Genomic DNA, 72,089 nt, shown 5'->3' with positions numbered 1-72,089 from the left:
TTTAAGATTTTCTAGACTCATCTTTCCTACAGCCTAAACAGTCTGGTTTCAGAGCGCACCACGGCACAGAGAGTGCTTTATTAGACCTTCAATCTAATATGCTAGATTTAGTAGATAAAAACAGGTGCGGTCACCTAATGCTGCTGGATTTATCCACAACTTTTGACCTGCTTGACCAAGGTATCCTTCTTAAATCCTTAGAAAACTTTGATCGATTCTCTTCTCAAGCCATCTCCTATATTCAGTCCTTTCTATCCGTAAGGGTCTCGGCAACACATTGGGGAGGCTTTAGCGCTGATGCTTCCGCAATCCTTTACGGCATTCCTGAGGGGGCATGCCTGTCCTCTGCACTTTTCAATGTTTATATTAAGCCCCTGTGCGGCCATCTGGAAGAAGACAACATTTTCTTTTCGAACTATGCAGATGATACCCAGTTCCTACTTCCCATGACTGGCGGCTATGTCGCTGACTGCTCTAATCTCAACTACATCTTTCAGGAGGTTAAACGGTGGATGAATAACCACCAAATGTGCCTGAACAACTCAAAGACAAAGCTGTTAATTTTCTGCCCTCAAGCTTAAAGATCTAAACCGAATCCTTGATACTCCGAAATTGTAATTGAAGGCTGCTCAATTCCTACACTTAACTCTTGGCTCTTACCTAAATTCCTCCCTGAACTCTGAAACCCTAGCGGATGCCATAGTTAAATCATCACACTATCATTTACATCTGCTTAGACAAATAAGGCTGCTTGTATCCGAGAAAAATTGTGAAACCTTGGCAAGAGCTGCAATTCTTTCTAGTCTTGATTACTGTAATGCACGGCACAGAGTTGCCTCTAAAGGCAACATCACCAAACTCCAAAAAGTATGGAATAATGCCATCCGCATTATAAAGAAAGCGGACTGTTCTGAACACCTTTCTGGGCATAGAAAGAACCTTCATTGGCTCCTGGTCGCCTCTAGGGTCTGCTTTAAGATCCTCTCCTTGGTCCATAAGTGTTGCTACGGCCAGGTCCCTCAATATTTGAAGGAGAAACTCACCCAATATAACCCCCAAAGAACGCTTCGGTCGAGCAATGGTTGTCTACTGACGTGTCCTAAGCCAAAGCATGCTGGAGGAAACGGTTGCTCCTTCCCTTTCCTCGCAGCTTCAGCTTGGAACGCCTTTCCATTAGTCCTTCGTCAAGAAGAAGCCTTGCTTCCCTTTCGTACAAAACTGAAGACCCTCGATATGGCTATGGAGCCATTGGCACAGGCAGTCAGGGCAGATCCAGAAATACAAGGGGTAATGGCTAAAGGAGGCACACATAAAATTGCATTATATGCAGATGACGAATTACTATTTCTTCGGAATACAGCAAACCCACTTCGAAGGGTGATGCCCCTCTTGGGTAAATTTGCAGAGGTCTCTGGGTTCTGCATCAATTACACTAAATCGAAAGCGCTTAAAGTCATGGAAAACCCTAAACAAGTAGCAGAGTGGAGCACGAATTATCCACTACTTTGGGAATGGGACACAATAGAATATTTGGGGGTGAAGCAGACGCCCACATATGAGGGCTTGTATAGGGCTAATATCCCGAGATTGCTGAAAACCTGGTTGGATGATCTCAAGAGGTGGGACATGCAAGAACTCTCATGGTTCACTCGTATAACAGCCATAAATATGACTTTGATGCCTAGGTTTTTGTACACAATGAGTTCTCTTCCGATTCGGATTCCGACCTGGCCGATCTTGCTTCGACCCTTGGCATTGGGTGGCCTGGGGGTCCCAGAGATAGTGCGCTACCTAGTAGCATCGCAGGTGGCCCCTATGTTGCAATGGGTCCTACGGGAAGGCTCAAATGGGTGGAGTGAGCAAGAACAGGTCGCTACTGATATCCCATTGAAAAGTCTGGGCTTCTTGAGACAATCGGTTCGAGAGGCCGGTGGCCCCTTGTTAGATACCACAAAGACCACACTCTTTTATTGGGATAAAGCACTGTGGGACAAGAAATTGAAACCGGGGTGGGGTCCATTCACAATGGTGAGTGGCAACGCTGATTTCAGTCCGGGAATACACCCACATTTTTGGATAAATTGGGCGGGACAAACAACATTAACATTTCGAGACCTCTATCATGGCAGAGACCCATTAAAATTTGAAGAATGTAAAACGAAATTCCATGTCACTGAGCAAGAACGATTCCACTATGTTCAAATCAAGACACTGGGTCTCGAATAGAGTGATTAAGGGAGCGGCCAATAGAACGCTGGTAAGACTACAACTCGCGATAATAGAGGGGGGCCGGGAAAGGGGGTTTCGAGATTATATCGTTTGCTGCATTGCGATGAACCGGGGGATATTTTACCATACGACATAATGGGTCCATGCGGGCGGAAAGAGGGGGGCGGGATCAGAAGGCAGCTTGTGCCTGTAACGTAGGGGCTGCCCCCTGGTATCTTCCCCTACCCAAGGGCATGGTGGGGTGGGGGAACTTGACAATATAAGAATATTAAAATGCGATCCTTTTTTTGTACAGTGTATTTGTTAGGAATGCCACATTTCTGCTGGGAAAATTGGTGTGTTTTGCTGTGTAATACAATGTGGCCGGAACGGCATACAAAAGAATGACTTCTCCCCTGGGATTGCCCAATGTTACTTCTTATTTTATGTTCAACATGACACTGTTTTAAATAACTACAAGTACAAAATGCACTACCGGCTTTGCTTTGTGGGTCGCAGCCTCCTCCGAGCTAGGGTTGAATGGGTACAGACTAAGTTTCAGAGATAATGAAACCGGGGCAACAGTCGCACGGCACGTAGTAGGCTTCGGACACATGCGCGGTGGAGATGAGCGTTGCCCACTGCAGGGCCATCACCCTACGTGTAACTATGACAATCTGGAGTTCTTAGGCACACAGGCACCCGAGTGTCACTGTTACACACTAAAGGGCCCCAAGTGGGACTGTCTCGCTGCCAGCCGATAGAATGGGGGTGCTATAATGCAAGTCTCCTAGGTGACTGGCACGCAGTGCACGCATCAGACGCGGGTGTTGGGAGCGACAGCTACACAAGGCAGGACTCGCGGGCGACTGTTACCCCCTTCCAGAGCTCTGGTGTGACTGTTTCACTCTGCAGGTCTCAAGCACACAGCATCCTGGATGTGGCAAGTACATGACGAGGTTCCCGTGGATCGGATAACCGCTGTACAGGCCTAAGGCTGGGTCAGAAGGCACTTCCAGGCCAGGCCATCACAGGGGCATTACGGTCACTGTTGGGCACTCACATATAAATGCCAGTTGATGAGGGGCTCTCCGGCCCGTGTCCACGGCATAGGATCACCCTCGGGTTGACACCTTCTTGTGGATTGTAGGTGTCGATTTCTCGACAGTCAATTAGTTCCTGGTCGGAGGGGGCTGGGTGGGGAGGGGGTCACAGGACTTGGTCAAATTAACACGGACGATTCAATTAGCACGGACTCCCCAGAGCAAATCACTGCAAATATTGCACGTGCCCCAGAATGCAAGAGTGATGAAGCGAACGCCAAGCTACTTAGAAAACCAACGGCGGAGACGTTTCTGACCTTGTACCTCTATATCCTTTTTTTATTTATTTATGTATTTGTAAAATTTACACAATAACAATAAGCAGTTCCATAAAAGCAAATGACCAAATAACCAAAGCAAAGCAACAACATGCAGAATATGATATACATATTTACAGATAAAGAACTAATACAACATCAGAAATTCATTCCAAATCTTTGCATGTAGTGACAATTTCCCTTGTCTCTTGTAAATAATTATTTCCAAATGTGCAAGACTAGACATCCCTTCAATCCAATCCGCAACAGTAGGCTCAATCCGAGATTTCCATCCCTGCAATACCATCTTCTTGCCCACACCTGCCCCTCGGAGAAAGATTTTTTTCTGAGAGATAGAAAGGTCCTCCTGTATCTATATATATATATATATATATATATATATATATATATATATATATATATATATATATATATATATATATATATATATATCCTGTCTTTCACTCTTTTCTCTTTAAGATTGTATGCAAAAACACTCCTTGGCATTCAGTTGGAAAGCGAAGGATCGCTTTATGTTGTACTGTGTGGAGCCCTTCAGCCTGTTCTAATCGGCACTGCGAGCCGCTGCTCTTGCCGATATTTTCGCAGCATACCCGCTTCCTGGAGGCGATAAGCCCTGTGGCGTCAAGCCCATTGCCTGTTATGCGGCTGTTTTGTGGATGGTTTGAAAAGTGAATCGCCCATCTAAGGTACTGTACGTAACCAGTGTTATCATTCAGCCCACACCTTGGAGCCAAAACCTGTGAGGAACTCAGGAACTTTATTTTAGATATCAAAGCTAATAACAGCTAAGGTTGTTATTTTATAACTCTAAAGTTTACATAGTGTTGTTCTCAAGAAAGAAAGTGTATTTTATACCTTATGTTTACCTTACGAACAGGCATGCCATCCGAGATAACTAGCGACTCTATGACTACTACATCATCTATTATGCCTAATACACTGGATTTAGCGTTGCTTCCTCAAACCCCCATTAATCAAAATTTAGCCACTTCACATGAAAGGACCAAAAGTCGAATTCGTACATCAAAAAAAATATATCATTTTGACACCTATTAATAAAAATTCAAATGATATACGCAATTTTTATGCAGCTAAACCACAAGTTTTAATGAGTTCTAATTTGACTGCGCTTACTCCCCCAGTATTGATTAGAGCAGAAACGGTTTTATCTAATGGTGATATGAATGATGTGATTCCTAAATCAATTCCCAACCCAGACAATGAGGTTTCTGCCCCCCCTTTGAGCTCTTCCGTATCTGATCTAACTCTACTAACTATACCCCATTCACCGATTAGAATTATTAAACCTATGCGAACTTGCACTACTGTTTTAGAAGAGACAACCTTAGACCCAAATTTGATGACAAATGAATGTCAAATTTCATTATTGGAGAATGTTACATTAGCTTCAATAATCATTGAGGACGTGGGACATACCTCTAATAATAAGCCTCTTTCTGCTCTTTCACAAAATTCTTCCGAATGTAGAGAGCTTGAAAGTTCAAGAGTTTCGATCACGACTGATTATGCACAGGCCTGTTCCATGAATTCAACAAGACAAGATAAGGAGATCTCTTTTTTGCAACCTACCCCCCGTCGTTGCCAAACTTCCGATAAGAAACGACAACCAACTGACTCCTTACTGAACCCTGTTTTATTGGAAGTTACTTTGGGAGCTATTAATACAACTATGGCTACTCTATTTAAGCTTTTTAATTCTTTGGATCAGAAGCTAGCTATCCAAACTGATAAATTAAATCAAATAAGTGATTGGATGAAAGACACTTCTCTTAAATGTTCCAAGGAGTTATCTTTGGTAAATTTGGAACAAAGGATTGGAAAGCTTGAATCCAATTGGTCATCTTATCAAGGCTTAAATGTACACTCAGGACCTTCTATTCTTCAGCGTATATCACACTTAGAGAGGCTGATGCAAGATCCCCTAATAACTACGCCATCTTTACCAATGTTTCCTAATATAATTCGACCTATTGAATGTGATGACGATGAAGACATAGCTAAACCTAATGAATCTTGGATTAGTATTGATTCCCCTGTGAGAACTGAGGGTCAACCAATACCGAGCCAGACATGTCGAGACTTTATCCTAAAACCACAGAAGCTGGGAGGTTCTTTGTTAAATAAGAAAAAAATTAAACAGTTGTCATCTAAGCTTATACAAAGAAATAAAAAAGCTCTTTCAGAGTTAAAAAAAACATCGCAGATACCTCTTTTTCCAGATGTTACTACGTCTCTTCCTCATAAATCTGCTGCCCTGCCAGCGTTAAGCAATGAGATATCTAATAATGACTATGTCAATATACCCGATAATACGCGGGTTGATGGAGCTGTACAAGATATTCCTCCTCCCTCTCATATTGCTCCCGCTCACAGGATCCTAGCAGAAGTTCCTAAATCATTCCCCAACTATGATCCATTGAATGAGCTGGTCTCTCTTTTAACATCTAAATCTGATAACATACCGACAACACAGGCCTGCTCGAATGTACATACGAAACTAGTAATCCAAAATGAGGTTGATTCGACAGGTGCTACAAAAGTATCTCTTCCTAGCGCTCCGATAGCAAAAGTAGAAGATCGTTTAACTGCTTTGAGAAATGCAGTCGATTCCTATCTACTTAATAGAAGATCTGAAGCGCTATCTGATACTTTACATACCTTTGAACAGCCCCCTCATATAGATAATGTTAATAAAAACCCACAAAATGACGTTAATGTTCTCAAAAACCGATCTGATAATTGTATGAAAATCATGCCTCCTCCCTCTAATATGCAGCACCTTCGAGATCAATCTAAAGATAGAAATAGGTGTAACATGAATATACACAATGGTAGTAATAAACGTTATGTAAACGACGATAGTGCTGCCTTTTTATAGAAACTTAACCAGTATCACACTCTGATCTTAAAATGCCGGGATGGTTCTTTTCCAAAATATGATTTATGTCCGGCAAGTGTCTTCAATATATTTGGAGACATAGAGGGCCTAGAAGCCATTTCATCATCAGATGTGGATCAAGTAGAGTTTCTTTGTGATAAAAACCTTTCCATCGTTAGGCTATGGATAAAATCTGGTATTGTTCGCAATACACTATAGAATGCCAGAATGGAATTGTTTAATCTGGGTTTTTTGTTAGCCCAAGACCCAGCACGCCAGCAATTTAAAGAGACTGATGGAAATAAGTCTATTGGTGGTATAAATTCTGAACCTTCGTGTAACTGCAATTATTGTACTAATTACTCGTCATCTGATCCCAATGTAGGACCCAATGTCTACTCGTAACCACGAATAACCGTTTCCATCAATACTTTTTCACTTGCTAGTTGGAATACTAGAGGGTACTCTCATTTGCAGTGGAATTTAGATAATAATTTGAATAGTTATGATATTGTAGCCCTACAAGAAACATGGTTACTAAATCTTCCCATATGGGACGATCATGAGATTAGTTTACTACCAGCAGCACATGGTGGTAAAGGTAGACCTACAGCCGGGTTGTTAGTAGCAGTGAAAGTGAGCAGGGGATTGAAAATTATCCCCTGGCAAAAACCAAATAAATTCATTCAATTGGTTAAGATTCTTTTCAACTCACAGACATATGCACTTATTAATCTATATAGAAACCCGGTAGGCATCACTGATGATAGCTTTTATGATGCCCTCTCTTGTATGTTTGAGCTTATCTCAAATGAAACTAACACTGTTGGAATATTGCTAATGGGCGATTTGAACTTTTCCTGTTTCTATTCTAATAAGAGGAATTGGAGTCGAGAAGGTGCAAGATGGATTTCCTTTATGGAAGATCATGGATTAAGGTTGATAAATGGTGCAATCACAGGTGATATTCCACCTATGAATACCTGGGAAAGAGGCTCCTCTAAATCTACCATCGATTACATCTTTGTTTCGAACTCCATATTTACAAACATTAGCAAATTTGAGATAATCAAACAAACATCTAGTGATCATCACCTTCTATCTTTACATTGGTTGGTAGACAGTGGTGACCACACGAAAATTGCAGTGTACTATAAACATACTCTATCTGTTAATAATGGCAGAAATCGAATCAAATGGTCTACCAACAAACTACTGGCTTTGAATGATGCAATTCTAAAAAATCAAATCTTACCCAGGCCCAATTCTTATATAGAAATTCTTAGCACCTTCGCGAATCCTCTTCCTGTTCATAGTAAACCAGGTAAAAGACATGTTCATAGCTTTGATCTGGCGCTGTATGAACGAAAGAAAGCCTATAGAAGAGAGATTAGAATTGCTCAGAAATTACCATTAATTGATCAAAATAAGGCTGTTAAAAATGCTTCTTCGAAATATCGCAACTGGGTACGAGCAAGGAGAGCTACCTTGTATCAAAAAGATAGTGAATGTTTTTTATCAGCTTGCCGGGGTAAAAATTCAGGCCTTATATGGGAACTCCTGAATAGATGTAACATCTCAGCCCAACCACATGTGCAGCTTAATGGCGTACCTGAATCGATGTGGGTTACACATTTTTCATCCTTGTATAGTGATCCTATGATGAACCATTATATTTACAATAGTATTGTTGTAAACAGTTGGTCTTTACATTTTACAAAAATGACCATTCAAACTTTCATCAAAGCTTCTTCGTCATCTAGAGCGGCAGGCTTAGATGGACTGACCAACGTAATGCTCAAACAAAATATAACAGAGTGGTCATTAATTTTGAATAATATGTTTCAGCAGATACTACAAACTAAAAATATTCCGCAATCATGGCGTTCTTCTGTAATCATTCCAGTCTATAAAAAAGGTGATCGGACTAACCCGAAAAATTATCGCCCAATAACGTTACTAGACGTACCGGGAACATTTTTTTGTAGACTGGTGTTTAGAGATTTTATTGATTGGACAAAGAAAGTAAATCAGCGCGACCCAGCACAGACTGGATTTGTAGCAGGGCTGGGCACGAGCATTAATTTAATAACTTTAAATGCTATAAAACAACAAGCAATATATAAAAAGCAAGCCAGATATTTTGCGTTTGTAGATCTTCATTCCGCATTTGATTCGGTCTCAAGACCAAAACTTATAGATAAGTTAGTCAAAGCGAATTGCCCATCCACTCTTACTGACATTATTTTTGCCCTCCATTCACAAACCAGGGTTTATGTAAGGCTAAACTCTGAGGGGCTTCTATCAACCCCTATTCTAACATTTAGAGGGCTGAAACAGGGATGCATTTTGGCGGCTGCCTTATTTAACTTTTTTATTAATGATGTACAGGATATCTTTCACAAAGTAATCGCTGACGCTCCTAAATTGAACAATGTAAAAATCTGTGCATTGTGGTATGCAGATGATCTTGTGTTGGTATCAAAAACCCCAAGTGGTTTACACAATCTCTTGTTAGCTTTATGCTCCTATTTCAAAGAAAATGAACTTGTAGTAAACACGAGTAAAACACAAATAGTTACATATGTTCCTAAAGGTGCACGTAAACATCTAATGAACTGGCAGATTGATGGAATATCCTTAAAAACGGTACCAAATTATGTTTATTTGGGCCTGATTTTTGAGGGCACTCCAACGTTAGACTCACATCTGAATAAAATTAAGCAGAAGCTAATCACAGCAATTTGTCAGACACGAGTAATCATTTCTAAATATGGTAAATTTTCAATCAAAGCTGCCATTACTTATTGGGATCAGAATGTTGTAGCAACAATTCTTTATGGTATGGAAACACTAATTGTCCCTTTAGGGTTTTTGAATTTATTAGAAGCCAAGTTTTGGCGTACAATCTTAAATCTACCTCAGTGTATTCCAGGAGTGTTAATAAGATATGAATTGGGATAAATTTCTCTAAGTGCACTATATAATTGGCGCTTATGTGCCCTATTTCGTAAATGTTTACTATCTACATATGGTGACTCCACATTATCCACTATTTCAAGTTACCTAATTAATTCTACAGAAATGTTCCCAAAATACTGGACTATGAAAATTTTAACAATCATGGTACATGCTGACATCTCACTAAAACTGCTTATTGCTCATCCAGAGCTGGCAAAGAAGAAGGTGTATATGATGGACTGGATCGACACCAGAACTTTGTGTCTAACTTATAAAGACTTTGATCCTACAATCTTTGGTCCAAAATGCTATAAAAACATTGCGTCCTATTTGCTTTTAGCACCATCTGCTGCTTTAAGATCTGCGATTCTTCGCTTAAGGTTTAACATCTGGCCTACCGGTGAGGTCAAAGCAAGAAGGAAACAAATTGCTTCTGACCATAACTGGTGCCGGTTCTGTAAAAATGTTATGATTGTGGAATCCCTTCAACACTTAATACTGGATTGCCCTGCACTTAGTACACTAAGAAAATTGCACTTTGTTAATCATTTTGCATACTTTGCACAACTCGACCCAAAAAATAGATGGGTCGCCTTGGCTGCTACTGAATGTATGAGTATAAGAATTGCAACAATCAATTTTTTACAGGCCTTGAACCTAGAATGATGATGATTGTATAATATGAATTGATATAGTTTTTGGCTGTTTTATTTGGATTTTTATGTTTAAGAATTTTCTAAATGTATAAATTGAAAAAGTTGATATAAATTCAACTATATTCAATAATAAATAAAAAAAAATAAAAAAAAAAAAACACTCCTTGCGTGATCGTCTGCTTTTGCATTCTCAATAGCAGGTCTTACTTCCAGGCCAGCATCCGTTTTCAGAAGCCTCTGAGCAAGGTGCTCGCCACCCCTCATATTTCCAATGCCCTGTCGTGGGTAAGGTGCCCCCCAATGCACGCTGCAAGCGTGTTGTATTTTTTCTTCCCAGTCGGACTTTGCTCACAAGTGCAATATGCAAGCGGGCTCCTATTCCCCCACTCCCAGTAACAAGGCCCAGTTAAGCTAGTGGTACGTGCGTCTTGTTACTACGGGGGTGGGGCTTCAGTTCCAGCCCTAAGGAATCCGCCATTTTCCAGATTCAGGTCATAGTGAATCAACCGACCCCCCCCCCCACCAAACCCCCAGGAGCCACTAATATAGGCACTGCAGGGGCTGATGCGGCGCGCTGGCTCCCACTCAGCGCCCTTTCCAGCTCTGAAGAAGGCCTCTTTGCTGAAATGGGTGTAATTAGTGTGCTGATGGCCCCTGGGGCGCCAGCGAAGGGATCGGGTGGGGGCACACATTGCTAGCCAGGAGCGGCTGAGAATATACGCAAACGGGGAGGGGGTGGGGGGTGTTCAGGTAATGATAGCCTTGCGTGTGCGCTTCGTTTGGAATGGGGGGATGGGTAAGAGGCAAGGTAATGATAGCCTGTGGGATCACTCAATGCCAAACTTTTGAGAGGGGAGGGGGTAAGTGATAGCCCCTCTTGCTTACACTGTGGGTGAGGGGCTGCAGGGAGGGTGGTGGGTCCAATCTGGGGACTCTGGTGGGATGTTGGAGCCAGGAAAGGGGAGGGGGGGTTGCGGGGGTTTATGGAAGGGCGCCAAAAGATAGTCCCGTGGTGACTCTGGAGACCGATGGAACTCCCTGCCTGCATGTTTTTTTATTTGAGGTTTTCATGTAGCGCGATCAAGACACGAGTGCGTCCGAATATGGACATATATACAATTCCAATAAGTAATTTAAGAGAATAAAATAAAGACACAAACATAACAACAACCATTCACGACAATGTGAGTAGCAGTTCTCCGCAGCTAGGGTTGCAGTGTTTCTTAAACGATAAAGGTACATTTGGAGTGAAGTCTAGTTAAACACTGCCGCAGCAGAAAAGTACGAGTCCAGAGGAAACACGTTTACATTTCGTGTTCAGTGTCGCATGGGTTGGCGCAGCGACGCCGATTGCTGGGGGCAGATGTTCTCTCTAAATCCCGCCACGGGCTGGCAGATCCCCGGGGTGGAGATGGCATGCCTTGGAGTGAATCGCATGCTGCGTTGTAGCAGGTCTCTGCATCTTGTGGCATGTTGGATATCGTGGGAGCGGGGGGGGGGGGCTTATATTCTAGGAGGATGAGGCAGGGCTCTGTGTTGTGTCCAGATTCCTTCATGTGGGCCCAGTTGGGGTATTTTGGGGGGTACATCTCTTGTGGTGCATGATAGCTGATCCGAAGTGAGCGAGGAAGACCTCTGTCAGGGGAGGCGATGCATGTATGAAAGGCTGGGGGACCGGGTCATCTATGAACGTTTACGGTGCAGATCTGACATGCTGAGCTGGACCTCGCCACGCCGAGGGCAATTCCCTGCGGAGCACACGGCAATCAAGTGGTGTCTGTCGCAGTGTTAGCCTTCTTTTTTAATTTATTTTTTGTTTCACGGTGATTCTGGTTTGAAACAACCCCTACTCATACTTTATACAAATATATTAAAAACAAATATATAGACAACCAATATAAAAATACACGCATTTCATCACACATAAGACACGCTTTCATCATCTTCTATGCCAGCCTTCTACAATGCTAGGTACTCGTTTGGCGTGAAGTCAGGCAGGTGCGTTTGGCCAGAGGGAGCGCACGGGCTGCATGTAATAACAACACAGAAATGATATCTCCAGGCGGTTTTACGCAGTTTCCAAAATCTACCCCTCCCCCTTCCCATCACTCGTTGCGTTGCCTACCCTCCCCCCTCCTGCACACACCGCCCCAGGCCCCCCTTTTCCAGTGCCCTTTTCCTTGTCGACCCCCACTGCTTCTTCAGCCACAAGAAAGTTTGAACAGTTTGAAAAACTTTGTGCCTTTGTCCCTCCCACAAACCAATCACGAGAGGCTATGTCCTCCCTACCCCCACCCAGAGCTACGTCACGGCCCCCACATCCCTCCCCTCCTTCCCTACCAGCTGCTGCCTGCAACAGGAGGGGGAACAGAGGACGAGGAGGAAGAAAGAGGAACAGAGTAGCAGAGGCTAACAGTGGGAATAGGAGGCAACAACTGAGACCCAGGATCGAAAAGAGGGGGACCAGGAGCGGAGACAGAGACGGAGCTGGCACGGAGGAAACCAGCGGGCACAGGCGCTAGACACTAACCCAAGAACAGAGGCTGAGCGGACAGAAAGCGGAAAACGAAACAAAGACGCAGCCAGGTACAGAGGGCAGCACCGGCCAGGGCCATCCCGAGGGCGCCCGACCCGGAACACAATTAGAGCGAGGGCAGTATCGGACAGAGCCGGATATAGACACAGGATCAGTGAAAGATATGGGCGCAGGCGACTGGAGGCGGGCACAGAAGTAGGTCTAGAGGCAGCTCTCATTGGACCCAGAGACAGGAGGAGACCCACAGGTGTAGGGACAGAACCAAACAGTTAGCAGACCCCCCAAGGGTCCTCGATAGTCGAGCGGGCAGAGATCCACAGACAGAACTGAATCAAGCGCACGAAACCTCGGGAGGCTGACCCAGAAAAACAGCAACCCCTGACACTTGGTCTTGGAGGGGGGGGGGCTTCCACTAGACTTGTGTCGTGGAGATCACAAGCCCCCCATGTCACGCAGGGGTGCACCACCTTCCCTCTGGACCGGCATGGACCGGATTCGAGTCGGGCAGCGGCTCCGGGCCAGCCTGGCGGGTGTCAAGGAGCTTGAAGTGCTGAGAGAACGCCATGGAGAGGGAGTACGGGCTGCCCTGTCTGGGCTCCAGAAGGGGAGCCCCCCATTCCACAGACAGGAGACTCTGCCGAGCCCTCCCACAGCATCAGGTGGTGAAGTGGAGGACCATCAGAAGGGAACCACGAACCATGAGGAAGGTCAACAGAAAGAATCGACCAACCACACACTGAAGCCCACGATCGCCAAAGCCCAAGAACAGAGAGTGCAGATGGACCAGGTGAGGGGGAAGACCAGCAGAGGTGACAAAGCATTACACACATGTACCACCACAGGACCCTCAGTCTAGACCACTTCCAAAAGCAATGTACAAACCCATTAATCTATAACAATCCCATGCCAGTCCACCACTCTATCATCACCAGTAGCATCTAGACCTCCGTCTACCATAGTCACCCGGGCATCTTCACACACTAAACTGCCAACATGCCCTCTTCCGCCGCTTCATCAGAAAAGCAACAGCGCTCCACCAACCCATCAGTTCCCATAGCACCCAGCAGCAATCTCCTAACCCAACTCTATAGTGCATCTCCACCCAACTGCTATCTACAAACCCTTCTTCATCTATAGCATCCCCACGCCAACAGCAAGCTCTTAACCCAAATTCACACTGTGCATCTCACGCAGTCATCTGCTAACCCATCATCAGCCACTGCATCCCCCAACTGCAGTCCCCCAACCCAAATCTCGACAGTACATCACCCAGCAGTAGCCAACCAACCCATCATCAGCCATTGCATCCCCCAACTGCAGTCCCCCCAACCCAAATCTCGACAGTACATCACCCAGCAGTAGTCGACCAACCCATCATCAGCCACTGCATCCCCCAACTGCAGTCCCCCAACACACATCTCTACAGTACATCACCCAGCAGTAGTCGACCAACCCATCATCAGCCATAGCATCATCCAACTGCAGTCCCCCAACACACATCTCTACAGTACATCACCCAGCAGTAGTCGACCAACCCATCATCAGCCATAGCATCATCCAACTGCAGTCCCCCAACACAAAGCTCTACAGTACATCACCCAGCAGTAGTCGACCAACCCATCATCAGCCACTGCATTCCCCAACTGCAGTCCCCCCAACCCAAATCTCTACAGTACATCACCCAGCAGTAGTCGACCAACCCATCATCAGCCATAGCATCATCCAACTGCAGTCCCCCAACCCAAATCTCAACAGTACATCACCCAGCAGTAGTCGACCAACCCATCATCAGCCATTGCATCCCCCAACTGCAGTCCCCCCAACCCAAATCTCTACAGTACATCACCCAGCAGTAGTCGACCAACCCATCATCAGCCATAGCATCATCCAACTGCAGTCCCCCAACACAAAGCTCTACAGTACATCACCCAGCAGTAGTCGACCAACCCATCATCAGCCACTGCATTCCCCAACTGCAGTCCCCCCAACCCAAATCTCAACAGTACATCACCCAGCAGTAGTCGACCAACCCATCATCAGCCACTGCATCCCCCAACTGCAGTCCCCCCAACCCAAATCTCTACAGTACATCACCCAGCAGTAGTCGACCAACCCATCATCAGCCACTGCATCCCCCAACTGCAGTCCCCCCAACCCAAATCTCTACAGTACATCACCCAGCAGTAGTCGACCAACCCATCATCAGCCACTGCATCCCCCAACTGCAGTCCCCCCAACCCAAATCTCGACAGTACATCACCCAGCAGTAGTCGACCAACCCATCATCAGCCATTGCATCCCCCAACTGCAGTCCCCCCAACCCAAATCTCAACAGTACATCTCTAGAGCAGTAATTTCCCAACCCATCATAGCATCCCAAAACCCAGCAGCAATCTTCAACCCCAAATCCATACAGTGCACCTCCACCCAGCAGTAATTACCAATTCATAGCATCCCTAAACCCATAATCTCTCATCCCAAATCTATACCATGCACCTCCACCCAGCACTAATCCACTGACGCATCGTCACTTATAGAATATCCCCTCCCAACTCTAATCCATAGTAATCCACACTGAACATTCATCTACCAACCAGTCATTGGCCCAGGCATCACAGCTTCTCGACACCCAGCATCGATCTGCCAACAAAATCATCATAAGTGCATCAATGTATCCCACAGTGATCTATCAACACATCATCCATTCAACCACATCTCAAGGCCAAAAAAAAGATTCATCAAGCTATTACCAAAGACTGCAACACTGCACCAGATACTGATTTAGCAGCCAGTGTGTTACATTCCTCTAACGAACAGCTATATGATACATGGCAGCCTGCAATAGCTGCATACAGCAATGTTCTTATTACAGGCTATGTGTGACATCACAACTGACCTGTAATCAGAAAATGACTTCAAAGCTGCGCCCTAATCAGTTATTATGCCTCAGTTGTGATGTCACAATGGCTGTTGTTCCAGCCAGCAGAGGGCACAATTCCAGCTGTCACTGCAGCAGTTAATTAAGGCCATTACAAGTCACTTGCTTGCTAAATAGTTTTCTGTGACACTTTACATCAATGAATTGCCAAGGAACGGTTTATGGTAGAATGTTCAATTTGTGCACTGCACAAGTTTAACACGTGGGCAAGAAGCTTCATGTTATTATTTATCTTAAAGTGCAACATGAACATGTGTTTTCAATGCATTTTATTAAACTGTTTTAACTGTTTTTCTGCAACGCATTGAAAGCTGCTTTTTAAAAATCCAAACCGATTCAACATTGATTATAGGGATCAGCAAATGGAAGATCTCTTACATTAGATTAAGAAAGAGGTCAGGTATTAAAGGGATGACAGTGTGGCCATGTATTATACGTAATAAAATATCTCCCACTGTATGTAAAAAGGATATTCAAAGTCGCATTGGCGTTCCTCACCTTGGCGTTCCTCAGGGACTTGCAATATCCTTATAATGTACGGCGGGGGTAGTTTATCCTATCTATAACATTTCCTCAGTTAAGATGCTAGCCATAGCCAATACATCTGCTTACTAACACCCTCAATCACAGCATCTGCAAAGCCTTCATGAAGATTTAGCAACACCCCCGTCGTTATGACTAGGGTTTATGTAGGTGACCCCCAGGCTCTAACCTCTCCCCCTGGCTTTTCAAAATATACTTAGCCCCTTTTGCCCACCTCTTCTCTACCTTCTGCTCTAACTTTCAGTGTTACGCAGGTGACAATCAGCTCTTCGTCAGGCTCCCCTCAGCCTCCTCTCCTTTCTCGCTCATTCCTGACTGTCTATCTGTGATCCAGGAGTGGTGCGCCTCCAACAATCTCTGCTTTAGTGCCAGTAAGACTGAGATCCTTCTCATTGGGACCCCTGCTCTCGCTTTCACTCTGGCCACTCTCCTTGGGCCCTCTTCCTGTGTGGCAAAAAACCTTGGTGTCATCTTCGACTCCACTCTCTCCTCACATCTCTGAGGTCTCTAAGAAGTCACACTACCTGCTGCACCTCTTCAGAGGCATTCTTCCTTTTCTCACTTTCCCCCAGAAGCTCACTGTCTCCAGAGCCCTGGTTCTCTCTAGGCTGGACTACTGCAACAGCCTCCCTCTGCAACTAATCCAGAACATGACTACGAGAATTGTCCTATAGCCTCAAGCCAAGGGATCGTATCTCTCCAGCCCTGAAATCTCTCCACTGGCTCCCAGTGGCTGCAATGATCAACCTCAAGACCCTTAGCATCGTCCACAAGGCTTTCTGAGGCTACGGCCCGCACTACATCCAAATCTCTTACTAAACACCTTCCTTCTCGAGCCCTTCGCTCAGCCACCTCCAACTCTCTGAGGGTCAGGCAGAGAGAGGGTGGTAGATCTCTCTCCTCTGCAGGTGCATCCCTCTGGAATGGCCTCCCTGCCCCTCTCAAACTTGAGCCAGACCACCTGAGGTTCTGTAAGCAGCTCAAGACCTTCCTTTTCGCTTCTGCTTTATCTCTCTCCCCTGCTGGCCAACCTGTTATCTGCGCTGTCTAGTTGCCTGGATACCCTCTGAATCTCTATGGGCACCAGGAACCTCAACAACTAGTAGCCCCTGCATTGCCTGCAGGCCTACCGCGCAATTGCGCCTGTAACCCTACAGTCCCCTGCCTCCTTACGCTTAAATAGAGCAATACTGCCATGATTGCTCTTCCTTCTTCCCTCCCCCTGGCACTTCTCCTCTCCCCCCTGCATGTGCATGATCTGAAAGACACAAGGCCTAGTAAGATTGTTTGTCTTGTCCTCCCTCTGTCATCCCTCCCTTGTCTGGTCGCGTCTAGAAACACTTGTGTACAGGCACGTTATGAATGACTCATATCATAACATTGGGTATGCTGGGGCAATTCTTTGGATGGCAGTAGGAACCTGCTCAGGTTCATTGGAACCTATCAAGAGTCACTTGAGGCTGCCGTGTGCACCATGAGCCAACGTAGAGCAGCTAGGAAAAGCTGGAGCCCTTGGGACCTTTGCTAACGTCTTGGGACTACCAAGGCCTGAAAGGGAAAATTGAGGACTCCTAAGAACCATACAGGTTAATAGGAGAATACTTAAGAAGAACTGAGCACTTCCTGTGGGGCACAAGGCCTTCTAACGGAAAAACCATAGATAACTTAGTGGTGGGATGGGTTAGGCTCATATAGGCCAGTTTACGGCTACCAAAGAACACTGGCACATACTAAGGGCAAAACGCATCCACTGAGCGCTACTGGGGACCACTTGGGAGTACTAACAAGTGGGACAGTCTCTATCTGCGGCCTGGTGTGTAGGAGGACCTCTGGGGAGGACTGTAGCCCGATTGGGCCTTCCAAGTAATTTGTTGACCTCAGAGGGCGACGGCGCCCAATGAAAGACATTGATGGCCAACTAAAGTGGCATATATTGATGGTCTTGCTAGTTTTTGCTGATTTCCAAGAAGACATGGGCAAAGCTACCTCCTCGAGAAAAGGTTACCAGGTGACTCCATGTCACTAGGGTCACTCGCCTTATTCCAGTCCTAGATTTAGTTTTTATCCCAGTCCAGAATATAATTGTTGGAGAAAAGAAAGACCGCGAACGTGGCATGCTGGGACTGGTTTTGCAGGTCTGAGGGTTGACTCCATTCTCGGTGATGGAATATAATCGTGTTTCATTGGAATGGTATTGGCGCACGTATTCCGAACGTTGCTTTATACGCTGTATCGTGCATATTTCATATATCACCTGCTATCGTGTTCCTACCGAGGAATTGCCCCGGTTTTACCGAGAGCCACCTGCTGGGTCGGGGCTTTACCCTGCCTCTGCCCATCGGCCGCGGTTAAGGGACTGGGCCGCCCTGCTTTGATCTGAGGGGAGGTGGCTTACGTTCAGTACAATCGCGCTTTATCCGCATGACTAAGCATGCAAGTATTGCAAAAGCTCGCCTCTGCACAGTGCGCCTTTCATACCTCCCCTGGAGCTTGCAAGTTGCCGCATGTAGGAGTTAGGCGCGCGCCCAGCCCTGCTTTTATACTGTGCCTTCCGCATTATAAACACCGAAACCACCCATTATAATGCAAAGAAAAAACCCTGACTTGGGGAACCGGGACACGTGGAAGCTGGGCCATGCTTCTTGCACCTGTGAGGGAATGTGTTTTTATAATGTGTTATTTGTATAGCGCTTTTCAGAGAACATATTTACATACAATATCACTCAATCGTGAGTTGGTACTCGTTTATCGACCTGGGAAGGATGAAAGGCCGAGTTGGCCTTGCCGGAATTCGAACCTGCGAGCTGGCGATCACACACAGATCTCAGCAGCGAGCACTGAACCCGCTGAGCTATCTTACCGGCTGGGTGGCCTTTTTGTAGAATGCACTGTGTCGTCTTCTCCGTGTTTGCGTGCGGCAATTTCCTTTGCATCACCTGGGTATCGCTTAGGTTTAGACATCCCGGCAATCTAACTGATGGGTTTCCGTGGTACCAGAGGCGTAGCCAGAACTTTCTAACAAGTGGGGCCTGAAGTTGATGTAGTTGGGCGCACTGCAGTGACATTTACATCTGTAAATGCCCACATAGCGCCGGTGCGTGGACTCTTACAAATTCTGGGTGGGCCTTGCCCGCTCAGGCTCTACCCTGTCTACGCCTCTGCGTGGTACGTGTCTTGGTGTTTCCTTATTCTTGCAGCTATGCCCCCTCGACTGCCACCCCCCCTGCACGCGGATGGGGCGTTTTTGTGTCCCAACGCCTCCTGCTTGTGGTTCAAGCCGCCCACGCAATCCTCCCTTAGACGTTGGATTGAGTTCTCTTTTTGGAATAGGCCAAGTGTACACTGACACATTCAGTGCTCTTTTACGTTTTCCCAGTTCCGTCCCCGATAAAGCCACAATTCCAGTATTTTTCTCTTGGAATTCTGGGATTTGGAGTCCCCAGAATTCCAAGTTTAATTTGTAGGTGGTGACTTTCTCGCACACGGAACTGGGAAACGGAAGTTATCTTATCCCGTCGGTTGATGTAACAGGCGGGTCACTCATGAACAGATTAAAGAAGCGTGTTTCCGTACTGTTTACCTTGACACTGCATTCTGGCGAGTCCCTTCCCTTGATTACATTTTATAGCATTGAGGAAGCCTCGCTAACAATCCAGGGAGCCAGGCAGAGCGGGGAGCGTCTTGGAAGTCCACAAAGCCAGCGTACACATCCTCTTTGTGGGGTGCATTTGTCTGTGTATGCAGGGTGTATATCTGTTCCGTGCTTCCGACGAAATCCTATTTGGCCTCAAACAACAATCTCTTTCTCCATGGCGATTGTCTCAGCTCGTCCATGCGGAACGCCCCCTGTTGTGCTGCCCGCACGGGAGTTGATACCATGAGGCTGGTGGCTGATTTTTAGGCCCGCCCGAGCAGCTGGCTCTACGGTTTTGCGGGTACTAGGAGAGACAGCTTAAACAAAACCCCAAAAGACCCGTTTTATTCACTTTCTGTGTGTAAAAAAGGTTGCACCCTGACCCGATGCCTCTTCTCGCTGCCCTACACACTTCAAAGCTTCCCCCAGTGGCCGCTTGTTCCCAAGGTGCTCCAGGTTTGAGTATCTTCTAGGGCCCTAGTCAGGCCACTATAACTAACTAGCCTTGGGTTCTCCAGCCTCGAGCACTTTTGTAAGTCTCTCTCCCCTCCCATACTCGCCATCAGCTCTCGAAGCAGCATACCCAAAAACGTTGTTGACATCCAACATGTGAGTTACTCTCCCCCAAAATACAACTTTAGAACGTTCTAGCTGTTGTCTTGTAGCTTTTCCTGTAGTCTTGTTCACATTGTTGCATCAATCACCTGAAAATGATCCAGAACACAACAACCTACCCTGGCAAAGACAGCTCCACATCAATTTTATCCTTAGGCTGCAAAATCTTGACACCTGAAAAAGGAACTTTAACAACCAGAACAGAATCCCAAATGTCTGCGCTCCTTGCTCCCATCTCTCCCTATTCTATGCTGCTAGCTGACTGATCCGCAAGCAGGTCAATGAGTTGAGGGTGCAAACTGTGCCCCCAAAGGCCTTGGGGATCCAGACGAACCATCTTCTTCTCCTTGACCACTGGCATTTTACTACTTTCCTCTGGTTAATTGTTGGGTGGCTTACATGGAAGAAGTCTCTGTCTCCTGTGTGCAGCCAGTTCAGGGTCGAGCATTTCTGAAGTTGCTTGATGTGCAGCTTGCAGCAGCGTGTGACTGCAACATGACTGCTGAGGGAAATTTGGCAGATGTCAGCACTTTCCTGCAGGTGGGCCTCTGCTTCCATTGCTGCATAATTCGTTTTTTTTTTTTTGCTAAGGGTAGGAACTAACACCCTATGATGCCTGGCCCGGTGCACTGCCTTATACCCTATCTCACTGGAAAGCGCTTAAAAGTAAGTTTGCCTTTAGCTTTTGCGCCTTTGAGTATATGCTTGGCTGATCCCATTTGCAGTCACTGCATGTATATGCTGCAGGCTTTCGGTAAAGATGTTATACTATGCAGTGTCACTGGAAGGCAAGTGAAGTCTCTACAGCCAGTCTAACGATTGTTGCTGCCTCTGGGATCTGCTCGTCAAGTGATTGCCGTGCACCAGGCCGATCACAGAACGGCAGGTTCATGACTATGCAATGGTCACACCATTAACCCTGTGACACAGAGCTGACCGCTGTGAAACCCACTCCACTGTGACTGATCAGAAGAAAACAAAACTGCAAGAGCATAACCAACCAGCCAACTAGCATTAATGGGGCTCAACATGCTTCAGTGTCCAAAATCATCGCTGCCACTTTAGATCTGTCAGCTGGAATCGAGCACTCACTCATGGCACGATGATGAGACGGACCCTGTTGTCCCTCTCTGCTGGACTGCGACCCCCATACCTCACAATTGACCCTGCTGACTAGGGTAGCTGTAGCTGGGTGTTGTAGTCCAAACACCAGGCGAGCCTACGGTGGCAGACCCCTGATCTACTGGAACCAGCATGGAATATTCAGTGGCCTTACACACCCTAATGATCAATCATTTCTGTGACACAGTTTGTGAGTATCATTGCATTGTTCCTATATATTTGATTATGCTCTAACATCGACGTAGTGTTTTGTCCTCCTGAGTGGTTGAGGGTATTTGGGCGTGTTATGTTGCGACAGGCTGCTAAATAATCTGCTGCTTTTTCTAGTCTCAACTTTTTCACCCAAGAGTATTTGCATCTTCAGCTTTTAGTTATGGGAAGCTGTGATGTTTTACTCAAGTTCCCCAATTAATGGCATCTTGTGTCTTTGAATTTGGTACAATGATAGAAAAAGTGGGCTTCATCTTTGATTGATAATTTCCATCTGTTTTTAAGTTTGTCCCCGTCTGCTGGTTTCATTCTCCAGGTTTAGGTGCGTATGTGGTCATTATTTGCCTTTTTTGGGGATTTTTAACTGTTAGCGGATATTCTGCAACTCACTGTGGCAGTCTAGTGCTTCATTTTATTCTCTGTCTCCAGCTGGGTTTGCCAGTTGGTTATGAATTGTTCTTTGGGCTGATGTTGTAGGAGTTTATTCTGAGTTTGTGTCTGTTTCCTTTTGTCTGGTCTTTGTATGTTGTTTACTTAAGTATGTGAACGTTTTCTGTAGGGGTCTTATGCACAGAGACTTGGTTCCCAGACGTATGTACCGCTGTATGTTCCAGGGTTCCCATATTGAACTATAAATGCTGTTCCTTATCGTAGTTTCTAGCTTTTTTGGGGGGAAAATCATTACTATGTTGTTTTGTTATTTTGTATGAAGTGTTGTAGTATCTCTCCAAAATATCCAAGGTTTTTTGCAGTCCGTGAGTGTGCGCATGATGGAAGGACCACATTCTCGGCACACAGGAGGCCGTTTAACTTTGCGTCCCCTAAAAATGACCTGGTGTTGAAGTTTCCAACGACGGGTAGGTCCTTCTTGTACAGATTAAACAGAGCGGGGATCGGGCAGCATCCCTGCTTCCTTCTCCTGTTTGAGTCTGTTTTCGTGTTGTTTATTGCAACATTAGCCCATCAGTTATGCCTTTTCTCTAGTGCCAGTTTCAAAGAGTTTGTGATATCCGTGGATACAAGTCAAAGGCACTGCTGGTCCACGAAACAGGCACATATTTTTCCGGGGGTTGGCGAGTGTGTGTGTCTTCTTCAAACTTCCTGAAAAACAAACAAAGGTTAATTCCAAATGGAGGGGGAATGGTATCTGAAACCTACCGTACGAGTTTTAAGATGGATTTTCTCAACCAACGCTCTGGGAGTGTTCTGAGAGGCCACCCTAGTTAGTAAGCAAGGTTGGCCACTTGGGTCTAGTCAACCTCTATCATGGTACCGCAGACTGAGCAATAAGGCAGACGTCCAAGAGATTGAATAGTGCAGTTAACCTAACATGGAGCACACAAATAAACCAAGTTGACAGGGATAGGAGTACCAAAATATACTGAGCTATAAGCAGTCACAGTAAAAGTCAAGCAGCTATCATTAAAACACACACACATACATATACACAGGCACATACACACACTTGGTGATCTGAAAATGAGATCCCCTACACTTTACACTAAAACAGTAAAAGAGGTTCAAACTAATGAAACAGGTGAGACTGAACAGCCTGTCAAGCAGGGGTCTGTACTAGTTGGTCCCACTAATCCAGAGGTCGAAGCCCCGATGAGGGTCTTCGAGGTTTGCAGCAAAAGAGGCAGGGCATCACATGGACTTGCTTCGGCAATGCTGGATATGGATATCCTCAGCATTAGTCTTCCGGCGCGGGCTTTCTTCAAGGTCTCGGCTCTGATAGTTGATTTCACAAACACCTGCTGAGTCTCTCCTTTTATCCCAAATTTGGGCTAGTTGCTGTCATATATCACCAGTGGCAAGGGTGTGCACCGTTCAAATGGATAAGGGCTATCCAGTCATTGCCAGCCGCAAACCCTACATCTGCCCGGCAACAAACATATCCTGGCTGGTATGTGGATTGGGAGAAGACTGCCCCCTTTTCCCATATATCCTGACTAGTCTGCAGGAATCCAAGATGAACCCCCCCTGAAAGTGCATGCCTTAAATCCAGACCTCAAAATGCAGGAAGACCAAGCTGGCCAAAGGACGTGGCGAACGCCACATGGCACAACCATTATGAGTATGTAGTACTCAAAATGGCATTGTGCTATAAAAATATAAATGTGTACGAGGGTGTATTTAAAAAAATGGTAGAACTTAGTGCACTGCAACTAGCCCATCATAGGAACAACAGAAAGGGTACACAAATGTTAAAAAAGAAAAGTTGATACATAGTACCCCTACAACAATTCAGTGTAAGGTGATGTGTGCTACAGTACACCAGCACAGCAATGTTGCACAGGCCCTCAGCATTGGTAACTATATGAGCTAACGAGTGCCCGCATAATAGGTGAGACCTTCCTCCAGAAGTCAGTGCAGGGTTCAAGCTAGAGGAAATAAGTGGGGGCTCCATTGATGTCAATGGAAGGAAAGTTGCAAAATCACAAATCTCTCCTAATATTGGGTATGGATGCTTCGTACAACACTGTGTTCTCGGTCTTCCTGGAGGCTGAAGATAAGCTCATCCTGAAAGCACGATTGAAATGGTGGACAAGGCGCTTCAAGGCCGTTTTTTTCTGGGATCGGTGCCACATACTCTCCACCTCAAGGCGGTATCAGGTAATGTTATCCCCACCAATGATATCGCCATATATATGGTCGTCGGGAACAGCCATAGGCAATATTATTAGTGGGGATCATTTTTGGGGTAAATGGAAGCGGGGATGTCCCCCACAGGTTTAATGGGTTAATATTGCCACAAAAATATGGCGCCATTCTTGTATGGCGATATTTACACATGGAACCCTCAAGGCCCCAGAAGCAGTGGGCCTAAGCTGCGGGGGCCATCTTTATACAGAGTGACTTTTTTCGTTTTTACAAATGTGCAAAAGTTGTGGTGGACTCTGTAGCATGCCACCAGGGCTGTGTGCCCTACATTTTGAAGACCTCTGGTGTAGGGTGTATATATGGTCGTTTCTTCTAAGTATTTGGGAGATAAATCAATATTGTTCTCCTGGGTTCTTTAATGAAGGATGCAACATACGAGCTTCCCTTTTGTGCTACCCACACAGATGCCTCGACTGCCATTCGGATCAAGGCGGTTATCACTCGTACGTTATAAGCGGTTTATGCCTACAGGTGATCATGTGGCCACTAAATAGGATAGGATGGCAATCGTTTCTGAAGGCTTCTTTTGGTTGTGCTGTGCTCACCTTTACCATCTCTCCCAATGTGCTGCCCATGGCATCTTTTGTAAGCATGCTTGGGCCTCTGTTGGGTTGCATCTTTGCACAGTGGTGTCAGTTGACCATTCATGACATGTCCTAATGTATGTAAGCTTGCCCGTTACCATCTTTGTTCTGTGCTCCGTTGCTCACCCGGTACACTATGCTTTCAAAGAGGCCTGGCGGTGCTTTCTCCACGCTTCCCCACTTCTTAGAGATAATGTGTTTTTCCCCTGATCCACATTTATGATATTCCATTTCTCCTAAAAGGCGTTTATTGTTAGCGATTCTTCCATTCCTGAGAGTGATTTTGTTTAATGTGTTTCCTTCTTATGCACTTGCCGACTGGTTTAAATCTGTGGCCATGGCATTATTCTTTTATAGTTTTCTGGGTCCTTTTTTTTTGATTGACGAGATCTATCAGATTGTGTACAATTTTGATGTCCGATTCGAGCCAGATCTTTTGGGGGTTGAGTGAGGGGGCAGGGGCTGTGGCTGCTGGCCTTGGTTTTTGGCTGCTGCTGTTTTGTATAGGTTTCTGATTTCTTTCAGTGTAGTCGGTTCCCTCTAAGTAGGAAGGCTTCTACTGAGTCTATCACACTACTGCACAGTGTGTCTTCAGAGTGTATTCTGCTAATTGGTGTCCATTTGTATCTCCGGGAACGTTGGCTGTACATCATGGCCAGTACTTTTCTCTGTAGGTGTAAAAACACCTTTTGTGGCTGACTCTTGGCTCTGATTGGAAATTCTTTGATTTTGCCTGTATGTCATGGATAATCTAGCCAATTAAACTGCTGCCAAGTGGGCCGTTAAATGTGGATTGGCCCAGAGAGTACCCTCTTGCTCTGCCATTTTACATGAGTAGACCTAATGTTCTACATAGACTCGAGGACTGGTTTCCATGGCTCTTGGAATGTGTGCTGTATCTGATTTTGGGATTATGCACACGTGTGCGTCAACTTCTATGGATGTTCCCTCTTCGCTCATGGGTGCCAGGTCATATCTGCATGTGGTTGCATTGCAACCAGGAAATGTATCGATGGTGCCAATTGCTATGTATTGGCGTCTTCCACCAGGCTGCAGGGGCCTGTCCCATATGGAACATCTGGCCTAACAGCTCCACATCATTGTACTGTGTTTTGACATGTCTTTTGGTATACATTCTACACCATTGCATTTTCCTGTTCCAAACTCTTGTATGCTGAGTTTGGTTTCAATACCGGTCGGGTCAGCGGTGTGCCCAGGGATGCCCTGTGATCTGTTACTGCGTTTATAATTTGCGAATACGCACTTTAAGATGCGTCTCATGCTTCGCATACACCATTTTCAGCATGCAGCAGCGGTTGCATTTCCTTTCAACAAGTGCCTTACAGCTTCTGGTAGTCGTTCAATAAGACTTTGCACCTTCTGGTTCACGAGGTAAACGGCGCGCGATAAAAAAAAAAGGCCCGTATTCTGCACCGAAGTCCGGACCTGCCCATGTTTACCCGGGCTTGCTGCCTGCTAGGCCTTAATGGCAGGGGAGGGCCCGCGCATTTTATGAGCTCCTGCTGCACTCTACTGAGGTGGAGATGTTTATCTTGGGTAATAAAACTCATTGTAAATTGTAATGAGGGGAGGGGTCTCTGGCCCTCCCACGGCAAGCATTTCTTGATGTAAGACATGTTTCCCCCGAGGGGTACAGGACTATACCCCGCAGTGCACGCAGCGGTCACAGAGGACCGCACCCTTTCTGTGCTCCCAGTTTTACACCCCCCTCCCTCCCCTCCTCTGCTTCTCGGTCCCTGGAATATCCCTTCCGCTGCCCGTGTGGCTCCCAGACCAGTGGCAAGGGCTGGAATGCGTCAGGTTATGGGAAAGGGTCAAACACCGCGCAGGGGGGCTCTGGGCTGTTGGTGGGGCTGCTGACACCTAACGGTTAGAGCGGGCATATTATATCCCGATTCCTTAAACGGGCGGCCGCGAGTCGTTTTGTACCCCATCCGCCATCTGCTCTCTCGGAATAGCTTCGTAGCGAGATTAGAACATCTGGATCACTTTAAGGGCAGTGAATGCTCCGAGTCCCCGTCACCAGCGAGGCAAAGCAATACACGACTCAACGTGTTATGGTCAGTGTGTAAGTAGCAGGGTTGAAGGCCACGGAGGGCTTGCTGTGTGTGGAGCAGCCCGGAATTATCCAGGCGGTGCGCGCCCGGGACACAGACACATCTTATCCAGGACAACCGGGGGGGGGGGGATTCATACACCCGTTCATTTCCAGGTTTCCCACTTGCTTATCCACCCTCACTCCCTCCTTCCAGTGAATGGCTGGCTTCGCTGCCGCCTTGTCCTCCGGGGGCGGGGCTGTGGATGCGGGTTTCGGTGGCGTGTTTTGTACCTGGCTGCCGCCTCACGTGCCTGGGCCCGCGCCAGGCCCGGCCATTGTAGGAGGAAGGCGACGAGGGTGGTATTTATAGTGGCGGGAGGGCGTTGTCGCCAGGTGGGTGTTCTGCGTCAGGGGCGGGGCAGGCACGCGATATTTATAGATTGTTTGTTTGGATGTTTTATATCGTGTTCATAACAGACTTCCCTCTGGCAGCCGCGGTGCGCCCACAAACAAACTTTAATCACCACATTCCAATAAGATAGCCGTAATCCGCCGATACAGCATCAACGCCCCATGCGGTGTGGAGGGGACACTGCAATCATTTGTCATTCAAACCCACATCTACGACGCCCTGCTTTATACACGGCGGGTTAAATGGGGAAACTGACGTCACGCGTGGGCAGACCTCTAATGTTTCCCGTGGCTGTACACGAGAAGGCCCGCTGGCCTTGGGACTTTCCCGTTGGTTTGTTTTTGTTGTAAAATTACAAGTTCTGCAACTCCAAGTAAAAGCAGTACCAAATGTCCTCACCTTGGTCACAAGAAACTTGAGAGAGTAGAATGTGTCATGTGTGCATCTGAATGGATGTTCCAGGGAGTGACCGTTACATTTGGGGCTGGCTAGGGTGTGGATGGCCAGTGCCAGTGGTCTGCGTGGCACTGGCAGTACTGACTTGTCAATTTACCTGGACATGTGGACTTACCCTTACGTGTAAACCTGTATGGTGTGACATTAAAGCTACTTACATGAGACGCCCAGATCGAGCGTCCAATGTGTCATAGGAGCCACCTTTATAACATTCTGCAAGGCTCAGTTGCCCTGTTAATGTATAAAGGTGAACTTGGGAGATATCGGTGCTACTCCTATAAATGAGAGGAACAGCATAATGTCACGTAGGTGAGTGCGTGTGCAGAGAGGCGTGTTCTATGATGGGGGTAGCAACCAGGAGGATTAGGCCATGTTTCTAATGCATAGAAATGGAAAGCAATTATTGGTCATGGTTTAAAGGGACATACGTGTCTTTCATCAGTAGCTCCCCCATGAATGACACATTATGTCACACAAAGGTCTAGAGTCATCGAAGAGACCCGACAATGGGCAGACATCGAGGGCCTTTTCCATTATATAGACCAATGAACAGGGGTGGACTGGCCTATAGGGAACTCTGTGGATTTCCCCACAGGCCTTGGCATCCAAGGCCTCTTTTGTGTGGTATTTCCCAATTTTCCCATAGGGAAAGGTTTGGGCTTGCTGAAAATGTGTAACATGGGGCCACTTTGAACATTATTTCCAGAGTCTCTTTTGGTTCCCAGTCCACCCCTGCCAATGAAATCAGGCGCTTCCCCTCTGTATGTAAACAAGTGTTTAGCAAATAGGACTGACACTCTGTACAACCCAGATTTAGCAATACCTGTACTCTTACTCATGCCAATAACTCATTACGGCAATGCATTTCCTCCACCAGAAGCGTTGCTGTGTGTGTCTTGCACCGACAAGGTGCTTTCTCTGTCCTGATTCACAAAGCGTTTTCCAGTGGGATCGCGTTATTATACAATGCTTTTGTAAAACAGGCCTTCTGTGTTTTGCTGTATCAGGAGAGACTGTGGAAAGCTGAAATCAGCCGTTTTGCCTGTCTTATCTCAGCAGGATCTCCTAGGAGGCTTGCAAAGCCACATCTATAACACTTTATTTTCTTCTTGTAACAGGAGGAGTCCAAGCTGGACCGCAGCCACTCAGCGGACCTTCTTGGGAGCAGGGAGAAGCCCTACGTAGCCTATTGCTCCACAGAAGCCCTTGACACCAACTGCACCACTAAGCAGGCCAAAGACGGTGGAAACCACGCTGCTTTTGCACTTGGCATTGGGAGGCAAGCCGAGAACAGCCAGGGTTCCCGGTTGCGGCTTGGGAGCTCTAGTGTTCTGACTGATCACCTGATCTTTGGCAAGCGACTGATGGTGGCGGCAGAGCATGAGGACCCGCGGGAAATGACGGACACAGACTCGAGGCCCAGCTCAGGTAAGGGGGCACTTGGAGAATAAAACGTCTCTACTGCTAGGGGATTTGTTGTTGGGAGATGGGAGTTCCCATGGGGCCCGATTATAAGGATGGAACGGGATCTCCCGTGATGCCTGGTGGCAGTGGTGCACGGGTGGACCTGTGGTGGTGTTGGAGTAAGAGCATGTGGCAGTGGTGGGATGAGAGTCCCCTCAGGACCTGATAGAAGTGGGGGGACAAAGGATGAGGAATCACAGGCAAGGTTAATGCCAAGCAGGTGTACCGAGCCCCCCCTCGAGTACAAATATTGTTTCTGGCCCCCCACTTAGGGGCTGCCCCCCTAAGGGACCCACAGGATGTCGAGGGGGGCCCAGGCTCTGTAAGATGTATAAGCAGATTACCTGCTGATTATATTTGCTATTAAAATCAGTCACCTTAATCCTTTTTTTTATATTAAAAACAGTCATGTTAATACATTTTTAAAGAGTCTGAAATGGGAGTTTCTGCATGAATGATACCAATGGTGGCATTACCATTTTCAAACCCTATTTGGTTCCTACAGGATTCTACGAAAACAGTGAGATGGATTCTTGCTCCCTCTCCACTTCCTGCACGTCTGTGTACAGTGAGGGTCCTCCGGAGTCCTGCTGGAGCATGGACTCTCTCTGCCACTTGCCAGCCTTCTGCAAGGGCAAGTCTACCAGACCACACTCCACTGACGAAGCAGCCATCCGGCTCATGGACCTGCGGCTGCAACGGCTTATGGCGGCCACTCACCCCACAGGCAACAAGCACCTAGACTCGCCAAGGCCAGTCTCCACAGGTATGTCTCTTGATCAGTTCTGCAGAGGTGTATTCAGCTATTTTCTTAAGGAATTGGAGTTCTGTTTTCCCCATAGAATACGGTTTTAATGCCAACTTGTTGGATGAAAGTATGGCCATGTGAGTTAAAACGCTTTGCCTCTGATCACGGAAGGTTCAGTAGTTCACATCACATGCATAGAGCCTGGTACAGTTGGGCAATTACTATGATCTGTTTTTTGTCTTTTTTACTGCCCACATCCCCACCAGATCGGTCTTCCGAAAGGCCTTAATCCACCACAGAGCTTCAAAGCCATAACAATGGCAATAGGCGCTATATAAATAAAAAATAACATAACACAGTGCTTTTAAAGCACTGGTATGAGAAAGGCATCATTTACCAAAGCAGGTGGCTTTATGCATCCTTTGAGGGAACAATCCTTTCCCACCTACAGTAAATCCAGCTTGAGAGCTGAGGGTTTAACTACAGTGAATAGCAGACTGTAGATCTGGCATGCCTAACATGATGTGCGCATGCAATGATTCCTGTGTCCTCCGTGCTCGCTCTTACTCCGGCAGCTTTCCCTGACCTCTCATCTTTATGTAAATTATTTTATGCTCTGATCATTCTGTAGCTTCCCTTGCAGCAGTTGTCGAAAGTCTTAATACAACAAATCACAAACTTTTAGATCTTTTATAAGATTTTATTCCTGTCACAGGGCACCCTGTGGGTTGGGGGCATGGCGCTGCCTCACGCCCATCCACCTCACACTGCTCTCATCCTTCATCTCAGCACGTGCTGAAGGATTTTCTGAACCTACTCTGGTGTGGGTTTCGGAGTAGCTAACATAAAGGTGCAAATAGAATGCACTTAAATCTTTGACTAAACTCTCAAAGGTAGAGTGACTCAACAGTCATGCTTACACACATGAGGGGGTAAGCCTGGTGTGAAGTACAGTCAACAGTTAAAAAGTCCACACAGGCGCTAGGGAGATTTTCCTCTGGCCCTGTGGTCGTGGTCTTTAGGTATGCCTGCTTGACTTGGGCACTAGTGATTCCCTCAAACCCCCCCACTTTTTTAAATGGTAGTGTGGCAGAGCAGCCCAAGCCTAACTATCAGGAGGTGGAATGGGGTACAAAACACACTTTTCACAAGTAACAAAGGAGACAATGGGCCTCATTACAAGGTCAGCAGGAATCCGCTGGTGCTACCGGCGGGTTGCCGCCGACTTTGTAATATCATGTCCGCCGCCCGATATCCTCGTGCCACCGGGATATTACACGTCAGGTGGCGAGAACTGTAAGTCCCCATTCCGTCCCACAGGACCCCATGGGAATGTGTGCACAGAAGCACTGGCAACGTTCTTAACGGTGCCAGTGCTCCCATGAAAACCATGCCTGCAGGGGCCGGTGCTCTCGGCAGGTCGGACCTGCTGGGATCACCGGCCTCTGCAGGCATTCTCATAGTCTGGCGGTCCCGGAAATGGTGCTGGTAGCAACGTACCGGCACCCTTTGTGGACCGCCAAACTTGTGATGAGGCTAAATGTCATATAGGGCCTCATTACATTTTTGGCTGTATCCAGCTGGTATTACCAGAGGGATACTGGCAAACTGTAATACCGTTTCCGCCACTTGGTCTGCCGGAATTACCGGCACATTTCAAGTGGCGGAAACACCAGTAAATCCCCACTCCATGGGGGGAATTGCCAGTATTCCCGGCACCGGTATTACCGGGTGGTAATACCTGGAGTTATTTGACGGTAGGGGGAGCGGACATGCCTCCAGCTCAGAGCTCGAGGTAAATCCGTCACATTACCGGCAAACTTGGAGTGTGCCAGTGCAGTAACGTGCCGGTATGCAGTAATGCCGCCCCGTTATTACCGCACCGACATACTCATAATGAGGCTCATCATCTTTCAATAGAGAAAGGCAAGCGATAAATCCCTACACCTACAGGTAAACTTCATAAAATAAATCCAACACTGTAAGTAGAACAGTACCAAAGAATTCAATGAAGAGTCTTCCCTAGAAAGGAAAAGACAATCTCTGGTAAGTGAAACACTTTTCTATCTAGGCAAGAAGAGTGTTTTCAGAGATAGCAAGGGGGACCAGTTGTGTGGCTCTGAGCAGGCTTTTTGTGGTAGTTACCTTCAGTGAAAGTTCCTAAAGAAGTTGTTCCTGGAGTTCCAGTGGAGTTGAAGCACATCAAAACAGAGTTACTCTTTCAGCCAGGCTTTGGATGAAGCTTGGCTGAGAGAAAAACAATGTTCAAAACCCCCCAAAAGGCAGCAAAATATTCAGGGGCTACCTCAGGTAAAATGTGGGTGTTCTACCTTATGGGTTATGTACACAAATATACTATATTTTAAACACAAGATAAAACTTTGCTAGGTAGGTAAAATCACTATTACACATGTAAAATCACTATTACACATGTATACATCAATATTTTGGTAACTCCGAAATGAGTTACCTACCACTTTAGTTTTTAAGATAGTTAGGTATAGGTTTATGCACTATAGGATACCTGAAGTGGGTGATAAGAAGTACATTTCACAAGCCTTAAAATCTCTATTACACTCCTTAACACAAGAAAATGTGTTAGACATCCACCCCTATCTTTTTCAGTCTGTTACAAGTAGGTGCCCTTATCAAGCAGGTATTTGAATACATTCACTATGTAGAGAGAGGGTAACAAGTTGGTGAGGTCCTATCTGAACAGTGTGGATACAAGAAACGTTTCCAGTGACAAAGAAGGAAGCTTCCCATGCAAACATGCAGTCCAGTCCTGGGTAGGTGCAGGTGAATACAGATCCAGCCCGAGTCTGACCATGGAGGTGTGATGGATGCAGAGCAGTGCTTCAGACTGTTTGGTCCCACCAGTACAGATGTGGAAGATACCCAGTTCAGGTCTTTTCTGTCGACTTGAAGGCAGTGGTCTGGTACACAGTGGTCGTCTTTGCCAATTCTGGTTGCTACAGCAGTCCTCTGTCAGGACTCTGGTGGTCCTTTGTCAACTCAAGAGGTAAGTATCTGAAGACATCCTAAATGGCCCCACATACTCTCCCTTTATCCAGAATTCGGGCTGGGGGAGGGGAGACAGTCCACCAATTGGAGGGGCCCTTCAGCATTCATACAGGTGGAGGCTGTCCAATCATGGACAGCCTGCAACCTCACAATCTGCCCACTAACAGGACATACCTTGGCTGAAGTGTGAATAGAGATCGGGTAATACCAAGACCCAGTTTCCACCATTTCACACACCGCAGGCACTGACTGGGACTTGTTTGCAAGGCTCCAGTGAAGTCGCATGTCCATAAATGGCAATTTCCAACCTTTAGGAAAAGTAAGAAGGGCAACACTGAAGGTAACATAAAGAACAGGGGATTTAATACGAAGAAGAGCCATTTTGAGTACTTGCTACTTAAAAAGGCATTATTGCGCCAGGAAAACTCGGTTTACTGCCACCAGCATGTTCAGTGCACACCAAAGAGGTAATTGGGATGTTACATTCAGGAAAGCAAGAGGGACACAATGTCCAAGCAGTGTTCCACCTAAGGTAGCTTGTGCTACAGTTTAAAAATGGGGGTCGGGGGGGGCACACATTTCCCGCACTTTTAGCCCTAGGGACTTAATGATGCACCCCAAACAAAGTTAGTAAAGCAAAAGGGTCTCACTGATCACAAAAATCAGCTATGCTCCAGAAAGAAAGTACATTTGCTGCAGGTCCTGTTGAAATCAATATTGGAAAGTTGCAAAACCTTTGCTTGCGGTCTGCCTGGGCTTCCCTGCGCATCAGCTTCCTCTCTCCTCTGCATGGTTAAATATGCATCTCACATTCAAGAGTCATCTTCCTTTTCTCGTGCCATTGGGTTGATTCTTTCATTGCCTTCAGCTCAAGACAAGGATGTCACATTCTTAAGCTTATCAGGTAGTGCCATGTATGCAATTTCATTTGTTGGTTTAGGGAGTTCCCCACAGGAATGGAAGTCCTTGTCCCGTAAGGGAGAGCCTCTCCCGGTAAGGTCCTGCTTGCCTTGACCCCTAGGGAGGGTTTTAAAATGCAGGCTCACCTCCCTAGCCCCACAGGGGTGGAGGGCTACCACTTGGGGAGAAGGGACAAATACCTGCAATTCATCACATACCCCTCACCTTTAGGTAGTGGCTTCCCCATCTTTATTGAGAGGAAATCGAATGAGAAAGTCAACGTTTCCCTGTTCTTTCCCCTTCTGGTGCCCTGCTGTGAAACAGAATGGTTGCAAACCCAGGAACCACCTCATTACTCTGGGATTAGTATTTTTCTTTTGCTCATTCAGGTCAATGGAGAATGGTCCGTTAGCAATTTAAATGTTCTTCCGGTAAAATAATCCCGTAGGTGGATGATTGACCCATATGACTACTAGCGCTACTAATTCTACCATAGCATAGAATTACTCTCAGGGGGAAAGGTTTTCAGTTTTTATACAAGACCAGGTGTTCCACCCCATCATACCCTTGAAAGAGTACTGCTCCTAAGCTCGTCTTTGATGCATTCGTTTGTAGAATACATTCTTCATTAAAGTCAGGCATCTTGAAGATAGGCTCTTGACATAGAATGACCTTCAGGCCCTCGAAACTTGCTTGATCTTGTTTAGCCCAAATCAACTTCTGGGGTTGGACGTTCTTTAGTTTATCTGTTAAGTTTGCTGCCAAGGTGGAATAGTTGGGTATAAACTGTCTGTATGCCTGTTAGATCCAAAAATGCTCAGAGACCTCGTTTGGTTTTCGGGGTTGGGGTCTGTCGTACTGCTTTCACCTTCTCTATTCTCTTGGAGACCTGCTTTCCTCATTGCATGTGTAATGGAGTAGAGGTGGTCCAAGTGTTCTGGACAGTTGTTGCTATTTACGATGATATTGTCGAGGTAGGCCCCCCAGAAAGCTGAGTATGGTTTTAAAACTTTATCTGTAAATCGGTGAAAGGTGGCAGGTGCTCCATGGAGTTCGAAGGGTATAACCTTAAATTGGAAAAGGGCCAGAGGTGTTGAAAAGGCTTTCTTTTCTCTGTCTGCTGGATGTATGGGAACCTGCCAATATCCTTTCGTTAAATTGAGAGTGGAAATATACTTGACCGTCCCTAGCTTCTCGATTAAGTCGTCAATGCGGGCCATTGCATAGTTGTCAAAATTGGAAATTGAGTTCAGCTTTCTTAAATCTATACAGAAGCGCCACAAGCTATCAGGCGTGGCTACTAGGGCAATTAAGGAGGGCCAACTACTCTCAGAGGGCTCAATGATGTCAGCCTTGAGCATTTCCTTTATCTCCTGTTCAAAAATCTTCCTTCTGGCCTCAGGGATCCCATGTGGTTTGAGGTTAACAGTTTTTCCATCCGAGTTACTGATGTAATGGAACAAAATATTAACCCATCCTGGTTGATCTGATAACACCTCTGGAAATTGACCAGTAAATTGCCTAGGTCTTTCTGATGGCATGATGGCAACACAGGTGGAATCAGTTTATTTTCAACTTCTGAGTCTGTGAGGAGGGGGCATAGTGACTGTAGTCTCACCAGGGTCTACCTTCCACTCCTTTAGGAGATTTACATGATAAACCTAGTTTTTCTGATGCCTATCTGGTTGTAAAATTAGATCGCTTTTTTTTCCATAGGACCTCGTAGGGTCCGTGCCACTTGGAGATCATTTTATTGTCCGAATTTGGCAGGAGGACTAACATGGATTGCCTGATAGAAAATGGTTGGGTTAGAGCATGTTTACTATATGTTCTCTTATGTTGTTCTTGAGCTTGACCCAAGTGTTTCCTGATAATCTCCTTTACTGTGGCCATATGGCCTTTACATTTCTGGGCCATTTGTGATTTGGTTAATATAGCTTCCTCTTCCCCCCTCCCAGATTTCCTTCAATGTGTCCAAAATACCCCGGGGTTCCCCTCCATACGGTAATTCAAAAGGGGAGTATCCCAGGGAACTCATAGGGGTTTCCCTGACTGCATACAGGACCCAGGGTATCATTACATCGCAATTGTTCCCATCTGTTTCTACCAATTTTCGCAATATTTTCTTTAGGGTCTGGTTAAACCTCTCTACTATGATATCACTTTGGGTATGGTGCGCCAATGTTCAGAGGGTTTTTATGTTCAGTAGTTCTTTTACTTCTTTCATTAGTAGGTGCATAAAGGTTGTACCTTGGTCTGTAAGGATGTCCTTTGGGAATTCCACCTGGGATAGGAAGAGTAGTAGGTGTTTCAGTATTTGTTGGATGGTGTTGTTGCAAAGTGGAAACGCATCAGGATACCTAGTGGCATAGTCTCACCAGAATATAGTGATTTTCCAGGGGACCTATTATATCCATACCTATCCTAGAGAATGAGGCATTGATATCTGGTTGGTCCTGTAGGGGTGCTATTGGAACCGCAGAGCTTGCTGTCTTCAGGTAGAAGTCACGCTCCAGGACATAGTTTTTAAAATGTGCACAAAAAAAACTAGGCTATAGAATCGGTTTATCTCTTGACTGTGTTTTTCCTACTAGCCCTTTGTACTGGGTTGAGGTGACAGCTTCCTTTAATATTTTTCTTCCCTCTCTCGGTCACTCGTTTGTCTCCAACTCCCATCACACAACTTTAGCCCTGCTTTCACGTTTTTGTGACTGGGGCAAGTTTTCTTGGAGTGATAGCAAAATCCCACAGGCCTACGCTTCTTCCGGACCCCCAGGCACCTCTTAATTTGTAGGGTCTGGTGGTTGGGGTCCGCTGTCGCTCGGGACTATTCTCTCTCTGTCAGCCTCTCGCCTTAACGTTTTAGGGTCAGCGTCAGACTCCTTCTTCACAGTGGTGCTGCTGGTTTGAAGCAAGCCTTGCTTCCTTCATGGGTGGTATCCGTGTTGTTCTTGGGGCATTCTGCCCACCACGGCCAGCTCTTGGTCATGCCACCACTGGGTTGTTTGCTTCTCTCTCGGTTGACCCTAGACTCTTCTTGCATCTGCACACACTGGTTCTCCAGCGTCCCCTTGTTGGGTTCTCCCTCTCTCCAAAAGTCGCGGGCTCTGCGACTAGCTTGCGCTCTGCCTTCTGCCGGTTTAATAATGTCAGGGGGCTACCCGAGCATAAGGTTCCTCTCTCCTCTTTCTCCTTGGCACAGTTAAATATGCGTCTCACATTAAAGAGGCATTTTCCTTTTCTCGTGCCATGTGGGTAATTCTTGAATTGCCTTCAGCCCAAGACAAGGATGTCACATTCTTAGGCTTATCAGATAGTGCCACGTATGCAATAAAATGTGTTGGTGTAGAGAGTTCCCCCCAGAAACGGGAGTCTTTGTCCCCAAAAGGGGAATCTCTCCCAGTGAGGTCCCACTTGCCTGGACCCGTCTGGGGTTTTTGCAGAGCGGGCTCACTTTGCTAGCCTTGCGCGGAATTCCCCTTGAGGAGAAGGGTTGAATACCTGCGATAGTCACAGACCTTTTTAAATTTCCCCCAATTTTTTCCCAGATTTCTGCAGTCCACTTCACATTTATGATTGGTGTTACTGCTTAAAAGAGCCATTCTCCCCCTCTAGTGGCTTATTGTATGTATGTATGTATGTATGTATGTATGTATGTATGTATGCATGGGAGACAACCCTAGCTGTGAAGCGACAGAGTTCTGTACAAAGGTGACTCACACAGCAGTTACAACAATGGTGCATGCGGAGCATAGGTGCTGGTAAGGATAGAGGAAGCAGGTGGGGGCCACCGGAGTGGGCAAAAGGCTTGAGTGGTGTGATTAGCGATTGGCAGGATGTTCTCTCAAGTAGGGTCTTCAGGCCTTTCTTAAGTCTTAAGATGGAGGTAGCCAGTCTTATCCTGGCTCGCTCAACATGTGATAGGTCAGAATTAGTAGATGGCCAAGGAAACATGATTCACATAAATTGAATTCTGTCTTTTGTGTAAAAAGGCCTAATTCTTTCCCTAACCTGTGACTTTAAATACTACTCTATACAAAAGAAAGTCAAAGGGGTGATAGTCAGGGTGTCAGGTTGGCTAAACATAAATGCCATCCTCTGTCCGGAACACCGGAACCTTCTCTAACCTAACATCTTTCCCTACTGCTCCAAAAGAAAGTACAAAATAACCAAGATATATTTTTGGGGAATTTCTCAGTGAAAGAGGCTGCTGTTGGCTTCTGACTCCCACACTGGTGTCTCTTAGTTTAAAGCATATAGTTCAATTTTTGCTGGGGTGCCATTCCGGGGCTCCAGCCGGGTTTCGCGCTGCTTCTCATTCTGATGTTAAGTCTTACAGTCTTTCTCCCTTTGGGGAATCTTTTATCTGTCTTATTCCCCAATGAGGGGGTTCTTTCAGTAGCTTCCTCCCAGTTCTGGGGTTTCGTATCTTCCCACTTCTCACCCTGGGGCTCTTCCTTCTTTTTTGATTCCGGTACTTGTCTCTTTTTTGCTCTCCACTCTTGCGGCTTCCCGATTCACGCCTTGCTTTGGGGCTGGTTTTGGTGCCTCTCCCCACTCTGGGGCTTTTTAGTTTGCTCCCCACACCGGGGCTGTGTGTCTGTTTTTTCCCCCCATTCCAGGGCCACTGGTGCTTTCTGCCTCACCGTGGCTTGTCTCGGTCTCCTTCCCCACTCTGGGGCTCCTGGTTCTTTCTCCCTCGCCGGGGCTTGCCGCTTTCACTTTCTCCATTCTTGGGCTTTTGATTCTCTTTCCAACACCAGAGCTTGTTTCTCTCTCTTTCTCCTCATGCCTGCCTTCCATTCCTTCAGAGCCACCGCTTGCCTGCTGGAGATGGGCGGTGTCTCCTCTCCTTACCCGCTCACTTGATGTGGGGATCATTTGGCAGCTGCTTCTCAGGGTTTGGACTTGAGCCTCTGAGGTAGTTGGGTCTCGTCCGGTTGCTACGCTGGCTGGTTCCGGCTACCCCTTTGTTGGGCCTGGGTGCACTTCCCAAGTGCCTGCTGCTGGCTGGGACACATCTGGCATCCCTCCACTCTTGCAGGCCACATCCCTTTGGTGCGCTGCTGCACAGTTTGACTCTGCAGGCTGCGTGGAGAATCTCGTCATTGATCCTTGTAATTACATGCCTCTTGAAGGTTGGTCTTTCTGCCTTCTAGCTGTTTTCCATGAGGACTGAATCAAGGTTGAGTCAGAAGCCGAGTCAACCGTTAGTAAAGGGGTCATATGTTTTTACACCTTAGCTCCTGCATGTCTTATAACAGTGTTGGTGCTTCGAGGGGAGGGATTGTGACATAAGTCCCTCTCTCTGCAGCTTTCCTATTCCCTAAGGGGGGGGGTCCCTCCAGAGGAATCCCCCTTACCCTGCCCTCTAGGAGGGGGGTTACATGTAGCAGGCTCACCACCCTAGTCTCAAAGTGGGTGCCCCCCCCCCCTCAAGGATCGATGGTGATCTTCTTGGATTCGTCACAAACTTCAATGTCCATACCAATAAACCAGTATTTTGGTCTACGTTTAGTGAGACCTCTACCCAAGTGACCCTTGTGTGATAGTTCCACTAGTTTGCCACAGTGGATGTAGAAAGGTATGATTTCAAGAGCTACTTTTCTAAGTGGGTCCTGCTGCACCGTCTCTGATTAAGCTAAGTGCCCCTCCATTTCCCCCTCCATTTTGTCTCCCACTTTTACTTTGGTAGGCCCCCCCACTGGTCCCACTCCCCTTGCATTATTCTCTGACCCCTCCCCTGTGCTCTTCCTGCCCTGCTCCCGCCTCCCCTTGCTGTAATTGGCCATCCTTGGAGGAAGCCAGCAAAACAGGTGATGGCTGGAAGGTTTAGAATTAATCTCAAACTCTCGCATTGCTCTGGGCAACCCTGCAGACCATCGTTCTTCGTCTGCCAAGCCATTACAACAGGAGAAAGACCATATGCAAATCAGGCTTGGTCCCACCCCAAAAGGGGCAGTTCTGCGCGAACTGCTTTGTCGCATCCCTAAACATGTTTCAGCCTCATCAGTAAGGAGTAGCTTCTGGTCTCTAGGCCCAGCAGGCACGTGACCAACGTCTAGGCATACCTGTCCCACTTGGGGTGACAACAGCAAAACAAAAGGTGATGGCTGGAAAGTTTAGAATTAATATTAACCTCTGGCATTGCTCTGGGCAACCCTCCAGACCATCATTCTTCACCCGCCAAGCCATTACGAAAGGGGAAAGACCATATGCAAATCAGGCATGCATACAGGCTTGCATACATGCATTTAGCCTAATTGTGTAAGGTAGCCATATTCTGCATTTAGCCTTATGGTGTAAGGTAGCCGTATTCTGCATTTAGCATTATGGTGTAAATTAGCCATAATCTTAATTTAGCCTTATGGTGTTAGGTATCCATATTCTGCGTTTAGCTTTATGGTGTAATTTAGCTGTATGATGTAAGGTAGCCATATTCAGCATTTAGCCTGTGTACGGGAGCCATATTCTGCAAAGCTCTCTTCATGTCATGAATTCAAACGCATGCGTTGGCGATTGTCCTTGATTAATACAGACCCATTGGTCATTAGTTGGAGCCACAACAGGACAAGAAACACGCTGACCACGGCCATTTGGATTGCGAATGGATAGATCATACAGGACTGACCAATCATTATTTGGTATTTGACTATTAATCAAGGATAAGTGCTAACAAACACATTTGAAGTCATGACATGAAGAGAACTTTAAGATTATCTATTACAAATTAAAGGATAGAGGGCTTGGTGCATAGGACTAATGAGTCCCCAAACATTAAGATCAAAGTACAGCAGCCTTGAAAAAGACAGTTAATCAGTATGCCAAATGTATAGATGTCTGACTTTTGAAACGTCTACTTTGAAAAGGATAACAGCTTTGGACCTTTGAAGGGAATTTGCACGTGTTAGACACGGGTACCGATCTCTCAGACCTAGCAATTTTGTGGCACAGGGCATAGCCACTTTATGTGTGGGAACTCGGCAGCCCTGCGTCCAAATGGTCTTTTAATGTAGGATAGGCAAACACAGTGCTGTAACAAGTAGGCACCATATGGCCATATTTTCTTCTTACTTGGTCAGTAGCTTTGAGTAGAACGTCCACTATTTTCAGTTTTTGGGCTACTTCGTGGTGCTGCTTATTAGCTGAAACCATTTTCATGAGAAGTGAAGGCAGGAGAGAAATTAGATGTGACGAGGGACACAGTGCATGTGGGTGCTGTTTGCTTGTTTGTCTACCCATTGACATGCTATTCCGAAATTCATTCCCACCCAAAATACATCCCCTTGGATCTCTTTGATCTAGCTCTGTCAAGTAGTAACCGCAAACTGCGTTCTGCTAGGGGCCTGACATCTTCTGAGGGCTAATGGATTTATTGCATCTGAAAATGTAGAATTATTGTAATAAAAATGAGCTTAACCAAGTGTGCCTTCAGTCACTCGATTTACAAGTAGTATATGTGTACTCACATCTGAAGTCCAGATAAAAACAGGCATTGGCAAAGCAAACAGATTTGACCCGTGTATAGGTATTGGAAAGGCATTTGCTAGGCACTGCTATCGTATACCCAGTTACTTACGCCATTTTCCAACTGTTGCCGTCTAATGGCCAGGTAGCACCACTATGGCAGTGCCTGGCAAAGGCCTATCCCATGCCTACACAATAGGGAAAACCGTTGGCTGTGTCAACGCTTCTTTTTATATAGCTGATAGTCTTAATATTTCACTTGTTCCCGGGGTACCTTCCTCTTGTCTCTTGAGGGTCATTCCACTGTGAAATAGTTTTTTGATTGCTTTATGGGGAGTCTTGTCATGCTCCTCTTGATCTATCCTGTAAGCAAGGATGTCGTCCTGCAGGTGCATAAGATTAATTATGCACTTTAGTGGGTGGTGTGAGAAACCTGAAGGTACTCTCACATCTACTCCCTGGGGTTCTTCTGTTCAGGTTGTCAGGGAAGGTCCTTTGCTTTTGTATCCCAACTCTGGGGGTGGACAAGTGAGAGAGGTCCACCTGAGTGGAGGGTCCTTGGATTGGAGAGAGGATACCTGAAAGCGGGACATGGTTTCCCGCCCTTTCCTGAAACGGACCTACCCTCCCCTCCCTAAGCGTTTATGGGCTATTGCCAATCTCATCCCATCTTCCCCTGTAGTTTTCCCTTAAGTACTGAGAAGAAGAGGCAACTAGAAGTAGTGCAGATTTCCTATTTTGAACACACTCTGGTACTGGGACGAAGAAGAGTGGTTTGGGGACATGTAGCAATGTAGATCAGGCATGTCACACTAATAGGCTTATGCAGGGTCAGGCAATTGAGGATACTTTGCTTCACCTGCAACCTGTTAGTAGTAGAGGAGAGTAATGAATTGCTGTGCAGAGGAATAAGAAGTCGAGGCGCTGACACTCTGACGAAGATTTCGAGAGTCTTGCCAAGGTGACTGTGCTTGACTGGAGCCCTTGTGAGGGAAGGCGTACAGCAGGCGCTGCCAGGGGGCAGAGGCAGAGCCAAGCATAAAGGCTGGTGTGTGCTGAGCACAGCACCCGGCGAACTGGCGAGTTGGTTTTCCCACTTTGGGTAAAAGCCGCTGAACGGAGCTGCAGAGACCGTTGGTAGACACTAGGAACGCCAGAGCGCTCCAAAGGACCTTGGAAATGGTAACGGTCCACAAAAACAATGAAGTATTACACTTTCTGAATGCCGTACTTAATGTAAGGGGCTTTTTAGGCCAGCATCATTGAAAACTGCATTAAAAGGTGCTATTCAAGTTTCACAAACTTAAAGCTACAGTTATTGAAAACCGAACTGAATGAAAGGCACTATCCTGATGAATACAACGTACCATTACATTTACTGAATATTGAGCGGCAGGGGAGCCATGGTTTGAGTGAAACCAAGTAAATGCTACATTTATGAATGGGTGACACTGCCAACATCAAGAGTCAAATCACAGACATGCTATGTGGTTGCGTGACCTGTAATGGGTGCACCATGTGGTCTAATTACTGTGCCTAGACCAGAGACCACTAAATATTGGAAAAGCAAAAACCAGGTGCGTCTTGGTGAAGCTTACCAAAGGACGGGTCATACTGGCTCTATTTTCTTGTGAATAGAGGAAACAAGTCAATTGCTCAGTATATATATCTTGGGGAAGGGTACCTGAGACCTACAGAACTGGAGAGTGTTTATCTAGGGGCAGGGAGTCCCAAGGTTACAGTGTTGTATGAACTTGGTTACATTTGAACTCGGGGAAGGGAAATGCAAGACTCTTTTTTTGATGCACTGTGATGCCGATGAATCTACCGAAGATAACTTCAGAACTTGATTAAACCTTCTTGCAAGAAATTACATTGGATCTGTATTGAACTTGAGATAGAGAACTTAAGATGAACTTAAATTGCCAGTAGCTGCACATTTACTTTTGAACCCTTATATTTGGTTGAGCACATTTCCCCACTAGATTTTGTTGTAGTTGTGAGGACAAACATAGTTTTTGACACAGACAGATATTTTGGTTTGAACTTGTGGACACAGACTTTCCTTAGATTTCTTAAGGTAGGGAAATCACACCATAGCATAGGGTTAGTTAGGCGTTACACCATCATGGTTATTAATAAAGCTTTGTTTAGAAATATAATTCAGTTGTCTGTGTTATCTCTCTTGATATCATGTCTGCCTCACAGTGGTTGTTTAGTCTTGTAAACCTTTGAACATGCCCATTCCGTCCGATTCTAAATATGTCCTTATGTTGTGCCAGTACGGCAGGTTATGTGTCTTGTTGCACTGAGTGCCACTTGCTGGTCCCTGGAAAGGGGGTAGGGGATAAGATTGGTTTGGAGCTCTACTTGGTCTTATCACTCCAATATGGGAGGTCCTCTCTTGGATGTATGCCCAATGGCAACTCGCCCTTTATCTTCATTGGCTATGCACAGGAATCCCATCAGTTAAACCTTGTGTCCTTCTTAGTCAAGTGGTGGAATGTCTGCATATATGAGTTTATGCCGTGCGCCAATGCCCAGTTTATTGTAAGGATCTACTGGCATGATGGTGTAATCCATGGCAAGCTCTGCCAAAAGCTTCGATTTACGACCGTCTTGCAAAACTGTATGATGTGGCTTCTTGTGTGTTGTATTGACCTGCCCACTTCTACATGTTACACCATGTCTGCAGTTTTGGTGACCAGAGCCACCCATTGATTTCTGTTCATACATATTTTGGTAAAGTGCCCATGATTTCAAATCTCAACCACCCTGTCTTTTACAGGGCATGATGTCTCATTCACTTTGCTTGTGAGACTACAACACCTGTAGTATAATTTGCAATATTTAGCACCCAAATCTCAAAAATGTCTCATGCAAATCATCTTATCAGATGTGCTGAAAATGGGGCAAATCTTCCTCCACCTGTGGAATCACGCCAACTGCACAACTTGCTCAACTATCGCCCAATCGCACATCTTGCCTTCTTCGACAAATTCATTGAGATCGGTGGCTTTACAGTTGCATGAAAGGATCACTCAGTGCAATGTTCTACAGAACTATTAATCCAGAGTCCTACAACTATACAGCATAGAGACAGTCACCATCGAAGTCAAGTTATGAATAACGCTCTGCACATCCTGAACAAATGCGACTTCTGCTTGTCTTTCTTGGCCTCACTGCTACTTTCATTACCATTGACCATTAATCCCTACTCCACACTCTAGCCATGCTCACAGCCTTTGAGGAACAGTTCTGCAGGGGCTTGTCTTCTATATATCCAAAAGAGACCAACTCATCCAGATGGGCCGCAACATATCCCAGTGCTGCCCAGAAGCCTGCAGAGTACCACAAGGCTGCGTTGTATCCCTGATTATCTTCAGCTGTTCTGCGAAACGCCTGAGTGATTGCCTCACTAACACAGACACCAAGATACACCAAAATGCAGATGACATGCAGATTTAGCCAAAGATCACTTCCATCAACAATGTCCATCCACTCAAGCACTGTGTCCCTCGTTCAAGCGTGAAGATGAAATCAACAGATAAAATGAATTCTGCTAGGAAACCCCACCAAGCATGCCCAAGTCCAGAATCTCTCACCAAAAACACATATCACAGACACAAAAACCATGGTACCAGCTGTTGTTGTTCTTCATCTCCATCATGGACAGTGGCAACACCTTACTCACAGGAGTCCCATATGCCAGCTTGGCCTCTCTTAGCGCTGTCCAGCACACTGCAGTATGCCTCATCACAGGAGTAGGAAAATTCGACTATATAACCTCATCCTCAGAGCTGCACTGGCTACCCCTTGAAGCACGCATCATGTTCAAGGCTGCTTGAACAACCTACAAAGGAGTGGCACCCAAACACCACTCTACTTGACTGAGAAACTCACCATCTTGCGAGGCCAACACTCCACCAGAAACAAGAACATTGACAGACTAGAAACAAAGAACTGCAAGAGGGTGAAAAAACTAGGAAACAGGCATTTTCCTGCTATGCATTCTGACTCTGGAACAAGTTACCAATCCAGATAAGGCTGCCCCCTCTATCCCACATTTTAGGAAGGACCCAAGGACCCTACTCATCTTGCTGATCGCTCCACTCAAACCTGCTTAGCCCCTTCGGGAGCTCCCTCCTACCGAATCTAGCTTCTGCCGAACACTCTTCACACTACTTGTAACCCCCAGTGTGCGCCCCTTTAGCCAGTGCTTTGTTGCTTCCCAGCTAGTTTTGTGCCTTATGAATCCTCTACTTAGATGCATAGTTGCTCTTGTTGAGCGGTTTCATTTTGACGCTGGAATGAGTTTCAGCATGTGGCCTAATCCATTTTTATTTATAGGTGTTCACAAAGTGCATGCATACTTGCCACCCTCCTTAACTTCCTTCATGCACTGGCCCAACTGTTTAACACTCTGATGTTTATGGCCTCATCGTGGAATGCATTCCCACTTAGCTATTGTGCTTCCTGTATTTTCTTGTTGCAGCATACAATGAGCTGGTTGTGTAACAACTGCTTGCTTATATTTTTAACTCCTATGCACTGCGAGTGCACATATTGCGGTGTCAAAGTTGTTGACTCTTTCAGTGGGACCTTATAATCTTGTACCAACATGTGCCTTTCCAGGACGATGTTGACATTTGTACTGAATAATTTCTCCATTCTCTTCTGCGCTTCTAAGTACACATTGTGGTACACAGCACCTGTACCCAGAGTGGCTTCCAGCAGATACGTAAACAGCCTTTGGCCTTCCACACAGAGTGTGCTTCTGAACAACGCCCGCTTCCAGACATGTGAAAACTGCGGGTCTCCAAAGATTTCTGGATTATCACTTTCTATTGATTCTGTGGAATGGGTAGGGTCCCAGATGAGTGGAAGAAAACCAGGAAGTGTGCAACCCCCAGCTTGGGATAGTTAGGTAGGAGTATTGGTAGCAAAGCCCACTTTGTGCCTGGTCTCTTTCTACAGTCATGCAGGGCGGTGGCACTAGCAAGCCTGTTCCTGTATTTTCAATGTTGACCCGATTTAAGCTGTATCTTATCAGTCATAGAAGGGCATAAAAAAACTCCTTCCCTGTATGAACTCTGTGCCACCCAGCCTGACTGTGCAGAAACCTTCAGACAGTGCATGTGCGCCTGAGAGTCTTGCATGAGAATTTGCAGCTGTGGTTGGCTGACCTAATATTCTAAAACCTCCTAGCATTGGTGTGCCCATGCTTCTACAAAGCCTCTTGCATTGAACAGAGCAAGTTATCTACTTGATAGATAAACATAGAATATTTGTAATCTTGTTTTTATTTTGATACCTAATTCAATTTATAGGGGCTTTTTGTGAGGTTTGATTATGTATTATGCAGTAGGACAATCGTACCAGAAAATCAGGTTGAGGCATTTTAAACTACTCTGGTGGTTGCAGGGCTGGGCTCAGAGTGAGCCCACATGGCCAATTTAGGCCTGCCTCATTGTCCACACAAAAGGCTGTGCCAAAAGAAAATGGCTAGTAGCAGGGCTATAAGAAAATATATTAGTACCCCCAATGGCTACAGTTCTGTTGTATTGGGCCACTGATGCAGTAAACATGAATGCACCCCTAGTACACCCAAAACTAAATTACAGCTGCTACCAGTGTACTCCCAAACACACTTCTAGGGTGATAGAATCACCCTGGAACCAAAGTGGTATGCTTAAAAAGCACACCTGCGTAGGTGCCTATAATTGCCACTAGAGTAGTGTATAAGTAAAAGGATTGCATTGGCAGAGGGACTTCAGTGTCAGGCGCTCTGTTTACAAAAGTAAAGTTAAAAAATCAGGAAGGGTAGCAAAAAGTTTAGGGAACCCACAATGTGTGTCCAGAGAATCCCAAATATTGAATTCTGCCTTTTAATAGTCATTTGTTGTGTAGGAACAGCCCTGCGGAAAACCAGACATTTGTATGTTGTTGCAGTGTGATGAAGTACATGCAGTATGCTGTGCAGAGATGTGGTCGTCCGAGTTTTTGTAGAAGAGTTTGCGGAAAAATAGTATTGAGTTAATTGTTTTTTTTTAAGTCGGATCATGCACTGGGATCCTCCATTTCCACCTCCAACTCCTTAAGTGCCCAAATGTCAGAACACACAGAGCTTTAAGGGATCTTAAAGTGCCTCAAAGATGTAATTCTACACCATACATTCCCATGTTGCAATGACGATTCAATGGCAACCTCTGGCAGAGGAGTGCAGACATCCTGACAGTGAAGGGTTTACATTGAACCACTTAGACCTTCTTCATAAGCATGGCAGCAGACAGTAAAAAAAAAGCACATGATAATTAAGTTTCAGTTTATTTAATATACTTATAACTGTCAGGCTTTGTATATACAACAGTTATACAAACATATACATGATCCAAATAATAACATATTTGGTTTCAAATCAACTGTAAACAATATACTCATTCATTTTCTGTTTACAAGATTTTAAAAATATGACCTAAAAGCAATTATGCTAGGCATTAAAAATATCGACAATTCGCAAATAAAGTAGCACTATAAAATAGATGAGGTTACAATCATCACCTTTCATAAAATTTTGCCATAGCATTGATACAGTACAAATATCAGTCAGATTATCATAAAATTTAAAAAATGTGGTTCTGAACTCCAAAAGACTTTCACAGCACATCACTAAATGATAACAGAGACTGTAGGACTTCAAAGCCACATAGTCGACATTGTCTTTTATCACGACTTAAGCCTTGCAGTGACCCTTTGTCTCTAATGCCTCCGAATGATTGAATTTCATTAACAAATAAGATCTAAATACAAGAGGACTGGGATAGGCTGATATATTTAGGTACATTCTCTCGATGAATTGACAATAATAGCAGCTGTGTGCTTTGGTTGCCAGCGCCACTGTGTGATACTCATTGCTGTGTTTTGCCAATTTCCTTTTGAGCCAACCCTTGAACTGAACAATAACGCTTGAGGTTTGAGCAAACCCAACTACCCATTGTTCAAACATAGATTTAATTATACCTAACATGCCCATTGTTGTACATTTATCTATTTTCAAAAATGCTTTCATTTGTGCTACAACAATTGTGCCATTGTCGAACTTGGTCAGATTGTCTTAGCACATCACTGATCTACTTATATATTCAGCTCAAATACATTTCATATTAAATTCTAAATAGAGATATTCCACAGATATGGCGGGGGGGCGCATAGGTTTTCGGAGGATCATGGCCTCAAGCTTTACTAAACGGGTTAAATATTTGTGTCCCCATATCTCAATTGCATAGATCAACAAGGCTCTTATGTTTGCTGTGTACACCAACAAGACAGCATGTGCAGAGTATCCAACGTTCCTGCCTATAAAGGCATGAATGGCATTGGCTGATACAAGGCAACGTGATTTTATTGATTACCATTGCCTTTCTCAACTAAGCTTACTATCTATCAAAATCCCCAAATATTTGTAAGTGGTGACTTGTTCAAGATTTACATTATTCATGGACCACACATGTTTTTGATGTATTCTCTTTACAGGGAGACCATTATTTTACGATTTTCTACATTCATTTTCAACCCATTGTTATTTGAGTAAACAGCCACATGATAATTGATTCACCAAAATCTTACTGTATTTATTACCAGGTTTATTTCCATGTTTGTTAATTGGATGATGGGGTATATGATGCAGTCATCCAATTACTCCATTTAGCATAATTTATACAATCTCTGGCACACAAGAAGAAGTATTCCATTTCATGGACAACATCTAGTCCCAGTCTCAGATTGAACACCTAATCCCAGTCCCAGATTGTTGTGTCCGTGGAATCGTGGTAGTATCCAGACGTGCCTGCACCCACATATAGTATATGGGATAAAGTTCCCCCTACAGTACATTTTAAGGATATTGCACAAGCCACAGAGGAGTTCTGTGACCAAATAGAGGAACAAGGCTAAGGAACACTCAGATGACTTGGAATATCCTTTTTGCATACAGTAGGGGTATTGTGTAACGTATAATACATGGCCACACACACTGTCATCCCCTTTAATACCTGACCTCTTGCTTAATCTAATGTAAGAGATCGTCAATGAAGAATCTCTTTGAGTCAAACAGCTTTGAATGTGTTGCAGAAAAATCGTTTAAGCATTTTGATCAAATCATTGAAAAAACGTCTACATTTTGTAGTTTAACAGAAGTAATAAGATACAGCTTCTTGTTAATACACATGTTAAACTTCAGCAGTGCACAAATTAAACATTCTACCCTAAATAGTTCCTTGCTAATTATTTGTTGTAAAGTGTCTGTTATGACTGCCTCTCAATCATTAAGTTGATAAAGGATACACTGTCAAGTAGATTATGTTCTTCAGTAGGTTTATTCCATTACATAGTTCATCAGTTGGTACACAGGATCATCGGGAGATAAAGAGGAATCAGGACAAGAGCCCACTGGCTCCCACCACCCAGGCTACATATTCCAACTGCCTGGGCTGGAACCTATTCATCCACAAACATTCCACACTCACCATTCCAAGCTCACAGCATACATTCCAACAGGGGACATCAGTCCATGCACACCTCATACAAGCAGGAAGGAAGGCCAACCCTAACACTTCCTTCTCTTACTGCAACAAGCATACCCACATACACCAACAAACACATCCGCATACACCAAACAGGAGGAAGGCCAATCCTATACCAATCCTAACACCTCCTTCCCTTCCTTTAAAACCTAGCACACCAAACCTCAACCCTAACAGTGTCACCGAAAACTATTTAACAAGGAGGGAGTTTGTAAAGCTTGTAACGGCTTTAATTAACTGCTGGAGTGACAGCTGGAATTCTGACCTTTGCTGGCTCTAGCATCAGGCATTCTGACGTCACAACTGAAGCATAATAACAGATTATGGAGCAGTTGTGATTTCATGTTCTTATTACAGGTCAGTTGTAATGTCACAACTAGCCTGTAATAAGAACATTATTTCCAGGCTTGTATACGGATAATGCAGGCTGCCATGTATTATGAAGAAGGAAGATAGTTCTATCTGCATGAAAAGTTCTCTCATCTGGGGCAGAAACGTTGCACTGCACTAAAAATCAGTCTGTCCCTCTTTCAACTGGAACTGCTTTCTCCTGGAGTTCCCTCGTATGTTTAAATGTTTAAACGTAGCCTTCAGTAAGCGAGACCTCTTGTCTTGACTCCAAAAGCTCTCTAAGCATTAGATCTGCTCTCCCACCACATCCAGCTGGAGCGATACTGGCAACGAGAAAAGGCATAGGCTCTCCTACTGGTTGCAGACCGAGAGTTGAGCAATCAAATAGCACAACACAACTAAAAAGAGAGAAAAATAATAACCAAGGTCAAGACCTTTACATTGTAAAAGAAGCACCAAATGGAATAAAGTCTAACTTCTAAAAATAAATATAAACCTGACTATTATATAATATGGGATTTTTTTTTCAAACTGTTTTTATTTAAATTACACATAAACATGCTAGACAAACAATCCGCAATAATCCCACCCCAACCTTAACCCCCATCCCGTTCCCAAACCACGCCCACCCCTGCCCCAAGTTACACAAATACTTCATTCTGAATGGTACTTACAGCAAAACCCAAAGAGCAAAATATCGTAACTAAATGGAAAGGATTCCCTTCCAGTCTGTTATCCAACCCTCAAACTAAGCAATCCTACATTCAAATCAAATGCAATACCAGCAGGATCAACAATACATCAAATACATTAGTACGCCATTTGTTTGTTTGTTTATTCATTTGTTAAGCGCACCAGACTCGTAAGTAAAAGGGCGCAATGACAAGGAAATGCAAGGCTTACATGATTACGTATACACAGGTTACAGACAGGATATATACAATATGAACAATAGGACTGTGGCAAGTTTGCATGATTACGGGATATATACAATATGAACAATAGGAATGAAGCAATATTGCATGATTACCGGATATATACAATATGAACAATAGGGCTGGAGCAAGGGTGCAAGCACTAGGATATAAAACCTATATGGTTACAAATGCATGGGCTGCAGTATTTACATAAAGAAGGAGTATAGCAAGATATACTTTTTCTTGATTGCAGGATAGTGTCCTCAGGGAGAGGGTGATGGGGAGCTAAGGATTGGTGGCAGTGATATGCTTTATTAAGTTTTTCCTGAAAAGTGGATATGGTTGGTCAGCTCTCAACTCCTGGGGCAGTGAGTTCCAGCTTCTGGCTGCCTTAACAGTGAAGCTGTTGCCCCCGATGGTAGTAAGTTTGTATTTGGGGATATTTAGGCAGTTAGTGTTCCCCGTTCTAGTGGGTCTGAGAGAAGTTCTTCTCTGAAGTTTGTCTATAAGGTAACTGGGGGCCGCGTTGTTCAAGGCTTTGTGTGTCAGAGAGAGTGTTTTTAGAAGTATTTTATTGGATGTGGAGAGCCATTTGTGTTGATGTCTCAGGGCAGAGATGTGGGTTTTCTTATTTATGCCAAGGGCTGCTCTTAAGGCATTATTCTGTAGCGTTTGGAGCTTATTAGTGGTGGATTTGTTAGCCCCAATGTAGAGGGCATTGCAATAGTCGATTCTAGAGAGTATAAGAGCTCTAGCCGGGATCAGACAGCTATAGTCAAGAGAGGAACGGTTTACCAGCTCTAAGAAGTTTGCATGTGTAAGCCGTAGACGAGGTAAGGGATTTCACCTGTTTGTCAAAGGATAGTGTGAGTCCAAGTAGAATCCCAAGGTTTTTACTTCCTTGGAGACTTTAATGGTGTTGCCGTCAATATTGAAAGATGAGTATTCTTGACCTAGTTTTTTAATATTGGCCTGCGAACCCAGTATTATTAGTTCAGTCTTATCATCGTTCAAGCATAGGCCGTGTGTGGCCATCCATGCTTGGATGATAAGGTAAACTTTGTTCACTAGGCCCGTGTCCGTACCGTAATCCCCAGAAAGTGGTAGGAGAATCTGAGTATCATCTGCATAGTTAGTGTAGGTGACACCCAGCTGGTCCAGATCGTCGAACAATGGCTTAGTGAAGATGTTGTAGAGGGTGGGCGAGACGCAGGATCCTTGCGGAACGCCGCATAGGATGGGTGTCGGGCTCGGCAGATGCTGAGGAGGAGAAGACTCATGGTCCTCTCACTCAAGAAGGACTCGATCCACTTGATAGCGTCCGTGGAGAGGTGAGCTGCAGAGTCAAGGTGCCGACATAGGACCTTGTGGTTGACCAGGTCGAATGCAGCGGAGAGGTCGAGTAGGAGCAGGAGTACTGTCCTTCCTTTGTCTCTCAGCTCGTCTATCTGGGACTTAAGGTCAATTAAGGCAGTCTCAGTTCCGTGCAGTGGACGGAAGCCTGATTGTCTGTTGCCCAGGAGTTTGTGCAATTCTAAATGCTTCTGAATTTGAATGTAGGCGGCTTTATCCAGTATTTTTAGTAGAAATGGGACCGTAGTAATAGGTCGGTAGTTTGTAGGAATGAGGGGATCAAGTGTCTGTTTCTTGAGGAGTGGTAGCACCCAGGATTGCTTGAGGTTGGCAGGTATAGTACCTGTAGCAAAAGAGGCATTTATCAGTTTGGTTATAAATGGGGAGAGTTCTCTAGCAGCGTCTTTTATTAGCTGTGCAGGGCAGATATCCCCTTTACAGTTTGAGGGCTTTAACGATAGGATAATTTTTTCTACCTCTAGGATGGACATTTTAGAGAAGTGGAATGTGGCATAATGTGCCGGTGGTGGCTCATTGGGCAGGATAGTGTTAGGCGATTGCTGTAGGTTTAGAGCCTTCTTTTTTAGTTGAATTTTATTCTGAAGTGTATCGATTTTATGCGCTAAGGCTTGTTGTATGTCTGTGCACCAGGATTTGTCCTTGGTGCAGACGTCCGGGGTAGCAATAGGGGACTCTAGTTCTTTGAGTATGCAGAAGAGTTCTTTCATGCTCGAGTTTGAGCTAGCAATGCGTTGGTCGTATGAGTCGCGTTTTGCTTGGCAGATTTCCTTTTTGTAAAGTGAGGAAAGTGCAGTTAATTTGGCTTTATTCTCACTAGAGGGGCATAGTCTCCAGTTTGTTTCACTTTTGTTCTTTAAGGTGCGAAGGTCTTTGAGTTGTGGGGTGAACCACTTGTTTAGGTGGGCTATGGGTTTGCTCGGTCTGAGTTTGATAGGAGCAATTTTATCCAAAGTGGTAAGCATAATATTGTTAAATTCCTGAACTAGGTTGCTGGGGTCGAGATTATCAGACAGTGCGTTGAGAGTAGGCAGTATGGCGGGGATGATTTTTTCTACCGTAATACTTTTATTACTTCAGGTTGGGCATGGTGGCGCTCGTGGTCGGGCCAGTGGAGTGGGTCTGACAGTGGATAAGAGAAATGAGATCAGAGAATGGTCTGTCCATGCTAAAGGCAGGATGTATGTGATAGTGGCAGAGCAGTTAAGGTCCGCTACCCAGTCCAATATTCTCCCTTTAAGGTGGGTGGGTGTAGAGACTTTTTGAGTAAGGCCTAGTGCTTTGATCGTATTAGCTATTTCTGTGGCATTTTTGTCTGTTTGGTCGTTGAATCCTAAATTGAAATCGCCTAATATAAGTAGTTGGGTGGAGGGTTTCAAGTTGTTCATAATTATATTATGCAAGTCTTCCTCGAAGGTACCAAGAGGGCCGGGTGGTCTGTATATAAGGTGTATGGTAATAGATTGTGACTCGTTTATCTGCATTTTGGCAGTGAGGGTTTCGCATGACTGTAGAGGCTGGGTGGGGGCTAGTCTGAGACCAAGAGCCGTTTTAGAGATGATAGCGATGCCGCCTCCTCGTGTATTATCACGGTCTTGTCTGATAATGGTGTAGTCGTCAGGGACAGCTAACATGAGGGTAGGTCCTGCTGCATTATGGAGCCACGTTTCCGTGATTGCGAGAAAATCCAGGTTCGCTTCCGTGATTAAGTCGGCAATATCCGTAGCGTGAGCGACTAGTGATCTAGCATTAAGGAGCTCTCCCTTGAGAGGGGGGTCCTCGGGAGTTTTGTTAGCTCTGATGGGTTTGTCTATGGTGGTGCAAACTTTAGGATGGAGGTTATTAAGCTGGAGGGTGTTCACATTCAAGGTAGATGTTTGAGTAGGCCATTTGGACTGGCTAGGCATTCGTGAGCTAGGTTTGTAATTGGTTTTGAGGTTGGAGGCCGGAAGGGCTCTTCTCAGTGGTTCATGTAATTTGGCTAGTCTTGCGCGGAGTCTGTTGTTTCTATTGGACGTGGTACAAGGTAGGGAGGCATAAAGTATTGTTTCTTGGGCCTTGCAGAATGTGGAGAACTTGGGTTGCATAGCATTAGTAGTGAGTTGGCTTAAGTTTGAAGTAGGTATTGGTGACTGAATAATGTGGTCGTGACTGCTGAGGATCGATTGTGTGACTGTAGCCATAATACAGAAGGCTAATGCTAGGTGTGGCATCCTTCCAGTTCCAATGGCAGGAGAGTGCTGTCTAATGGCGACCATAGGGCGCAACACAGTGCTAAGCATAGGTTAAATGTGGTCTAATGGCGACCATAGGGCACAACACAGGGTTCAGCGTAGGTTAAATGTGGTCTAATGGCGACCATAGGGCACAACACAGGGCTCAGCATGGGTCAGGTGAGGTCTAGTGGGGACCACAGGGCACAACGCGGGGCTCAGCATAGGTTAAATGTGGTCTAATGGCGACCATAGGGCACAACACAGGGCTCAGCATGGGTCAGGTGAGGTCTAGTGGGGACCACAGGGCACAACGCAGGGCTCAACATAGGTTAAATGTGGTCTAATGGCGACCATAGGGCACAACACAGGGCTCAGCATAGGTTAAATGTGGTCTAATGGCGACCATAGGGCACAACACAGGGCTCAGCATGGGTCACGTAGCAATTATAGGGCACAGCATAGGACAAATGGGTGTCTGAGCCAGACCATGGGGCACAGCACGTAATGCATTTGGATGAACAGTTTAATTTGAAGTGTCACGATAACAGAAATGCAGTTCGCATGCCCACGAGTGGTGGCGTACTAGCGAGATTGTGAGGTCAGTTTCAAACGGGGGTGCTTGGGAAAGTAGGCAGCTCATGCAAGGACACCATAGGAACTCAGATAAAAAGCTAAGTGAACTCAAATGCCAGATATGTTGTCAGCTAGATTCGAAATCTGTCAGGGTAGCAGGAAAGGCACTGCTGCAACTTGCATAGCGTAGCAAATGAACAACCAGTGATTGTACTCACGTAGTTTACGGTCCAGTATACTGTCGATCACCCACGTACAGAGCATAAAAAAAAGTTCCCCTAGTGAGGCGATTGTGCAGCGCAACCTTTATGATGAAAATCAGGGGTCCATCAGTATGCTTCCGGAGCGAACAGGGGCAAACAGGGCAAGCAGCCTTATGTTGGCCTTAGGTGGCCGCCGGCTTCCGCCTGCCGGCGGATGTTTAGGCTTAAATGCAGCCTACGCAACATTGCTTAGCAACGTGGGGCGCCCAGCCTCGCTTTCGGGCCGCATCGCGCCCGACATTTTGTTTTTGAAAAAGTCGGCGCGAGCGGACCTGGGGGTTGTAGAGGCTGCGGGGACTCCTTTGTTGAGGTAGGGTGCCCAGGGGGGGCAGATTGGCCAAATGCAGGGGCAGCTGGGAACTGCTTTAGATCCTGTGAGAGGATCAACGCCGCCGTGAGATCCGAGGGTTTCGGCCCAGTCGAGTCGTCTTTGTTGAGGTCCAGGACGGTGGTGGGGGGCTCCTGCCCGCTCCACGACGATGGGGGTCTGTGGGGGCAAACAGGGCAAGCAGTTGGTCATAGACCTAAGAATCTGAGGGCCTTTCCAGCTCCAATTGGTAACGTCTAAACAGAGTCCAATAGTCCGTGGGTCTGCTGTTCGGCGGCAATGTTTGTATATACAGCGATTCTTGTCTCTCGAACCTAGACATGGAGGAAATCCATTCTGCGAAAGTCGGAGCTCTTGAAGACCCCCAGGCCCTGGCAATTAACGATCTTGCAAAAATCGTGGCCATGCCTAAGAGCTGCCTCTCACTCCTAGAACCCGACTCCACCAGAGCCAGCAGCCACACAGCTGGAGAATCTAGTATTGGAATGTCAAGAATAGTAGCCGTGGTCTGCTGGATCCTAGACCAAAAGGCTTGTAACTGGGGGCAAACCCATGCCACATGGAGAAAATCTACCGGTGACCTACCACACTGCTTGCAGCTGGGGGACCAATCTGGGTAGAACGCACTTAGGCGGGCTGGAGAGTAGTACGCTTGATGAATAAACTTAAAGTGAATCAGACGTAGCCTACGATTCATAGCGATTTGCTTAGTTTGCGTGCACACTACACCCCATTGAGCCTCCGACAGTGAAAATCCCAGACTCTCCTCCCATCTACTTCTATACTGGTGCCCAGGGAGGGGGGTGTTAGCCCGTACAATTCTATACAGCGTAGAGACCACTTTACTCTTGCACTGCGTAGAAGTTATATAAGACAATACCGGGGAAATTGGCGGGGCTACCGGGAAGGTAGGCCAGATAGAACACAGTGTCTCCCTGAGCCTGTAGTAGAGAAACATCGTTACAGGAGTCCAAACAACCCTCTCCTTTAGTACTTCCCAGGTGACAAATCTACCCTCCACCACAAGGTCACCCAAAGTCTGAACACCTAGGGTCCTGAACTGTCTACAGAAGGCTACTCCTGTGTATGTGGGATGCCCCGTACAAAGTAAATAGCCATGTCCGGGGAATACCAGCAATCTAGGCCCAGCCTGTCAGCCAGGTTGTCTAGCGCTTTAAGCGTGGATATTATCGGCTGCACCTCCAACCTGGGACCTGGCGATAGCACTCCTTCCAATAACCCAGTCAAACTGTCCGGGTATGTTATAACCTTCTCCAACCGTGTATGAGGGAGATCCAGGGAAGGAGCCCACCACCAAACCGCATACTGGGCCTGGGCCACCGTATGATAAAGGGGAAGGTCGGGAACGTCAAACCCACCCTGGGTATACGGGCGACACAGTATATCTAATGAGATCCTAGGGTGACCCCCGGCCCATATCAATCTGTTCAGCAAGCTCCTGATACGCCTCCAGAATCTCGAGGGAGGCCAGATCGGCACATTAGTAAAGATGTATAGAAATTTGGGTAGAATCACCATCTTGATGAGCGCAATTCTGGCCGCCTGAGAGATCGGGAAGCGCATCCAAGTGTCCGCCTTATGTCCCATATTTTCCAGTGTCCACAAATAGTTATCCTCGTGCAACTTAATGGGAGAAGTGGAAACCAAGGCCCCTAAATACCGGATCCCCTGGGGACACCAGGCAAACTCATCTCCTATATCCTCCCGTGATACCATAGCCGTAAGAGGAAGTATTTCTGACTTGGACCAGTTGATCCGTAAACCAGATAGGGCCCCAAACTCCACGATCTCCCTCATTATTGAGTCCAAGTTATCCCTTGGGTGCTTCATATATATCAACATGTCGTCCGCATATAACGACACAATAGACGTGCACGAATATATGCTAATACCCCTATGCAAGTGGAACTCGCGCAGAGCACAGGCCACAGGCTCAAGAGCCAAAGCAAAGAGGATGGGTGAGAGGGGGCAACCCTGCTGGGTTCCACGAGTAGGAAATATTGCTGCCGATTGCGTTTGATTCGTATAAACCACTGCCCGAGGGGCTGTATACAACAGGTGAATCCACTGAAGAAAGGTGTTACCCAGACCAGCCCTGCGGAGCACCTCGAACAGGAAAGGCCACTCGATCGAGTCGAAGGCCTTCTCTGCATCGAGGGCCGCGACGGCCATAGGGATGTCATTGTTAATATTGTGCATCGATGAGAATAGCCTCCTCAAATTATTTTGTGTGGACCGCCCCGGGATAAACCCAACCTGATACGGCAAAACCAGGGCAGGCATATGGGGAAGAAGCCCATCTGTCAGAATTTTGGCTAGGATCTTATCAGTATTCATGAGCGACAGAGGCCTATATGAGGAGCATTTGCGCAGATCCTTACCAGGTTTTAAGAGCACCGTGACCAAGGCCGTCCTGGTAGTCTCTTGGAGAGAACCAGCGATTCTGGCAAGCTCGAACATACTCCGAAGTGGCGAGATTAGCAAATCGGCATACGCTTTGTACAACTCGGCAGTGATGCCATCAATGCCCAGTGCCTTACCATTTGGGAGGGAGTGTATCACCCTAAGCATTTCCCGGTCAGAGTGGGGAGCATTCAGTAGTGCACCTTGTTCCGGGTCCAGCCACCCCAACGCCACCCTATCCAAATATTGGGTGATACTATCATGACCCACCTCCAGGTGCGAGGAATACAGCTTCTCATAAAATACCCAGAAGGTTTCATTAATGGCCACATTGTCCCTAACCAAATCCCCGCTTTCAGTTTCCACCTCCAGTATAGTGTCGTGACGCCGTTCCCATTTAATCGCCCAAGACAGGGACATACTGGGGCGGTCCCCCTGTGCGTATCTAGCTGCTGCTAAAAAACGCTCTTCGCTGTCCATTAGCGTACAAACCTCCGCCCTCCTCATCCCCAACCGATCTTGTAAGTCCTGGGAATCACCCTGAATTTGTTCCCTTTCCAAATCCCTAATCTCCCTCTCAAGGGACGCTATAGACCTGCGTAAACACCTCAGGACCCCCCCCCTCCCTGGACATACAACACCTTCGGATATAGACCTTAAAGGCTTCCCAGACCACCCTGAGGAAAAATTCAGCTATGTCTCGACGGACATCTTCCCTGAAGGCAAAATCCTCCAACGCCCGTGCTCTAAATCTCCATCTAAGCTGACTCTTAGGAACTTGAGGTTTACTGAATTGGACTACAACAGGAGAATGGTCCGACAATGTAGGGGAAAGATTTGAGCGATATGGGTTGATCTGGCTAACTCCGAGGACAACTGGATGTAGTCTATCCTGGATGAGCTGCCATGGACCCCAGAGTAGAAGGTAAATTCCCGGTCCAAGGGGTGTAACAGCCTCCAGGAGTCAACCAGGTAGTAATCCCTTGCTATTAATCCCCACTTCTGAGCCGCACGAGGTAGTGTAGTTTGTGCAGATGAGGATCTCCATATCCAATGTAAGAGCGACATTGAAATCACCTGCCCATACCACATCATATTGGGAAAATGTACGTAGGTGATCTGCGCACGTCTGAAAGAATTCTGGGCAGTTATAATTGGGGCCATAAATATTAATGAAAAGGATGAGCCACCCCGAGATTTTACCCGCAACCAAAACAAATCTGCCATCTGAGTCGGAAACCACTTTATGCATTTTAAACTCAAGGCTTTTATGTATGTATATAGCTAGCCCCTGAGCATGAGATGAATAGGAGGACCCATACCTATGGACCCCCCTAGCCCGCTAAATTAGGAAGATTGTGAGCTCTAGCCAGGTGCGTCTCCTGAATACACTAAACATTTACATGATGATTCCTTGCATAATTTGTGATTAAACAAGTTTTTTTACTATTTGTGAACCCACGTATATTCCACGTTAACATGTTTATACTCCATATACGCTGAACTTCACCAACTGTGGAGGACGCAGCTTCATACCTTGATCACAGGAGTACGTTACCAGTTGTAAAACTAGACCGTTGTGATTGACCCCTCGTGTGTCACCAGTACCAGTGTCAATTCTTATATTACTGCCTGTACCTTCAGTAACTTGGAGACCCCCCTTTCCCCTACCCGGAACTACAGAACCCATAACATCAAGCAAGAAATAACCAATCACAACCACCCCCCACCCACGCCAGAAACAACAACCTACCGGCTACCATAACCCACCCCCCACCCCCTCTTCAACAACCATAACACTTAATCCCAAAAAGAGCACTGCTGGGCAATGGGGGGAGCCCATGGCTGCTGTGCCTCCCAATGGCGAGTGGCTCGGTTACCACATGTTCAGTTTGGCTCAATGTAGCTAATCGTACCAGTAGAATTAGACCATAGGTGATCAGTTAGCTGAAAGACTATGACCCGACCACCAATGCAATTGGGGCACAAGTCCCACCAATCCAGTCAAACAGGGTGTCTGTGTGACGCCCGCAGGGCCAGGATTACCTGAGCAAATTCCTCTGCTGCCTCTGACGATGTGAAGAATAAGGTCCTCCCCTCATGCTCCACCCTGAGCTTAGCGGGATACAGCATAGAGTACCATATGTTTTTCTTTCTCAGGGTGTTCTTTGCCGCTTGAAATGGTTTCCGCAACTCCTGTACTTGTTGACCGAAATCAGGGAACAGTCTGATAATTGCAGAGCCCCACCGTAGCGGACCTTTGGCCTGAGCCGCCCGAATGATATATATCCGGTCTCGATAATTGAAAATGCAAGCAATTTTAGCCCTTTCGGGAGCCCCAGGAGGAGGCCTGACTGCCAAGGACCTGTGGGCGCGCTCCACCATGAACATGTCAGAGACTAGCGGGTTCTCCAGGACCTCTTTGAGTAGTTTTTCCACAAACTCTTCCATGTTATCTATTGGAGTAGATTCTGCAACCCCAGTGATCCTGATGTTATTTCTCCTCAACCTTCGCTCTAAATCATAGTTCTTAGTGGCCAGCTTTTTGACCGTTTGCTGCAGTGAGGCCACCTCACGTTGTAGGTCCACTATCTTGTCTTCACCGGACCCGATCCGTTGTTCCGCCTCTGTCATCCTGCCACACAGCTTATCAATCTGAACAGCCGAGATATCTACTTTACAGGTTAGGGCATCTATTTTTGCGCCCAGACTGTCCGTGCTACTCTTAAGCGCCAGCAGGGTCTCATTGAGGGTATGAATATCCAATTGAGGGGGATCAGGGTCGTCAGCATGCCGTGGAGGGTCAGTTTGAGTGTAGTGATCCATCTTGGATTGCTTTTTCTGGTTCCCCATATCCCAACTGGTTAAACTCAGAATGCAGAACACCCCACAGACACCCCCAATGGAGAATGGAACGGGAAGACAACAAGACCCAGGTCAGGAGTTCACAGAACCCACATGAAGCAGGCATCCAGGAGGCAGCCCAGTTAGGATAAGGATGCCCTCAGTGACTTACAAATCTCACGTTGATATAAGGTTCGGCAAGGGAGACCATACCCACTCCGCTCAAAAGCGAAGGTAGGCACCAACCTCCACTCAAGGGCAGACCCCGTGAAGCATGGGGGTGTCCCCCGCCCAGGACCAAGAATCAGCGATGTATCCAACAGGCAATGAGGGAGTAATCCAGGGGGGGAACAAGGCGCCACGCCGATCACGTTCTCCAAGCCTCGCTTTACAAATGGAGCTGCCCAGTGCTGAGCTCCCAGAGTCCAGCAGCCTATCTCCAAACCAGGGCAGAGGAGAGGTGAGCCCTATCGTCCAACAAAGGAGGCACCGCTTCACAAATCATGCCAGGTATTAGATGGGGGAATTTAAAGCCCCCCCCACAGTGGCACCACAGGAGTCCCAATCCAGTCAGTCCCCCATACAAAACTGAAAGGCACCCACACAGCTTGTAGCCACCAAGAGAGGAGGGGGGCCAAGAAATGCAGGATCCGCCACAGATGACCCAGGAGGGGACCCCAGCCACCCGGGGGCCAGAGCGAACCACTGACCCCCCCCCTCAGGTCCCCCGATTCACTGCCGGCAGCAGGAGCCCACCACAGACACAATAAGGCACTGGGAAGGGCAGGAGTTGTCGCCGCCCCCGCCCCGCCGTCCAGAGCTCCACAGGATCGGGTCCACAAGGAGCGTCGGGGTCCGTCCCCAGCTCGGCACACAGGCGAAGTCACCCGCGCACCAATGCGCTCACCGCCGAGCTGCCGCAAATCCCTGCCCCCGAGCACCGGCCCCTCCTGAGCGGCAGGGTCGAAGGCAGGCACCAGCACAGCAGGGCAGCGAGGCACCCGGCCTCCACACACCGTCCAGCGAGCGCCACAGGCCCGACCCGAAGAAGATGGCCGGCGCCACGGGGGGAGGGGACCCACCGCCACAATGATGCCTACAATGCATGTGTCCTACAATGTCCCGCACCTCGATGCTGCAGCAATATGTGTGGCGGTTGCTTCAGCAATCTCTTCCCTGCCTCATGGAGACAGCCACACGGCCATATAGACCAAAAAGCCAGGTATTCCCCCGAGCCTCTGCCGGAGCACTTTCAGGCGGCAGCCATTTCGTGAGCCGCGCAACAGCTCCCCGCCTATAATATGGGCATTTGTTCATTATTTCTTCAAGTTGGATGTCCAGAATGGCAAGTTCAAGTCCAGAAAATTAAGAAAACCCCCAATGTCAAGCAAGCCACCAAACTAAAACTTAAGAGGTTTAGAAAGACAATAACAGCCCGCAACTTTAGAAATAAAGGTTCTGAGGTAAGGTTAAAGCTAGGATGGATGGACCAGCTCAGGAGGGTCATTGGGGTGGGTGCAAGAAGCAGGTCCTCCTTGAAGCGATTCATCTGGTCTGCATTCTTTAGCTTCTGTGTAGTTAAAACCCAAACTTTTGCAAGGATGGCTTTTTCTTTCTGTGTCTTCTGGATGGCTCCTCAGAGGAACCAGTCTGTCCATTACATGTAGGGATAGAGCAACAGTCTCCACCACCCAACTGCACCCCAGAAGCTAGACGTGATGTGCCGACGTTGCAGTAAGGGGGTCCTCTCTAGTGATGAAATCATGTAACTGACCATGGGCAATCCCTTTTTCTGGTTCACTGACCTATGCTTCAGGTTTGGGAGGTCATATGCCAAGACATATGCCAGCTGCAGCCCGACATATGCCAGCTGCAACCCAAACCCATTCATCTCTAGGTCAGTGGGGCCTGAAGGCTTCAGGGCAGCCACGCGTTCTTGGTTGTCCAGATGGAAAACAAACATGTGCTTCTGTGGTCCCTCAGCTGGACTCCTCAATATGTTCTCTGGGCTTCCCATAAAAGGAAAACAAAGTGCGGGTGGATTCCCAGAAAGATGTTCTGCATGGTAAAAAAAAAAAACGATTCCATTGTGAAACCGCGAGCCCTCCATAACATATTGGGAAACTTTCCCCTTGTACAACTTTGGTGCTCTTTCCAAGTCAGATGGCACCCAATACAAGACATGCTTTGCAATGGACCTGCCCTCGAGGTGGTGCCCTTGCACACTGGGTGCATGGCAGATGGTCTGCCAACCTAGATAAAGGACATCATGTCTATTGTTTGGCATATATTTTCCACATGCACAAGACTCAGGCAGGATAAAACTGTACAACAAATCTAGCATCCTTGTTAGACACCATGGCACGGCATCCTTTGATTAATAAACAGCTCCCTGATTTTCAATTGTTCTCCTAATAGTGTACCGTGTTGATTATTCTTTAATGGTTGTCAACTGAAGGAAAAATGGTACCATACTTAGCCACCAACAGGGTGCATCGAGAAGGGTTGTCAGTAACGGTTCACACATTATGCAGCCTCAACTGACCTCTCCTAGAGCCTCTTCTTGCCTCATTCAGGAGCCTCAGAAACCCCATCATGGCAGGATCAGACTGATTAAAAAAAATATAGACATGGGAACAAATAAAACGGTGGCCCACAATTGCATAACCCTCACCCATTGTAGTAGAGACATGAGCCAGCCCATTGTAAACAAAGAGTGATGCACGAGCTGCACCTGGAGCTGGAACCAAGGAGTGCTCTTTCCTTTCTGCTTCCAGCTTCCTATTTGTGTACCGGAGCCAGAATGCTTTTAGGGATGCGTGCAGTGAGACGCTACAGGATTGGAGCAGAATGTAAGATTTAATTTAAAGTTTATGTTTTGTCCATGTATGCGTGCATGCTTGTGTAATGGCAGAGTTGAGTGTATGTTTATGGGTTAGCGTTAGCCAGTGAATGAGTGAGTGAATGCTGCTCGTGAATGAGTGAGGGAATGTTGTGTGAATCTGTGTAAACATGTTTTTTGGCTGGGCCAGGGAGCTGATTTTGGCAGGAGGGTTGCCCAGCAACAGTATTTTTTACTGGGCATCTATTATAGATGCCCAGAAAAAAATGGTGCTGATAAAGCAAGGAAGATATGTGTTATCAGATGGCTAGACTGGAATTTTGGTACACCCAGTTTAGCCATTTCTTTACTGTGGCATGACATTTCTTACTGGGCATCTCATTAGACCTCTACGGTGGTGATCTGCACAGTATAAAAGCTAATTAACACAACATAAAGCAAGCATGGTGAGTATTTATTACCTAGCTAGACTGGCATTTTGGTGCAGCCAGTATGGACTTGTTTTCATATAGTGGCATAGCAAAACCAACTGGAGGATGTTCTTACATGGGGATGCTGCCATTTATTGGCAAAACCAGTGTGGACATTTTATTCATAGTATCATTATTGGCATTATGCGCAAAGCAAACATGAGTATTGTCTTATGGGAATAATAGGATCTATTGGTGCAGCCAGCATGGAGATGTATGGGCAAAGCGAGCGTGAACATGGTTTTATACTGGCATGTATTTTGGGCAATGGCAGAATGAAAATGCATTTAGAAAATGCTCCTGTGTATTGTTGGTGACTTGCATATATTGAATTTTTTGACGAGGTACCCTACAAAACCAATTGCAAGCTGTCTGGCTTTTTACCCAATTTTCCACTAAAAGTGTGCTGTACAATGCACAATTTTAACCCATTATTTAAAAAAGAAAATCTTGGGGGAGAACACCTGGAACCGGCCCTTGGTTTGTTTGGGCTCCCTTGCTGTGCTCGGTTGCTCTGGCATATTTTTGGGAAATACTTACGCCCCTCCAATTAAACAATTCACCAACTTCCCTGGTCTACCCTATCCTAAGGATGCCCCAGCTCTCTATTGTGCTACCTTCCCAGCTCTTTCCTTGTCATGTAGTACCCAACATACTGAAATTTCCCCCTACCCTAGTATAGTTTCCATTTTAACAGTCTGCTACCTGACTACTAATCAAGTTGTGTAATATCTGCTTGCATTTACAAATGACTGTTGCATAGTTGTCCTCCACCTCTAACTACCACACCCCTTGTAGCAACTCAGTTGGTAGCATGCCAGCGGGTTTGGAGCTTGCTTAGTATACTGGACAAGAACTCTTCAAATAGATGCTATGTTGGGTGGTTTATCTTGTATTTATTGAAAAAGGGTGTAAAACGCTAATGTACTAAGGCTCAGATTGGGGGTGGAGACAGGCCATTCTGCAGCATTGTCTATAACATAGTAACTAGACCTCAAACTAAAACAAAGGAATTGTGGGGGTAAGGCCCTATTCAGGAGTGCGCACACCTGGAAGTCTAAATGGATGATCAGATCAGTTATTGGTAAAGCTGCTGTCGTGTGGATGGTGAGGTGATCTCCCACTATCACCTAAACTAAAACTAAATGTAAGGGGTAACCATCTGCACAGGCTGCGCTTGTTACCTGTAGTATACTCACTAAGTGTGATAAGTTTGAACAGAGTGGATGAGGAGTGTTCACAAAGAAAAGACACAATTGATTTATGGTGCAATTGATTAGTGAATCAAAGAGCCCAGCTTTAATTCCTCAGGTCAATACTAGGACATTTTGATTTAAAGTGCCCCAAAAACAAATAATACATTCTTGGTGCACAAGGGTACACATTTCGTGTCCAAAACAAAGTACATGCATATAATGCCAAGAAATACAGAAAATGCCGTCAGGAAATGCGAAAAAATGCCAAAACAAAGTACATGCATATAATGCCAAGAAATACAGAAAATGCCGTCAGGAAATGCGAAAAAATGCCAACACGTGTTTCAACCTATGAGGTCGTCATCAGGGCATGTAAATACATATGGTACATTGGGCTATAGTACTGATGCTAAATCCTGATCTGTGTTCATTTTAGAAACCTTATTGTAATTGTTCTCGGTCAAACTATAGAAACAATGGAGCACCGGACGGTTCCAAAAGCATGTTACTGGTCAGTTCAGTGTACTTTACTTCTTGACAGGTCGTGGTATATTACTCAGCAAAAAGCCGTTGGTGTGGCAATAATGTGGTAAACAGGTTCGTGTTGGGTGTGCTGATTCCGGATATCTGGCCGTAATCGGCTTGTAAATTGGACATGCTCAGTGGCAGGCAGTTTCTCCAGTGTTTGTTCTGAAAGATTAATGAACCTGATTGTTTTGCACTGGAGGGAGGAATCCGTGACTGTTGCTCAATTAATGTGCTTTTTTCTCATCAATTACAGGTGACTTGGAATTAATCCCTACACTGCAGACGCTGGGGGACTTCCCTGCCTCAGGGCTCCGGGCGCTATCCTACACATGTGACCTAGTATCCTGCAACACCAGTGAAGTCTATCACTACCCAAGCCCATTACATGCTGTAGCCCTGCAGAGCCCACTCTTCATCAGCAGCCCCTCGCACGAGGACCTAAGCAAGGCAGTGGCCTCTCCGACTGCTGCGAATGAGCAGCGGCAAGCTACCTCCCTTCCATGCTCTGAGGAACTGCGTCGCCGGCTGGACCGCTACATCGCAAAGCTGGTGCTGCAGCATCGTTGCCGCTTAGCAGCCTGTGGGCTGGCCCAGAGTCGGTCTGAGCTGGGATCACTTTCTGGCCATCAGAAGAGCTTGTCCATGTCATCAGTCTACAGCTCCCCAATTGCCTCTGCCCAGCTGACACATTCCGGCTCAAAGATCCGCCGGCGCATCTCCACCTGCTCCCACGTGAGGTCTGCTGAGGGAACAGGTGGCTCCCGGGACTCCCAACTTAGTCGTGACTCTTTTATCTCCTTAGATGGCACTGATGGGTTCCTGGTGGAGCAGCGACATGAACATTGCCCTGTGAGCCGGGAAAAGCAGGCAGAGCGTGCCCCTGTTTTGGAGGAAGTAGCAGAGCTAGGCAGCCCAGAGCCCACCCACCGCCTTGTTCTAGTGCCACAACGAATGCCACAGGTGATGGACAGTCTGTATAAAGGGAGACACACCTCACGAGAGCTGGTGAAGACCACTGCTCCTGTCCATGAAAGGAGCTGGCTGAGTCCAAGAGAGGTCTTCCGGAGACTAAGCCTGCGCAAGAAGTCCAGCAATTCCCGCTGCACCTCAGAAATGAACGTAAGTGTCATGGCCACTTCCTATCCACGGACGGATGCCCTATGCAGGTGCGGATCAAGGCTCAGCCTGACCACCAATGGTTGGAAAGTGTACACCAGGCACCAGTGGACATCAGTGCTGGAGATTCCTGCAAGCAGGAATCCGGACAGCCCAAGTCAACTGAATGCTGAGCTATGCAATAGTCCTGCTCTCTGGGCTTTCTCCACTGACTGCTGTGCTGTGATAGGGCAGGCAGTGCCACATCCCACCAAGGAGGGCAGATACCACTTCTGCAGCAATGCAAGCCTCAGTGAACCAAATGCCAGTAGCAACACCAGATTGAACGGCGACTGGAGCCAACACTTGCGGGGCGGTGCCCCATGCCAGGTCTCTACCTCGTCTGATGTGGCAGTCCCACCTGGTAACAACTGCAAGCTACACCGCACACGTTCCTTTAGGGAACTGAAGAGGAAGGTGTGCAGATCCATGAACCCCTTCCACCCGAGAGGATCATCTAGATGATGCATGTAAAAAAAATTTGAGACGTACTTTCCTCCAGCAGACTGGACTTAATTGACATCTCAGGCATGGACCTTTCAGTTGGCACTTCTAGATGAGAAGATTACCTTAAATGGGGAATTTGCAGGTGACACCCTTAGAGTGTGATGTGCACACCAACACTAAACTTCCCACAGAATGATCGGCCTGCTGTACCCCAAGAGGTGTGGATTCATTCTGGTAACATCCTTAGACGAGGATCCTTGCATCCCAAAAAAAACTTTCAGGTGGTAACTTTTGGGAGATGTGTCACCCCCAAGTATTTGTCCACCCAACCAAAGAAAATCTTCCAGTTAGCCTTGTAAAGAAGAGCGATGTGTAACCCAAGACACCAACACTCCCGAGGAGAAAAATCCTAGCCAAAGACATGAACCCAAGAGATGGTGCGACCAGAAGGGGTCGTATAGAGAGTTGTATACCCCTACCCCGCAATAATCTATCAAGTGCCCCTAAACAGTGTTCCTAGCTTCACACATGCCCCCCTCCACCCCGACAAGAAACAATACTTGCCTGGAGGTCTACCCTTAGTCAGGCACATGTCCCTACGATGGGGCAATCGTTTTACTGGGTTCCTTCTGTGGGATTTCCCCTGCTCCTGACGCCACCATGTATAAATGTACCAAAGAAATGTTGGTCCTTCACTGCACAGAAGCCCTGGCAGGTAAATTCCTTTGCAGCAGGCACAGCGTTACAACGTGATGCTCCCTCCCCACAAAGGGAATTCCGATTCCAGGAAAGTGTTCCTTCCCCAACCCCCAGGCTGTTCCAACCCCTCTTTCAGATGCTGCTCCTTCCAGACACACGTTTACCTCAGTTTAACTTAAGACAGAGAAATTGCCAAGTCAAGATTTTGTGTAACCAGTCGAGAATCTGTTATTTAATCCACATCCAAGCCAAAAATATGGCGGCAGGATCCGTCACACTGGCTGCACTCTGCCTCTGACCCCCAGTTTTGGACTGAATTACCTGTAAAATAAAAAAAAAATGAAAAAGTGAATGGGGCTTACAGTACCTGTGTGTTGTGTGTTAGGGCACTGGCGCGCAATGATTTATCTGTTATCTGTTCAGGGATCGAAACACGGTCGCAAAGTTTCATATTTAATAAAGCAAGTGTTAATTTAAATTACCAGAGCTGTTTTCTTCTTTCTGTGAGGGGGCAGGGGGGAGGTTAAAGCCAGGGGGTTTCAGTGTGCCTTTCAGAAATCTGTGAAGCATATGAATGTGAGACAATGTGTGGGGTTTCCAGGAGCACAGGCTAGGGTGGACTCAGCAGAGGGCTCAACACACTGGACGAGCGGGCCATAGGGGAATAAACTACTCTTGACACGCTCACTGGGCAGTGCCATAGAGCACTTACTGGCCTTCTGCACGTTTGCCCTGCATGCTCACCGCACATTGGCTCAGGGCCTTGCTGCACACGTTTACACGCTTTTCCGATGTTGGCACAGTCTTCTCTCAAATAAACGCCAACTGGCACAGATCCTCGCCACGCAGATTTCTCGCAATGCCCGTGCCACCCAGCCGTTACCAGGCAGCGGCAGGGCCAGGTGTTTGAATCATGAGGAAGGGCTTAGCTTAATTGCTGTTTACCGAGCAGTGCGGCAGGTGGTGGAGTGGTTAATTACTGTGCTGAGAGGGGGTCCGTTTGTTTCACCCCAGAGCAGGAGGCATGGGAGCGGTTCAGCTCATTTTACGCCAAGTGTGCCATTATATGGCTGCTTCTGTCTTGACATGTTTAGGGGCAGTTGCACTACCTGGATACCACAGAGGTTGCGCCGGATATGCATTTACACTGCCCTACACACTCAGCTGTGAAAGGAACTAGCGAACTGGCCTTGGTGAGCCAGCCTCCCTGGTTGGGGGGCGGGGCTGCAGTACAGCCGCACTGTGCCTCCCATGGTCAGCCCGACGGGGGCGCGGTGCATGTTGGACTTCGCTGAACGTCGCCATTGATAATTTAGCGTCAACTCCGGATTTACTAGAAGAATCGCCACTGCCCAAAATGATGTGTCAGCAGCCCCCCAGCATAAAACGCATATCCCCGTTTTATCATTGGATATCTATTTTTGTATATGCATTTATTTTGTTGAGTGCTGTGAACTATATGCCTGGTGTACCCTCACTACACACACGCCAGTTCAAAGGTGCAATTGCGCGGGACCTAGGGCCGTAAGTACACAACAACTCTTCTTTGGAAAAATCACTTTGACCCATTCAGTACACACAATGCAGCAATTTACAACAGCTCTTGTCAGAATAGCGACACGCCTATAATTTCCCCACCGAATGACATTTCTTTTTTAAAATGTGTTTTATTCTTTATTTTTCTTTTAAACATAACACATTACAATATATGAATACAGTGAATTAAATAATCACAAGTCAGTACATTGGAAATAAATAAACCAAAAAACAATAACAGTTGCCTCAACTTTATACATTACATCATATATACAACTAATCCCCCACCCGCACCTCCCCCCATGCATACCTTAATTGCCAGAGATTAATATAAATCCATGAATTTCCCCCAAATCTTCACAACAAGAGTTTTTCATTTCTCTACCATAGATAGTTCTCTCCATTTCAGCTAATTTATACAGTTCCTCAATCCAATCCTTCAGATCAGGAGAATACTGCAACTCTAGTCATACATTCTCAGGCCTTGGACTTGTGGCAACAAATACTGAACTTTGGGTGTGAGGGGGCGCATGCTGTCATGCACACAAAGGGCCAACAAGGGAGATCAGTCAGCCCAAAGCACAGCAAGAGCAAAGACGATAAACCACCACTTTAGAACCCCCCCCTTCCCATATGCTCCCCCTGGTGGCTGGCGCACCCGAGAATCCCGCTATCTCCCCACTTGTGGCTCCCCATTATGACGCCCCAGGCCAGATTACGCTCTCACCAAGGACACACCCCTCAGAAATGATGCCCGAGCTTGCTAACACTGAGCACATATGGTTGATGAGTATATATCCAGTAACGTCTATAACATTAAATAGGTTACATCATTTTAATTACATCCATCCTTGGAACCTGCAAGAGTGGGCCTCTGATGAAAGCACAGGAGCAATACATCAAAGGTGGGTGGGGAGAGGGCAGGGGGCTGGCAACAAGTTATTTCCGAGGGTGGATGGGGAGTGCTGGAGGCCTGTGTGAAGGTGAGCGTTTATGTAATTTCCTGAAAGACTGGATGTCGACCATATTCCTAATGCGTGATGGATGGAAGTCCACGCTCCTTGGAATGAAGGGTATGGCTACAGCCCCAGACCAGCTGCATGTACCTGATCATGAAGAATTGGGCGGAATGGGTACCAGATAGTTGTTGTTAGGGTTCTACTGAATTTCCATATCAGCCGCCCGTATTTTGAGCCCAACCTCTTCACAGATGTCTCCTTCCACCTGGCATGGATTTTTTGCCTCTGTGACAACACTTAACTGTTACATTAACCTAACATATGATTAGTCTTATACAGTATTGTATGAGGACACCATGCTGTATTCTTGTTAGAAAATGGAGGGTGAAACATGTTGGTGGCTGGTTGTTGCAACCTTGAGAACGGTCAGTCTTCAGTTAATAAAGCTACATGTAAAATAGCACTATGACAATTTCCTAATAAAGAAGCAAATAAACCAAGCTTTCCAGTTAATTTACATACCCATACTGCATTTCTGTGAGCCTGTGATCTGGATTTGAACTGCCGGTGATGTCTACTATTTGTTACTGTGCATGTGTGGCTTTTTAGCTGAAAGGGCCTTTTCTCTACTATTAATTTGCAGGTAGAAGTGTTAAGTGTTATGCATGGGTGTAATTATGTGCTGAGGGAGAGGGTTTTGTCCCTCCAACTTCTGTTGCATGCCTTTTTGTCCCCCCCCCCAAACTTTTGGAGGGAGGGCATGGGGGGCCACAATCATCAATTATGTAATTGGACAACGCGAGCCCAGCTGGGGTGCCCAGCAAGGCTTGCGCTGTCTCATTACATAATGCTGAGATGCCTGGCAGCCGCACCGCAACACATTCAGGGCCGGGACTGCCTGCAT

The 72,089-nt window shown here is 46.4% G+C and overlaps 1 protein-coding gene across 2 annotated transcripts; it reads left to right on the top strand.

Annotated features, from left to right (window-relative positions):
* The first annotated feature begins 12,443 nt into the window (after positions 1-12,443).
* LOC138567220 (uncharacterized) lies at positions 12,444-69,171 on the top strand. 2 transcript variants are annotated; one of them, XM_069645203.1, is made up of 4 exons: positions 12,444-13,431; positions 29,000-29,309; positions 29,851-30,111; positions 66,643-69,171. In XM_069645203.1, exons 1-4 carry the CDS (start codon positions 13,090-13,092, stop codon positions 68,007-68,009), a joined length of 2,280 nt encoding a protein of 759 aa, XP_069501304.1. In that variant the 5' UTR covers positions 12,444-13,089; the 3' UTR covers positions 68,010-69,171. The 2 variants fall into 2 exon arrangements, with proteins under 2 accessions (XP_069501304.1, XP_069501305.1); XM_069645204.1 differs by lacking the exon at positions 12,444-13,431 and adding an exon at positions 26,752-27,035.
* Positions 69,172-72,089: the final 2,918 nt, after the last annotated feature.

Source organism: Ambystoma mexicanum, chromosome 2p (genome assembly GCF_040938575.1).
Source record: "Ambystoma mexicanum isolate Mex_15411 chromosome 2p, UKY_AmexF1_1, whole genome shotgun sequence".
In the NCBI taxonomy this organism is placed as follows: domain Eukaryota; kingdom Metazoa; phylum Chordata; class Amphibia; order Caudata; family Ambystomatidae; genus Ambystoma; species Ambystoma mexicanum.
Note: the sequence above shows the minus strand (reverse complement) of the source record. Positions and strands in the feature narration are given on the sequence as shown.

What these genes read in the sequence shown, in the direction of transcription:
- LOC138567220 (XM_069645203.1), top strand. Translation starts at nt 13,090, where the DNA reads ATGTCACGCAGGGGTGCACCACCTTCCCTCTGGACCGGCATGGACCGG. An exon ending in AGACTCGAGGCCCAGCTCAG is followed by an intron (nt 29,310 to 29,850) that starts GTAAGGGGGCAC and finishes TGGTTCCTACAG; the next exon opens with GATTCTACGAAAACAGTGAG. An exon ending in GCCAAGGCCAGTCTCCACAG is followed by an intron (nt 30,112 to 66,642) that starts GTATGTCTCTTG and finishes CATCAATTACAG; the next exon opens with GTGACTTGGAATTAATCCCT.